Genomic DNA, 61,758 nt, shown 5'->3' on the forward strand with positions numbered 1-61,758 from the left:
GCCAATATTATAGTTATTATATTAGTCATTATTAGCTATTACAGCAGTGAACATGAACTCTGTGTCAAATACTGAGCTTCAGTACAGATTCAAGTTGCAGTTATTTACATGTCTTATCACCTTAAATCTTCACTCAAAGACAAGTATATACGAATGACTGCCAAATTTATTTGCCACTGAAGCAGAAGGATGGCATCTGAATAAAACCTCTCTTGACATGCCTAGATGACATTAAAGCTTGGTTGGCTCCAAACTTTTTAAATTTGAATGAAAAGAAAACAGATTTGTTGGTGTTTGGACCCAGTGGCCCCTGTGAGTCCTCTTCTTTTGATTTGGAACCCCTGGAAGTTTATTTTAAACCTGTTGTTACTGCCCTTGGTTTTAAGTTGGACCAGTCCAGTTTTTATCATTTAAGGCGACTGGCAAGAGTAAAATCTTTTCTTTCTAGGCAGCACTTTGAAACCGTGATCCATGCTTTTATTTCTTCCCCTGTGGACTACTGTTAAGCACTTTATGTGGGGGTCAGTCAGGTGTTACTCTGACGTCTGCAGCTGGTTCAAAATGTATATTGACAGTGCATATATAGGTGTATCATATATAAGAGACAAATGTTGTTCCTTCAGTATGTTGGCATTACTAAATTTGGCTCAATGCTTACATACATGTGTAAAAAGAAAATGTACAAGCTGTGATAACTGTTTCTGATAAAATGAAGAGTAGACTGATACATTAAATATTCCTTTATTGGGTGAGAAAATCAGACCATGTCATAACTGCTTTAAGTCATACAGAATAGATATCAGAGCCTTAAACAGGCGGACTTCTACTAAATGGGTCAAACTGGGCAGAAGGTATACAAACACATAACATCCTTATAGAATATGATGTAACACTACAGATCAACTTACCTCAGAATATATAAAGCAAATAAACAATTACAGCAATATGATGCAACAAACACAGCAGTGCTACTAATCCAAAATACTCAAAGCTTCATAGAAGTGAAACAAACATTTATTTTTAGCTCTATTCTGCTGCTGATACATACTTTATTTTTCTGAACATTAAACTTGTTGCTGCCTTTCATAGTGTGTAACTTAAAGGCCCTGAGTACTTTCTCCCACACTGAAAACACTGGAATGATAAAATTATTTGAACATTACCTAATAAGACTGTTTCAGGACAGACAATAAGTTATGTTAAACTTTTCTATCAGTCCTTCACAAACAGGGAACAGTCTGTCTATTCTCTCCATCTGTCAGCTGCTGCTGGTTCTTCCTCCTCCTCTTCCTCACACACTGCTGAGTTTGTCCTGGTGGATCATCAGGGGTGCAAAGCCTCACAGATGATGTGCAGCAGTGGGTCCCTCAGTCTGTCCTCACTCTGGACACTTGCAGGTGTCACACATAGAAATCAAATGTGTGATAAGCTGCAGGATTCAAACACAAGTGTAACTTATAAATACATGTTCTTCCTTTTTTACACAATCAACAGAGAGAGAGTGCAGGACAGACAGACAGGTGACAGTCTCAGGTGTACACACTGCTACAAAACAGCACAAAAGAAGGAGGATTTAGTTTGTGTTATTACGAAACAAAAAGAGTTCCCAGATGGTACAGTGGACACATGTGTGACTCCTGTGATTAAAGCATCTTTCTTTCAGCTTAACGAGTGAACTGTCAGCTCGTTCAAACACACGTTAAAGTCCGTTTGGCTCGACACCACTGAACAGAGGCAGCAATATAACATAGCTACCATTAACAGTGCAGTGAATCCTGCTTGTGCCGTGATATTCAGGACTGCAAACCGAGCAGCATTCACTGACTTTCAGCTTGTTGTGTTTGTGGATATATGACTGACTTTAATTATCCATAAAATCATCACAATCTCTGTAAGATTAAAGTCAACTATTGAACGGCTATATTTTGAAGTAAAGGCTTTAAAACCAAGTTAGTACAAACGTCGCTAATGTCACATAACTTTCCTGACATGTGGCCAACACTAATGTTTTAATGTTCTTCATTATAAAAACATTTGCGCATAAATAAGTGACATAATATTCACGACTTACTTCTGAAAGTTTACTCTTCGTCCGCTCCGCTTCCGCCGTTTTTTTTCGGCAAAATTATCCACACCACCGCTGCGCTATGAAGTCTGGGATATGTTGGGCCATGAAGGCTACACCGACCAATCCTTAAAATTCAGGGAAATTAAGGACGCATTTGAGGGCCGCATTTCGAGCAGCCTTTGAATTGGGACAGCCTTCGTCGTGTCACTGTGACGTAATCGGCCTTAAAATGCAGCCTTTAAGGCTGCAGACCCCAAATCCGGTCATTGGTACTTCCTGGCTTGTGTAGTTACTAGGTAACAAAAGCTCAACACTGCCCCTAGCGTCCTGGAGCACTTCCGTTGTGTTTTGGAATTTGCATGTGTTTTGGGGTTTGCATGTGTTTTGGATTTTGCAAGTGTTTTGGAGTTTGTACGTGTTTTGGAGTTTGTACGTGTTTTGGAATTTGCATGTGTTTTGGATTTTGCAAGTGTTTTGGATTTTGCACGTGTTTTGGAGTTTGCACGTGTTTTGGAGTTTGCACGTGTTTTGGAGTTTGCAAGTGTTTTGTCTCTAGGGGCCACCGTAGTAATGTGACAAAATGTGGAAATGTTCAAGGGGGCCGAATACTTTTGCAAGCCACTGTATATACATATATATATACACATATATATAGTTATGAGATTAGGGCTGCCACGATTAGTCGACTACTCACGATTACGTCGACTATCAAAATCGTAGACGACTAATTTAATAGTCAACGCGTCGTTTGAAGCTTCGTAAGATCCAGACCCAGGAATATGTAGCAGGATTTAAGAGTGTAATAACAGACTGAAACAGAAGATGGCAGCAATGCATCTACAAGGATGCCAGCTGCCGTTAAACGCCAAAGAAGAAGAAGAAGTAGTAGAAGAAGCAGTCTCCGATATAATAGCTGTGTCCAAATTCAGGGTTCGCATCCTTTGGAGGAGCGACGCGACAAAGGCTGTCCAAATTCAAAGACTCCTCCAAATGCATCCTTCATTTGCCCAGATTTGAAGGATGGGTCGGGTGTGTTCTTCATGGCCCAACCTATCCTAGAATTCAGAGTGCGACCCAGCCAATTCCAGTTTCCAACAATGGCGACTGCTACTTAGTTTTAACATTACTCTTTCTGGGTCACAAAATAAACTTTTCAGGTATTTTCAGGCAAAATGTAGCTGTGTAAACTTCAAATATCTGCTCGATTTATCAAGACATTACATATTTGCAAAAGTGCTTCAACGTTTACGGAGACGTCTGTTACCCACCAGCTCAACAGCTGACCAGGTGGTCAAGGCTCACTAGAGCCCGTGAGAACAGCAAATACCCGGCACATTGTTTTCAAAACCCCTGCGGTCTTTCACTACTCAGGTTAAACATGATATATAAGTCACTTAGATAACTTAAAAATGTTATAGTTTGGCTTTTTTTCAGAATTTTATTTGTTCCTGAGTAAATCGATTTGGCTGAGATTAAAGTTATTGTTTTCACACAGCTGAATAAACGTCAAACAGAAAACTGATTAAACAGAAGTATGAGATGGTCGAGAATTTACTCCAGTGTCCTGTTATATTTTAGATAGCAAAGAGCAGACGGCTGCGTTTATTAAATTCCACCGAGACAATCGGCAAATTTCATTAAAAGTTCAATAAACTATAATCTGCTCTTTATTTTTAGTTGGCACATACCTTAAGCACTTCGAGTTGTAAGCTAATGATAGTTATATGGAGATCGACAGACCATGTGACTTTCGTGCATTGCATTGTAGGTACGAGTGGCAGCAAAATCAAAACACTGCATCGAGTGCTAGCATTTCCAGCACCGGTAATCATTAATTCTGCGGTTTTAATCCCTACTTGCATTTTATTTGCCCCCAAAACAGTTCTGTACAAAACGAAGGAGAACACAGCAAGTCCGTAAAAAGGCAAAAAAAAAGGTACGAGGAAAAAAATCTAAGGAGTGAAAGGGTCAGACCCATACGAGCATACAGAGTGGACTAAAGACGTTAGCGTGCTGCCCAACTTTCATCACGCTCATATTTATAATGATATGGTCCTAAGTGTGAGTGTTGGGCTCACGAAATGTTTAGTAACTTCCCTGCAAAGAGCCCAGGTCCAGTTTACTTTGGTGTATCTATTTTCTGATTTAGACTATTTCATTTCACAGCTGTTGTTAAAATTTTTTCTTTGTCTCCTGTACAGGCCAACGCAATCTATTTGTCTTTTCAGGTTGTAGTATTACACAACATTAATAATTCATTAAATTTATTGTCTTTATATATAACTGGCATTATTGTTTCATTTTATTATAGAATCTTAAAAGAAAGAGGCAAAATTGTATTCCATTATGCTTTATTAGCTGCTTTGGTGAAAAACAAATCAGCACTGCAAAAGAAACAAAGAAAACCATTTCAAAACAACATACTGGAAAACAGTTATTCATCACTTGATTGCTTCTTAACCGATCAAATCTCGCTGTGGTAGTGCTTTAAACTCGGTATGACCCAGGTTGATAGAGGGTGCCCGGTCTGGATTGCATTCCAGCATTTTGTAGGCTGGTTTGCCTACAAAACACAACAAACATTAGCCCGCAAAGCCACAGTGAACAAAGCAGCATAGCGCAACGAATTCAGTTCAAATCAATATAAGACTTATTTGTAACCTACAGCAACAATTATGTTATGATAAATTACGTATTAATTACAACAAAAGACTTACCTTCGTGGAAATGCTTGGAGCAGACTAACATGTGAGTTGGAGTGTTCTGGAACATTATATTTGGTCTTCGAATAGTTGCAATCCAGGCCATCCATCACCTCTTTGTGACTTCGGAAACATGACCTGAACAATTTGTCTTCCACGACGGAATCTGATAAAAACCGATCTCTTTACCCGTCGGCTTCCCGCGTCTCTCATGCTACCGGCTATGGCAGTAAATAAAAAAACAACTTATTGCCATTCTTTGTGTTTCTGTTTATCTCTGTGTGACTGTTGTCTTGTAATAATCCATGCGCGCTAGTACCACTGCCACTTGTACCAACAATCCTTTGCGGTTTTACCCCGGAAATGACGTCACATTTTCTATCTCTATAAGGGCAGATGCATGCTGGTGCAATAAGCGATACGTTTCACGTCCAATGGATGCATGATCTGACTAGTCGACTAATCGTAAAAATAATTGGTGACTAGTCAACTATCAAAATAATCATTCGTGGCAGCCTTATTTGAGACACTCACAAACAAACAAAATCACAGTTTAGTGAAGCGGTAACGGAGCCTGCTTATGGGAAACCGTGATCTAATTAGTTTTTTTGCAATAGTAAGTAATCGGATTACAGTAATGCGTTACTTTTAACGCGTTACTGCCCATCTCTGTATAAATATACATGTGTGTGTGTTAAACTACAATTAAAATTAAAATTGACATTAAAACTACCTTAAATGTTAAAAATACACTGTGTGTTTAGAAAAAACTACACCGTTAAACCGTTAAGCACAGTGGTGGTAGCATCATGCTCTGGGGCTGTGTTGCCTCCAGAGGAAATTATGCCCATTTGATTCCTGTCGATTGGGCAATGGATATGGACTACGAGTCCATGACGAGAGTGCAGAAGCTTTTGACCAGAATCAGATGCAGAAGTTACCAAAAACATACTTATATTCTTACAATCTCACACTCTTGCTACTCAATTCAAAAGAACTTCAAGCTGTAACTAAGATATCTGCCAGCACAATTATAATAAGCCAAACAAGAATTTTCCACCCAAACTGCAGAGCTCTCCCCAACATGTCAGCAATAACTGCGTTCCAGATGGCAGCTGGTTCATGAACACTCCTCATGCATTTGGAAAAGAACATTTCAGTCTGACATCAGCTTGCTGCAGTACCATGAGTCAGTTCATCTTCTGGGTGTTTCACTTTAGATTTGTGCTTCTGCAGGGATAGTAGGTGCAACAGCTCATCTCACCAACAGGAGCCATCAATGACGTTTCAACTAAAGGTCGAGGTCAGGAGAGGGAAGCAGGTTTTAATTTTCCTCTCACTGTTCGTATCAGATGTCAGAACTGAATTTGATAAACAGAGTGAATTTGCAGCATATCAGCGAGGATGTTTTCCTCCGTTGCAGTCTCACTGTCTCAGGTTTTTTTTTACATCAGGTGTGTGTTTACATTAAAATGCTGTGTAGCACAACATCAGTCTGAGTTCATATCAGGATTCACATTAACCTCCTCCTCTGCAGATTGCCGCACTACCTGATGGGGTTTAGATTTCCAGGAAATTGTTATTTGAGACAGCTGAGGCCATGTGCTGTGAATGCTAACGTTACTGTGCATTTATATTTCCAGCACACAGAAGCAGGTAAAACAGTCAGACTATCAAAGCAGATCAGTTCAGAGACAATGTTCTTTAGCTCAACTATTTTTTCTTGTGTCTGGCAGGCATCGGATTCATCAAATCCAAATAGCTTTCTATTGGATTTCACCAGTTTTCCCTGTCTCAAGGTGAATCAGCTCGTTCTGGAAAGAGAGTTTGACTAATGAAGATAAAAATCTCCCGAACAGCTACTAAACTGACATTCCTGTTTTTAAGTGATTGAGTTTAAGGTCAAGAACAAACCTCAAGTTTTCAAGGCAACACAGAGAAGATGACAAAATCACAATTTCCATTTACTGGGGCCAAATATTTGAAGGCAGTGGTTCTTAAGTCCAGGTGTAATTTTAGGTCCCAGAGTGGGGTGTGGGGTTAGTTGAAAGGAATGCAGAGTATTTCAACTACAAACTACAAGAAGTTGGGGTGATGATCACATATGAGCTGCTGAAAGAGGTATTTTATTGGTTTCTTTTCTTCCTAAATACACTACTCATAATAAATTGAATCCAGTGATAGGTTTCAGAAAAGGTAGGAAAGGAAAGAACACTGGAAAAGTAGTTTAATGTTAGAAAAAGAAACTGACAAACAAGCAAACTTTGTTGTTTCCAGATAGACTGCATCTTTGACAGGTAAGGAATAGGAAGGGTTTGGGATCGGGAAGACTGTGTGAGTAAATAGTGCCACATTTTAGTTGTAATGTGTCTCAATGTACAACTGCAAACAATTTGAGGATTGTATAATTTATTTAATTATGTCCCATTCAACTATAGGGAATGCAGACAAGGTTGGGCCCTCGGATAGCACTGCACAAAAAATATACATAATTCTTCAAGGAAATCATCACATAGGCACAATAATGCCTCTGAAAACCATTCAGTGATCAGTGTTCTTCACTGTTCCATCCATGGTTATCCAAGTATAATTCGCGAGGGCTGCAGTCTTAGCAGAGATGTCCACACCTCTCCTCTCCCCAGTCACCGCCTGTAGTTCCTCTGGGGAACACCGAGGCCATAAAAGCCAGCCAGAGACATAATCTCTCAAGTGAACCCTCTGTCTCCCTTGTAGTCTGCTCTTAGCTGGGCATGCCCAAATCACCTCACCTAGGAGGCATCCCAGTCACTGCTTCTCAAAATGTATTTCAAAAGATAAATGTAAATGATATATAGAGCTGAATATCAAAGTATATATCAAATATATCAAATATCTGATATCAAAGTATAAAATGACATTTACACACAACTTACTCAACGAGCAAATAACAGGCTGACATTTACCCGAAAGAAATAAAATGGAAACAATTTGACAGTGCTAAAAGCAAAGAGGTAGATTACTTAAATTACGCCCACATAAATTACCCATCAAATTAAAACCAAACACTTTTCACAGTCAAGGAATCAGGTGACTATTGAAATACATAAAACAAACTAAACCTCTCAGAAATCAAAGCAGTTTGTTTTTGACATTTTCTTGTATATTGCAGAAAGAAAAAAAAAAGAATATCAAGTAAATTTTGTCATCTAAATTTTGACAGAAGAGTTAATAGTGGAACAGATTAGATGTCAGAGGCCTCATTACATCTGGAGTAAAACAAAAGCAGCAGCAACAACAACATGACAGTAATTGCCAAGCATGGAGATGGGACTATAATGTAGTCAGGATGCTTTGCTGCAGCTTTCCACGTCTGAAGGGCAGTATTACAAAGTAAAGTTTGGACTTCAGATGGTGTAGTATGCTGTTCTGGGTGAATACGGCCACATAAAGAAAGGAAAATGTCCCTGTAGCCAACGAGCTGCATTAATAATGCAGACAGACTATAATAAACTCACCACCTCATGCTGGTTTAGGGATTTGCATCACTGCTTTGATTTGGACCGTTTACTTATGGACTAGCAGAGCGTAAACCAACACAGGCTGCAAGGATAGCCAGCTCTCAGTTAATGGGAGCTAAACATCTGAGGGTTCATGATGCCAAAGTTTGAACTGCTGTTGTGTAAAATAAAAACAAAATAAAGTGATGTGCAGATCTCATAAACTCATATTTTTATTAAAAGAAACAGAACATAGAAAACATAAGTTTAAACCGAAAAATTCCCCATTTCAAGAAAAGAAAAGAAAAAACTCTAAAAAGTCAAGTTTACCACTGTGCAGCAAATCGAGCGCACCTCTCTGCGTTTCGAACACGCGTCACAACAATTAAGAGGACCCGAGGGAAGCTCGGAAAGCTAAGCAGAAGTTATTTGGAGAGGAGAGTGACTGCCGTTGGTTGAAAAGAGAGGTAAAAAAAACTTCAGTGGTGTGGAAACATTATGGGTTCGCGGAGTCAGACGTGGATCAAGTAGACACAGTGTGTAAACTTTGCTACGGTGTCATAGCTGCACCACAGAGCAACACTGCAAAGTTCACTAAACATAGATCTTTACATTTTTCATTTATTCCTTATACTGCAAACATTTGCACTGTTATCAGTATTTGCACACTATTTTATATTATTTTTTAAAGTCGTTATTCAATACATTGTTATTGTTAACCCTTTAAAGCCGGTCAGAGCAGCACGCTCCGTTTTGTGTAACTATTTTTAAATCCCTGTAGAACCTGAACCGCGTAAGCTAGCGCAATAATTTTTTTTGCATATGAAACCAGAGGAGTTGTACTTACATCTTATGCCATCAGCTTATCCTCGGTCACGGTTTCCTTCCACATAAAGCTTTGCAAAAATTGCATAAAAAGCGCTTGCAGGAACAAAAACATAATACTCCAGAAACACGCTTTGCCGTTCCTATCAGCTGTTCGTAACACTTCCGACATTGAAAAAGACGTCAACGCGAACTATCGCATGTCCGCCATTTCCTGCCCGAAACCGGAAGTGACGTCATTTTCGCGGAAAATGTAGTTTTTTACTTGTAGGCCTTAAAATCCTATACTGGTGTTTTTATAAGTCATGTTTGACTTTTCTGAATAGTTTCTGGGATGCTTAGGACTCATATTGCACTGCTGGAAATAGTTTATTTTGATGCACATGCTGTTTTCTTTGCAAATTTGTATCACAGGATTGTTTTTCGTTTTTCCTGCAGTATATAAAAATTGCTCTATCTCCAAAATAAAACTATGAAGACACTCAAAATAAATTTCCTGTTGTTGTAAACTATTTTTTGCAATTTTTTTGTATTTAAAGTTTTGAGGGATAAACCTCTTAAATTTCTCCAAGTAGAAATATATGTAAAAAAAAACCCAAAAACGATTTATTGCACTTTTTTGCTATTAATGTAGTTACTTTGGACTTAATGCATACATATTATTAAAATATGGGCTATAACAGTTGTATTTATGTATAACAACTTGAAATGCTCCCAAAAATGGCACTACAGCATGTAAAAAAAATAATATAAGCTCTGGCGGACTTGGTTCTATAGTAGGTCTTAAAGGGTTAAATAAATATCGTCAAATAATCGAGATCTCAATTTCAGTGAAAATAATCGTGATTATCATTTTTGCCATAATCGAGCAGCCCTACCTGACATCATCTAGATGGGAGCACATGTTGCTCTAAAATGTGTTTATATCTTTCAGGATTGATGATGGCTATCCAGATATGCAAGCTGACAATTCTATAGGCACTAATGCACTTTTGAAATGATTGTTGATAACAAGCCGGATGGCCTTTCTCCCTTTAGTCTGGAGAATGTGGTATCCATGTTTTCCAAAGAGAATTTCAAATTTTGTCTCACCGCAGAATGTCCATTTTAAACAACATGATCCAGACAAGACACTTCATGTTCCCATATGGCTTCTTCTTTGCATGGCAGAAACCTAACCTGCATTGTACACAGCTTGGTGAACCATGTTCATGGTCAGTGATTTCTGTAAGTGTTCATGAGCCGATGCAGTGATTTTCATGACAGAATCACGCCTGCTTTTGATGCAGTGTTGGCCTCAAGGATCATATCCAATACTGATTTTCAGCTTTGTCCTTTGCAGACATAGATTTTATCTATTTGTATTTATATAGCGTCATATCACAACAACAGTTAACAATCTTCTAGACTCACTAGTGTTGCCACAGGTCGTCTTTAGTTTCTAAAACAGCCCCACCTTGAGATTCGATTAGCTGGTCTATCCTGAAGCCAAAAAGCTGCACCGTCATATGAGTCAAGCAGTGAGAGGTGGCCAAAAGACTCCTTATTCCCTTATTCTGATTAAAAACATAGTTTTCCTCCTCAGTGAACTATTGTAAATATAACTGTGTATTGCTAAATAACAATATTGAAAAGTCATGTGCTTATTGTAGATTAGAGATGTAAAACAATGCATTATATGCCTATCAGTAGTTTGGTCCACTGCCTGCCAAATCCTGTACTTTGCAACATCAAACTTAAAACTAACGATGGGTCAGACATAGGGCTGGGCGATGTGACCCAAAATTCATATCTCGATATTTTTTAGCTGGATGGCGATATACGATATATATCTCGATATTTTTTTAAGCCGTAAGGTAAGAACAAAAAAAGAGTTCTTAGTCAAAGCTGTGTCCCAGATGTCACACAGGCACTTTTATTAACATACAGCGCAGATCAGGGGTGTCAAACTCAAATACACAGTGGGCCAAAATTCAAAACTGGAACAAAGTCGCGGGCTAACGTTAATATTTATTGAAATATATTTATTCCTCCAGATATAAGAATGAATCTTTTCTTATGGACTAAAACACGTTTTGCTGAAAAACTGAATATGGAACTAGCAAAGCTTAATACTAAACAATATATATATATTAGCTGCATAATACCAGTAGGCCAGCTCTAATAGTAATTTGGTATGGCTTCGCGGGCCAAATAATTAGGCTCCGGGCCAAATTTGGCCCGCGGGCCAGAGTTTGACACCTATGGCACAGATGTACATGAAGAAATTACTGAAAAATTAATTATCAGCATTTATTAAATAATAATGCTCCATAAATAAAAGAAAACAATGTTGTTTTTGTGCATAACAAAAAGCTCACAATTGTGCAGTCAAAATGTAAACTAACAGACCCTGACCATAATAACAAAGACAGATTTCGCAGCTGCTCTGTTCCCAAGTTCTACTGCGTGACTGACAGCCTGGAGTTTGAAATCTGCTTCGTAACCGTGTCTCTTATGGTCCTTATACACACACAATACGGTAATATTACGTTGAAGCACTGTACGTATTACTCTGCGACGCTCCGGACTACGGTAGCCGTAATGCTCTGACAATCCATCAAGCGGTGCAGCTCCGTAGCTCACCAAAGTCTAACTAAAACATTCACTGACAGATTGCTGAGCGCCGTGTACCACCTAAAATCGGTTCGCGGTCAGTAAGCACAACCAGAATTCATACATAAGGCGAACAGTCGATTTTTGAGAAAATGAAAGGATTTTAGGCCATGCATGTCGTTAGCGCGGTTAGCTCGCTAACACGTTGATGCAGTCCAGCCCCACGCACGGGGGCGATTCGCGGTAACTCGTTAACAGAGATTTGCCGTGTCCATCTTGTCGTTGCCTGCAGGTGAAGCGATGGGGGAGGAGGGGGAGTTGTGTTCAGTGAAGGAGAGGCGAGGCCGAGTAAAGTTGCATAGAGACAAAAGTGGACAAAAGAGAGGCAAACTTGCGGCTCCACAAGTATAATTATAACGTAACATAGACTATATCGATATAAACGATATTGTCACATCTTATATCTCGTATGAAAATATATCGATATTTTTTAAAAACTCGATATATCGCCCAGTCCTAGTCAGACACTCTACCTTCCCCCTTCTTTACTGTTGTAACCACGCTGCATTTTGTTAGCTCCATTACCAACAGGAGGAATCTTGTCTTAAAAAGTTTTCTCCCTTATTGTTTTACTGCAGTCACATCTTCTAATGCCTCGTCATCAAGATCTGTCCACAGTAACAATCATTAGAAGTCAATTTTCAACCAGTTCAAGGGGTTTGGCTTGCTATTTATTATTTATGACACATTCCGCTGATTGCCCGTTCCCCACACCTGTATGACAGCTTCTAAATCTAAAGCAGTTCACTCCAACAGCACTGCCATAACATCTGATAAAAAAAAAGCGATAATCCTACTTTATGTTTATTATTGAGGTCACAGTTCAGGATGATGGTGTAATGAGCTCATATTTAAAAGGTGTTCCTTGAAACAGTATAACCATTTTATGCAAATTAATGCTGTGTTTTTCAAAAAGGTTACATTAACTTTACTTTTTCTTTATGATCATTTCTCATGTAAACATCAGAACCATGACTGACCCATGATTAACTAATAAGCATGTTATATGACATTTGAACAAATGGCAGAAAGAAAAGTAAAGTGCCATCCTCAAACATGCACACAGACCCTCCCTGTTTGATCTCTGAACAGCTGTTACAACAGCTGCTACTGTATATTCACCTGGAGACTTTATCAAAAAAGGAACTCAGCATTTCACAGTTTTTCCTGAGATTTGATATCCAATATTCTTTTCTTTTGCCCACATTTCTCAGTCATATGTTAAAATGTAAAAGTATCTTCTCTCAGGGCTGCTGGCAAGAAATATCCTTGCTGTATTTTGCCTAATTGCAAAATAAACAGGTTACAGACATGACTTTAAGCACAAAATATGAATTTCTGGAGATATTGTGTCGCCATTGCCTAAGATAAGATTTTTGGAGTGAGAGGTGAAAAAAGTTTGAGCACAAATTTGCCTATTTCGGATTAAATTGAGTTTTGACTTAAGTGTCTCCGTGCAGCCTCCTCTTGAGCTGCAGTGAGGACATAAATACTTTACATGCAGCAGGTTGGTATGCAGGTACGGGCTAATTTCAGCACGGAGGGGACAAGAGGAAGGCTGCCTAAAATCCTCTGGGCTTCTAGCCACCCTTTGATGTCTCCAAAACAGTCTTTGCATAAGGAGATGCTAGGGGAAAGCGGTGCTCCATGAATAATTTATCATTTACCGGCATAATACGAGTCATCCTTGCTGGCACGAGTAGTGCGACAAAATCTAGATGGTGTAAAATATAAAAACACAAAGGCAGTTTAAGTAAGTGAAGCTCGGGGTTGCGCAAATGACCAAATAATCCAGCTGAGGGTCAGCAGTGTAGGGATTGATGCTGTTTGAGACGGGACAGGTTAGCACCGCGGCGTCCGTTACTGAGCAAGACGTTGTGAGCCAAACTCTGTATTAAATGCGAATAACTTAGGACAAAATGCTTTAGATTTGTGTTCCTGGTAGATAAAATACGACATAATGATACTATATGAAACAATATTAGACACTCTTCAGTTCCGCGTTATTATTGTGAACAAAGCATGGAGCACTTTAGTACACTTCTGGATATAAACACAAGCGCTGCTCACTGAGGCGGAGTAGTTTACTGGGAGAAATCATTGCGGTGCGGATGAAAAAAAGCGGTTATTTATTTATTTATTAATTTTTTTACAAAAATGGAAATTAAACTACGCCGAATTCAAAAGTGGGTTTTAATATTTAAAACTAACGACAGGTAAACCTGCAAAGGCCATGCTGCTTCTGGCAACTGGTCTATCCTGTTAAAATGCACTTTTTCCCCACTTGCTTTTAGTTATCAAGATAGCGGAAAGTTGGGAGTAACCGCGGCCGCCTCTCCTACCGTCATATCCTTGCTCCCGCTGTAACGATACGGTTCCGTCCCTGTGGAGGAGGATGGAGGACGGGTCCTTCACCCGGCTGACTCTCCCTGCCGGCGGGCGGGGCACCCTGAGCCCGCTGCAGCACTGGTAGCACACCGCCCATGCCTGCTCCTCGTTGATGGGCTGCTCGTAGGACTTCAGCACCTCCTCCAGAGACAGTTCCCGGGGCTCCGCCAGGTCCCGGGAAGCGTCGCGGTCCGTGGGGGCGGTCACCCGTGGGTCCCCATCCTCGCCGCTTCTGTTAGTGGATCTGGCCATGGCTGCGATGCCGTGGAGCCCATTCTTTACTCCGCAAGCACCGGAGCCATTGATGCTGACCGTCTCACGGCCCAGTCTGCTGTGCAGTCCGCGGCTCAGACGTCTTCAAGTACCGCAGCTGCGCCTCGTTATCGCAGTGATGCCGTCAACTTCGCCACCGGAAGCGCAGCGTTTCCGGATCACGTTTTCAAACAATAATAACTTTTCAAAGTAAAATATTTTGGAACCGGTGTTTCAAAGGGTTTTTGTTTTGTTTTGTAAAAAGCCAATCAGAAGACCTATGCGCATAAAGTAAAAAGAAAATAAGCAATACAATTAAGATCTGTTAGTTTTTAGTTATTTTCTTCTGTACAATATTGTATAAACGTCTATAGTCACATCTCATTTTGTTTTATTTTGCTTCCAAGAATGTCTATGCATTGCATCTGGCCCTTCAGCAGATCCATCTACTCTTCAATGAAATCTCATCTGAAATAGTCTAAGTGGGAGTCAAGAAGCTCTTCTTAAGGAAGGGAAATAGCTGAGGTATTCCAGATTACCCAGAACTGGACTAAAAATGAGTGGCAGGTCTGATGGAGTGATGAAATTGTGAGGCAGCATTTTAGTCAATGGTGTTGGAGATCTTGTTAAAACTGATGGAATTTTGAACACAGAAATGTACCATTAGATTTTAATATCCCATGCAATTCCATGTGGAAAGCAGATTGGTAATGATTGGTAATGCCATAAAAGACATCTACAGGAAGCGGTGTCTGAAAAGGGCTGGGAAAATCATCAAAGACCCCAGTCACCCATCACATGGACTCTTCACCCTCCTGCCCTCTGGGAGGCGCCACAGGAGCCTCCGGACTAAGACCACCAGGTACCCGAACAGCTTCTTCCCCACAGCTGTCAGACTCCTGAACTCTGCCTCCTGACATCTGACCCACGTTAACTCATGGACTGAACATACACACACCCACAATGGACAACTGTACCCTCAAACACAATAATAACATGGACTGAACCACCACTCACAACCACTAGCACTTTATATAGCCTCTGTAGAAACTATCTACACCCTCACTTATCTTAACTGCACTACTGTATAGCTCTGTGTAAATAATCATTCTGTACATTCGATAATCTTTAATCCTACAACTGTTTACAACTTGCATAGTTCCCATTTCTGTATAGCTGTATATCCCAGATTCTGTAAAGTTATTTATTTCATTTCATATTCTGTATAGTTTTTCATATTTATATCCTGTTCATATCCTGTACATAGCTTGTACTCACTACAGCCTGTACATACTTATAGTTATAGAATATTCACAACATACTTCATACCGTGTACATTATAACATACCATAATAGACCCATTTCTGTAATATACTCACATATCTATATTATTGCTAATATATATTGTAATATATCTATATCACTAAAGCACTTCTGGATGGATGCAAACTGCATTTCGTTGCCCTGTACCTGTGCATGTGCAATGACAATAAAGTTGAATTCTATTCTATTCTATTCTAATGGCTTCATTTTTCAGCATGACACAGCAAACACAATGGCAATGGAGTCAAAGGTATGCGAGATAGAAAAACACACAATGTAACATCTTTAGTCATGGATTGGCCTCCTCAGGACTTGGCATGTTAGTTGAGCGCCACAGTGTGATGAAGAATAATGTTCAACTGACTTTCAAGCTTGTTAGAATTGCAAACCTGACAGAGTCAGCTAAACTTTATGTATTACTTTATACAGTATTTCCATGTGTGTTTGCAAATGTTTGTTAGCAGGCAGGGCATACATGGAATGCCATAACCAAGTGCATAGTATACAGAAACATATGGCCTGGAAGTCCTGAGGTCAAAATGTGAGATGCCCCAAGATTGGTGGAGACTGACCAAGCTAAGATCCTGTGGGACTTCCAGATACAGGTGGAGAAAATGGTGGTGGCTAACCAACTGGGCACAGTGGTGGTAGACAAACAGAAGAAGATGAAATAATGATGTAGCGGTTCCAAATAACAGCAAGATCAGGAAGAAGAAACACGAGAAGCTCGAGAAATACCAAGGGCTCAGAGAAGAGCTCGAGAAGATGTGGAGGGTGAAGGTAACGGTGGTCCCAGTGGTAATCGGAGTACTAGGTGCAGTGACTCCCAAGCTCTTCGAGTGGCTCCAGCAGATTCCCGGAGCAACATCGGAGATCTCTGTCCAGAAGAGCCCAGTCCTAGCAACAGCTAAGATACCCTCAAGCTCCCAGGCCTCTTGTAGAGGACCCGAGCTTAAAGGATAGACCACACGCAGGGGCGAGAGGGGAATTTTTAATATATATATATTAAGAAGGCTAGCTCAATATTTTCCCACCATTCTAAATTATAGACTCTTTTTATTCCTTTTTTTCAAAATAGTATAACTTGATTTTCTCCCAACTTCTCATATGCCAGCTCATCGGCATTGCATGTATTTACCTAATATAAATGGTGTAGGGTTCTCCCAAGTGGCATCATGAAAGCAACTTGATATCATTTAATAGTTTTAATAAAACAAATTCAAATGCTAACCACTTTGGAATATAAAATAAATATTTTTCAAATATTTTTCTTTTGAAATGCATATTTTTTGTTGTTGTTTTTCATGTATCATGTTAGATTTAAACCAGAAAGAAAATCATGTTTTTTTGAGTGGTGAAAACAAACACTTGTAGAAAATAAGTAGCTGCCACAGTTCTACTTCTTCTATTATTGAAGCTTGCAAGCCACTAAAGTACAAAAAACAAACAAATCATTTTTTGCCCTTCACAACACAATATTTCAGGTAATTATCACTGAATTTCTAACTCAAAATTGAGAAAATGTTGATTTATTAAATAACTTCCATAAGACAACAACAGTTTACCACTCCAGCTCTGTTTAGCTGACTCTGTCAAGTCTTTTGAAAAGCAGTGAAAAGTTAGACACTATCTCTACGTTTAAGATCAGGCTTAAAACTTTCCTTTTTGCTAAAGCATATAGTTAGGGCTGGTTCTGGTGGAGATTTCTTCCTGTTAAAAGTGAATTTTCCTTCCCACTGTCGCCAATGAGCTTGCTCTTAGAGGGTCATATGATTCTTGGTTTTTCTCTGTATGTATTATTGTAGGGTCTATGTTACAATATAAAGCACCTCGAGGCGACTGTTGTTATGATTTGGCGTTGTATAAATAAAATTGGATTGAATTGAATTTTGGAATGAATAAGTCGAAATTTACCAATAATAAACCACTGAGTTCTGTTTAATTATTCAGCTAATACCATTGTAATATAACTTGGATTTCTTGGTAATACAAAGCAGGTAATGCTGGCATCACCTTTGTCAAACGGATCTGGCTGGTGTTCAGAGAAGAAGAATGATCAAAGAACCATTTATTTATTTTTAGTTTTTCTTTTTAAAATTTTCTTTATAAAACCTGCAAATGACATATTTAAATATCAGTAAATTGTACAGACAGCACGTGTTTCAGGCCTTTTTTTTCCTTTTAACTGCTGCTCTGTAGTAAAAATTATTTCTGTTGCATTTATGGTCCAGTGAGTGTGGGTATCAAGAAAGTTGTTTTATTTTATTGCACATCTGTGCACATATTTCAGGTTCTTTCTAAATGAATATAGCTTTGCTAACTGGATATTCAGAAAAAGAATACAAAATAAAAATTATATTTATTAGTGACTCAGCCAGCAGATGGCGCTGCAATGTACGTTAAAGGCTAATGAGACACCCTTATCATCCTCTCACAGTGTGAAGCCATCAAACTTCTTAGTAACAGACTCAAACACACAGGAGTGTATGGCAACATTTATTGCTGTCATTAGTCTCATTTAGTTTCTGACTGACTCGTCTTACAAAGTAAAATAAAAACAGAAAACACAGCAAGTTTTCACTAACATGTAATGAATAACACACATTGTTCCACACTTTATCTCAAATCGAGTCAGGACACTAAAAAATAAAACAGTGACGTAATCTGTCCTGGTGTTTTTAATACTTGATCATTCCTGCTTGTGCTCAGCAGAGGCGGAGCCAGACATTTGAAACACCCGGGGCTTAGCCCTAAAGGGTAGTATGCATGTGGGATTTTTTTTTTTTTTTTGGGGGGGGGGGGGGGTTAGAAATGACTGAAAGATTAATAGGCTCTGTTTTGAGTTTTGTTCAAAAAAGAATGACTTCATATAGGGAAAAATATATATCACATGTGCAGGACACCTTAAACTAGTTTTTTAATTAAGCAGCAAGGCAGAACAAAGTCGGGCCTGTATCAAGACACAGGGACTAAACCCCAATTCAACCAGACCCAGAACTGATCCGGAATTAAAACAGGACTACAACAGTTCAAAATCAGGACTACTTGGGACTTAACCAAGACAGAACCACAATCAGAACTAGATGATAGTAGCACTAAAAATCATCATAGACCTGCACTACACTTATTTTTTAATTCTACCAAAGTCCACTATTTAGATTGAGAAAAGTTTATATAATTATTCAGCCTTGTTGTGCAAACAAGCCTGCATAACTTAATAAATATAGAATTTGAAAAATAACAAACCTAAAAAGAAACACTAGGTACGAGATACATGAGGACCTATGATACGGTGATACTTTTGGTAAACAACCATTTGACTAACATGTGTGTCTCACCTGCTCTTGTTCATCTCTGTTCTGTCCTCATTCTCTCTCTCCCTCTCTGTTCCTCTCTCTCCCTCTTTGTGCTGACAATCATCAAATATACAGTTGAAACCAGATATTTACTCTTCAGATCAAAACACAAACACTTTTTTAATTGTAACATCAAATCAGACTAAATGTTTATTTTTTTAGATTGATAAATATAAAAAACATATTTGTTAACTTTAAGAGTAAAGAGAGAAACTATCTGTATTTCTTAATTGTAAATGGCACCAAATTGTATTCAAACTGAGCCACACTTATGGAGCTCCACAGTTCTTTTCCTGGTGTTTTGGTTGACATCTCTTGATGTTCCCATGTCACAGAAACAGGCTCTGTGTTTTGCCTTATATGCATCCACAGGTGTGCCACCAATTTACTCACATGGACTCTACTAACCTGTCAGAAGCTTCTTCAGCTCAGAATGGAATCGTCTGGAGTTTTCTTATTAATTAACAATAAACTTAGTGTATATGTACTCCTAAATTTGATGAAAGTGATAATAAATAGACAGCTCTGTCTCTCTTTATTCTGAAATTTAACTAATTCAAAAATATATTTCAATATTTATCTAAAACAAAAGTTTACTCTAAATTGATGTTGTACAGTAAAAATGTTTTGTTTTCTCCCTAAAGTGTAAATATCTGGTTACAAATGTAAATATCCTGCTGTGTCCTGAAATCCCTCGTTTTGCATAGAAATATACTGAACAACATACAAAGCATAATATATAAAATAACATTTTATAGTTTTTTCTTTGAAAGAAGCTCCTTATGTCCATTCTTATGTTTCAGTACATAACTGAAACCGATTTAGTCGGGGAGGGTAAGAACTGAAAATATGAAATAAACACACGTAAGCTAAGACTCTCTAAAAAAATAGCATTTGTTCGGCTTTTCATTTCGCCATTTGTTGATTCACTTGAAGAGCAAGTAACGTAATATTGGTCAAGTGATCAGTTTCATATCAATCTTTCGTGATTCACCATCATATTTACATTATTTGTACGGTACGAATGATTTGCTTTGGTACCTGGTCAAACTTAAGCTCTCCTTAGTATGCCTGGCTCCGTTTCTCCAACAGCGCACTCACTGCTGGCAGCAGCTGCCCCGCCCCCTCGCTCAGTCGCTTAGTGCCTGAGCTCGGATCATACCAATATGAGGGGGGATTCACGCACAGTCGTAAATTCCCACAGTGTGCACTATGTGCTTCGAATATTGTGTGTACTTTTTGTTTTATACAGTTGTCAGCCAGGCATCTAACTATGAAAAAATTACACTCCAAAAGACCCCGGGCTTCTGACAAAACAACCCGGGCTTAAGCCCAGTAAGCCACCCCCACGCTCCGCCCCTGGTGCTCAGATGTTTGACTCTTCACAATGACAACCACAAAATATGTGCACCCCCCCGCACCCGGTCCTCCTGTGCCTTGAATCATATTTGTACAATTACTTTTGTGGGTAGATGCTCAGCTGTGATTGGTTCCTATAATTAGTGGAGGTTGGTCCAAGTGAAAAAGCCATAAAGTTTGGTGAAGATCCGCATTGATAAGATATTCCAAAAAGATCTCTGTCAAACTGGTTTGGTCCGGTGTTCAGAGGACAACAATGGTCAAACAACCAGATACTTTAAAACACAAAATCTTTATTTGAAAGCAGGTTTATTATAAGTTGTCATTAAATGTACTTATAAACATTCCAACCTAGTCTTTAGTAAGCAATCTATAATTTACAGGTCTTTCCCCAATCCCAGGACTCACCCACCACACAGCAAGTGATTACCAAAGTGATCACAAACCACGGCACACAAGAAAAACCCACAGCCACAAGGGCTCAACCAAAAGGACAACAAACAAAGGCCACTGAAGTATACAGGGCCAACACCAATTATTATGGAACAGGAAAGCCCCTGACGTTAGCCAGGAATTGCTTATCAACCTCTAACCAGGTGAAGAATGAGGAAAGGGGCTGATGAGGGAAGTACTAAAGGGTAAAGAAGGAAGGCCTAAATTTGTCACACAGGAAAAGAAAGAAAAGAATCAGTGAATAAAAAGATTTTGTTTTTAATTCCTCACATGACCTGTAGAAATAGATTGATCCTGGTTTTCTTTGGTCACAACTCCAAGACTGTCTGAAGAAGGTGAATTGAATGGAAAATACTAATAGTACCACTATTACTACTGCTACTAACAATAAGGACAGTAAAAAATATTGAAATGAAAAAGCTAGATAAGAAATGAACTCCAGCTATGATGCATTCAACTCTTACGTCTGAAAAGAGAGTAAACAATTTATGAGCTTTAATTTAGTCAGAATTATATCTGTATAGGGAAACTGTACAGGGTGGGCCATTTATATGGATACACCGTAATAACACGGGAATGGTTGGTGATATTAAAGTCCTGTTTGTGGCACATTAGTATATGTGAGGGAGCAAACTCCTCAAGATGGGTGGTGACCATGGTGGCCATTTAGAAGTCGGCCATCTTGGATACAACTTCTGTTTTTTCAATAGGAAGAGGGCCATGTGACACATCAAACTTATTGGTAATGTCACAAGAAAAACAATGGTGTGCTCGGTTTCAACGTAACTTTATTCTTTCATGAGTTATTTACAAGTTTCTCTTTGTTGACAGCTATTGACATGTCGAAGAGGTTAACACGTGAGGAGCGGATCGAAATTGTGTTGATATCTGGTGAACGCAGTAACCGGGTCATTGCAGCAGATTTCAATGCAAGACAGCCTACGAGACCACCCATCTCCCATGCTACAGTTAGCAAACTGCTTGCTAAGTTTTGTTAAACTGGTTCAGTGTTGGATTTGCCAAAATGTGGACGCAAGAAAACTGTCACTAATGAAGAAACATCAGTGGCTGTCCTAGCTTCATTCAGCAAGAGCCCTCAGCGTAGCACTCGCCGCATGTCACTGGAGAGTGGCATTAGTCGAACATCCCTTCGGTGGATATTAGTTACTCACAAATGGCACCCTTACAAACTCCAGCTACTGCAGCATCTCAACGAGGATGACCCAGATCAGCGCACAGAATTTGCAGAATGGGCAAAACAAAAACTGGAACAGGACCCTCAGTTCATGCAGAAGATTTTGTTCAGTGATGAGGAAAACTTTTATGTGAATGGTGAAGTTAACAAACAAAACTCCCGCTATTGGTCTGACACTAACCCACACTGGATGGATCCCTCCAAGACTGTTGGAACAAAAAAGTGATGGTTTGGTGTGGTATATGGGGTACAACGATAGTGGGTCCATGCTTCATCTACATGATGATGTGTTTCCCTCTTTATGCACTGAAGCTGGCACGTTCCCTGAGTTTTTCCAGCAAGCTGGTGCACCACCACATTATGGGTGCCAGGTCCGAGCATTCCTAGATGAACAGTTTCTTGGAAAGTGGATTGGTCGTCGTGGGCCAGTTGAATGGGCCCCAAGGTCTCCCGATCTGACCCCCTTAGACTTTTATCTTTGGCAATTGTCTATACAAGATGAGCAGCACCTGAAACTACGGATACTGGATGCCTGTGGTAAATAGCCTGTATTTGTATAGCGCTTTTACTAAGTCCCCCCTAGGGACCCCAAAGCACTTTACATACCCAGTCATCCACCACATTCAAGCTACAAGCTGCCCTGCGCCATCAGCCCTTCTGCATTAGTTCTTCTTCACAAGCATTAGTTAAGTTCATTCCTAAAGGCCCATCAGCTTGAATGTTTTCCTTGTCTCCCTGCTTTATCACTCCTAATTTGACTAGTCAGATAGTTAAATCATGTGTTTGGGTGATCAGAAACATTTGACACCAAGTTAATACTGCAAATATACACAATCAAAGTTATTACAGTTATCAAGGATGGTTAAGTTGTTTTAATAGGGAGAGAAGGAAACACTAAGCATTCAGGAGGGTAAGCCTGTAGGGGTCAGTAACCATAACACTGAACTATGTTCCTGTTCAGCTCTTCCATGAAGATTTTACATTTTTAAATTTTTGTTCTTTCTTCTTAGATTAAGCTTCTGGATTCATCGCTGGTGATACTGACACATAGTCAGTGCTCCTGTGTGGCAGGCGCTGTTATGTGCAATCACACAGTGGCACTGCTCTTCCAAACAGCACACTACTCACAACTCAGCGTGCCGGTTGTCCCCCCTGTGCATAGCTGCACGGAATCTGAAAAGCAATGGCACAAGCCACGGACAGTGATAATTTAAATGAGGTTAAAGTTTTTGAATTAGTCCATGTTTGCATATGAACAGCAACACCATCCATAGTAAATGTGTCTTCTGTTAGGGTGTGAAGCCAGGACCCATCAACTCCATGATCTTCACTAAGCCGGTACCAAATAGGATGGCCCAGACTGGAGTACGGTAATTAGATTTGTAAAATTTGGTTTCATGTTGCTATTTGTTCATACATACATGTGTCACAATTAGAGCTGGGCGATATGAGATTTTTTCATATCACGATATGTTTTTTTCATTTCAGGCGATAACGATATCTATCACGATATAAGCCAAATAACTATATTTGTAAGATTTAAATGTGCTGTTGCTCACAAGTAAAATGTGAAATAATCAGCAGCTTGTTTTTATTTAAATATTTATTTCCCATAATAAGTTCAACAGGGTAGATGTACTTAAGGAACATGAGACTTTTTCAGATAAATAAAGGCAAATATTGCAAACTACACAAAAGGCAGCCGCTAAAGCGTTTAAGTTTCAAAATAGAACAAATGAAACAGACTAAATTGTCAATTCCACTTAGAAACAAAATATTAATTCTAAAAATAAATCTTAGTTTGTTTTACAGAAGAACAGACAAAACTGACTAACTTTTGTCAATATCAAATAAACTGAGAACTAAAAGGAAATTCTCAATCTCTCCTTGTTGTATAGCTGAGCTTTTCAAACAGTTTTAACAGTTACTTTAGTCTGACAAAAGCCGAATGACGAATTAGCGCTTCCAGTCAGAGACTGAGGCTACGTCCACACGTACACGGGTATTTTTGAAAACTGAGATTTTCCGTTTTCGTTTTAAAAAATAATCCCGTCCACACATAAAGGCAGAAATGAAGGAAAACGCTGCCATGAAGACGGCTAACTCAGTCATGTACATATATATCCCAGTCTCTAACTTATGCACCACTGTTTTACACCTTTTAGTTTTTAGTTTAGTTGTTGTTCAACTGCTCATCAGTGGGATGTAGTGGTGTGACTTTGTTGTGTGGGCACAAGAGGACTACCTAGTGCAAACAATATACATGGATACAGATGTGCACAATGCAACCAGAGGAAAGGCAGACTATTTCTTTTTTTACATATATATATATATATATATATATATATATATATATATATATATATATATATATATATATATATATATATATATATATATATATATATGCCAAGATACCTGTGTTTGGAAAAATGAACAGTGAAAACATAGCAAAAAGAAAAACAGATCCTTCAGGCTTGCTGGAACAAAATAACTGATGTTTTATTTGCAATGTATTTCATGAATTATTTTGTTGTTACATGTTACTTTTATGTGAAATCAATAAACTGTTATTTAAGCAATGGCATCAATTTCATTTTTTAAAAACACACAAAACATTGAATTTGTGTAGAACTTATTTACATGGTATTTAAAACTCCATGCCTAGCATACTGATATACATTTAGACAATAACAACTGAATGAAGAAAATGACAAATGGTATTTTTGATGTTACAAAAGCACAAAGTCACTTATGATTTTAAAACGATTTAGTGATTTACTTTATAATTTTGATAAACAATTTTGTTGAATCTGAATAGTAATATAGTAGTATAATTAAAAAGTATTAACATTCAACATTTGCAATGAATTTGAATTATCAGTAACTTAAACTCAACTATCAGCACTCAAGTACCAGTTCTGTAATTAAGTATTGTCAGCTAAGAAGTCCATGTTGCAATAATGCGGCTAACTGTGGACTGGTGTATGTTAAATCGGTGTGCCAGGTCCCGCTCCTTCAAACCAACTGACAGGAAAACCAGGAAAAGGAAAAAACTCGTCAATTGGCTGTAGCAGCTGCCTCTGGAAGGTGAAAACAAAAGGGAAAATGTTACTCCTTAAGCTATGAACTAGTAAAATTATGCTTTTCTTGGCTAAATGTTTTGTAATGGTTATGCATACCATACTGTACCATGGGGTAAACAATGAGGTGCTGTAGTACACAGGTGTATGTATGTAAAGGATACTGAGTCTAGCATACATACACCTGTGTATGTATGCTACTGTACATTATGTAATGTTATTGTACATAAATACAATAACATTACACCTCTAGTTCTAACTACCAACAAACCCATAACCTACCGTTGATGTGCGTGCAGGTGTCAACACTTCTTCGTTCCGATTGGCAGCTGACTTGGCTCTTGAAACCCGGATCATTTTATAGCTGCAAGGCTCAATCAAAAACCAAAATGCCATCAAATGAGCATAGCTTGGAAATCTATTCACGAGAGAGACATACATCGTGTCAATCATTAATTAACATCCAACATTGGCATAAAATAAACTGTGACAAATATGCTAATGGTATGCTGTATAAAATAGTCTGATTAAGAGTCTATTTGGTGTTGTATTTTATCTGTAGCATTAGGATATCGTTTAAATACTAAAGCATCTACATGAAACATACAGTCAGCAGAGAAAAAGTAAATTTCTATTGTGTTTCATTAAGACTTGTTACACCCCGGCCTAGGCAACCGGAGTGCAACACGAAAAAAGTAAAAATAAAGAAAAAAAAAAAAAAAAACACACAAAAACCCCCCCCCACTAAAGCTCACCACCAAAATCCCAAAACGAAAGTATCGACAAATCTATTTACAGCTATTTAAAACAAACTATTTATTTACAACAAAACACCAAACTATTTACAACACGGGGGAGATCGCGACCATGACACACTGAAACACAGGGTTTAAATACCTAGAGGGAGCAATCAGGAAAATGGACAACAAGAGGGAAACACAGCTGGGGCAACTCAGAACTGACGAGACAGGGAAACGTAAACTGAAAACACTAAGATAACACACACTTTCAAAGTAAAACAGGAAACGCATAACAGTCACGCCAAAAACAACACACTGACAACACCGAAACGTAACAGACTGGAAACACTTGAAATTTAACTGATGGTGACCTTGGTATATTTTAAACAGTTAGCTTGAATAGAACTTAGGTGTACCTGGTATAGAATCGGATGTCAGTGTTGGAGCCAGCAAAACGCTGTAACCCAAATTCTCGCTGGACACGTAACTCCTGTATTTCCTTCCTCAGAGTCTCCACGTCTTTGAACAGGTCTTCTGCAGCTGATGCAGATATGTCCAATGCAGACGGCTCGGGGACTGAGCAGTAGTCATGATCTCTTGTAAGACGAACTAGTTCAGGGCGTCGCTCCGTTCTCTCCCAAACACTACGCCGCGGTGGTTCAACTTTATAGCCATTCCACTCAAAAAGTGTTGGTACAGCACCTTTAATGAGCCGCCTTCGACCATCGAGGGTTGTTGGCTCTATGAGTTGATCACTGGCAAAGTGTCTGCAGCAGAGCCTGGTGTGAGAGGTAATCGTGAAATGATCCCGGCGTATGTTTACCAGCCATTGTCTTCTCAAGTCGGAATGGGTCGGAAAGCCATGAAAACTTAGTATGCCGTTAAATTTGGCTGAAGCCGAACAAAATAAGACACAGCAATGCTCGGAGTATTTCTTCTCCTGTTTTTGAAAATGTTCTGTTTTAAATACTTTCCTTTTTATACTCATTCTGAAGGGACATTAGCATAGCTACCGACAGATAAACAAACATACCGGAAACGCCCAAGCGGTAGTATTTGGAAACGGAAATACGTCACATGCCCTAGTGCAAGTAGTCCATTCTACACTGCAATCATCGAGTCCATCCTCACCTCCTCCATCACCGTGTGGTACGCTGGAGCCACTATCAGTGACAAACAGAGACTGCAGCGTGTTGTGCGCTCTGCTGAGAAGGTGATTGGCTGCAGACTCCCATCTCTGCAGGACCTGTACACCTCCAGGACACTGGGGCGTGCAGCTCGGATCTCAGCTGACCCTTCTCACCCTGGACACAGTCTGTTTGACCTGCTCCCCTCAGGCAGGAGGCTCCGGTCCATTCGCACCAGAACCTCTCGCCATAAGAACAGTTTCTTCCCCTCTGCTGTTGGACACATGAACAATAAACGTACGACTGTTCCCGCCACTAACACATGACCCTACGCTGTGTTCACTGCATCATTCCATGTTTGGCACTGATCACCACCTGCACTCATGTATATATCTTTCTACGTAGCACTTTTAATTCTTATTCTTATTTTTATTTTTTCATGTCTATTTAAGCATAATTTATGACAGTATGTTTCCACTGAAGCACCGCAGCAATTTCCTAATGTTGTAAACCTGCTCAACATTTGGCAATAAAACCCTTTCTGATTCTCTGATTGTATTTTCATTTATACTATTATGTTTTACTGCAGGCAGAGGTTTTTCTGTGTGGAGTTTGCATGTTCTCCCCGTGTTTGTGTGGGTTCTCTCCAGGAACTCTGGCTTCCTCCCACAGTCCAAAGACATCCACTTAGTGGAGATAGGTTAACTGGAAACTCTAAATTGCCCATAGGTGTGAATGCGGGAGTGAATGTGAGCGCGAATGGTTGTCTATGTCTATGTGTTAGCCCTGCCTCTGTCCAGGGTGAACCCCACCTCTTACAGCTGGGATAGGCTCCAGCGCCCCCCGCGACCCTGAAAAGGATAAGCGGAAGCGAATGGATAGATGGATGTTTTACTGCATATTTATTGACAGCATTATTAATTGGCTTTGTTCACACTGTTGCAGAATTAACGCTGTTTTTTACTTATAACAAAAGAAGTTCAACTTTAAAAATAACATCTTAACCGGTAATAAGAGTCACCTGTAAGAAGTGCCATATCTAATCCCTGTCACCTCAAAAAAGAAAAAAAGTACTAACAAAGGGAGGAAAATGAATGTCTGGACTATATTCATACAAATTATAGAATTCACGTGTCTGCAACACTGTGTGCTTCAGGTCCCAGAATAATACTGGGATTTTCATAAAACAGAGCACAAATGAACTGAACCGAGCTTCTTTTTCACAGAAGTGTGCACAGAGTGAGGGACTTTGCTCTATTGAATGTGTAACAAATAAAAGTGAAATGTCTGTAAATACAGCTATCAATTAATCTTATCTTCCTTCTTATTCCTATACAGTTTCTGACTGACTTGTCTTACAGAGTGAAATAGAAACAGAATGCAAACATGTAATAATGAGTTATTCTGTACTTGTTATTCTGTCATAATGAATCATTACACTGACTGACACATTTCATTAATGCTGGTGTCTTGACAGACAGAAATTACATGTTTGTGTTGCACAAAGGGCACTTTAAGAGCAATTTAAGAGCCTCAGACACTTAAATGGAGCCAGGATGCAATGCAATTAAGAGCTTAGTGCTGGTCTAAGAAAGGGCAGGTAAACTAACCCATGTTGGGAGACTTTAGTCGATCACATCTAGAAGTTTTGATGCGTCACTTCTGGTGGGAAATATCTGAATTAGTGAATTTTTGGAAATGATATCCAAATTCAAGAGTTTGATGAAAATAATTCATATTTTATTAAACTTTATAAAACAATCCACAATATTTTTTGAAGGAAAATGTCCTTCACTCAAATTTTTTCCCTCCACTCAAATGAAACATTCTTTGTCAATAAGCTTTTGATGAACTCGTGAAAATAAAATACAATTTTAAAAAGCCTTTGCAACACTTTCCAGCAAATTCATACATACAGACCAACAAGCTCAAGTAAAACAAATCAACATGTATTTCTCACTGTCCGTGCCGGAATACCGCCCGTAGAGATGCCAAAGCCAGAGGTGGGAAGTAACAAAGGGCAAATACTCCATTACTGTACTTAAGCAGAATTTCCAGGTATCTATACTTTACTTGAGCATTTCTTTTTCTGGCAACTTTTTACTTCCCACATTTCTGCACAAATATCTCTCGGCTACCTTCTACTCCATGTAACAGGAGAGGAACAAGACAGGTTGTATTTAAAGGTAAGGACTGCTCAAGAGCATTAAATAAACTGTAAAGTTAAATATTACACATCAGTTGCTCATTTTGTAAATCAGATATTTGATCTGTATGATATGCAGTTATGTTTTTTTTCCCTTTTGTTAAACACCCTGCAAAACAAACTGAGCTTTATAGTTGCTTGTGATATTCCGAGGTTGCAGGAAAACCGGTTCAGTGCTGAATAAACAGGTTAGTTTGCTGTGCTGTGGTGGGTGTACTATTTTTCTGTGTAGGTGGTTTATGATTACAGTAATTTGGTACATTATTTAGACACGAGTCTCTTGTGGAATTTTCCTTCAAAAAGTGCTACTTTTTAACTTTGTGTGTGTTATTATTATTACTATTATTTATGGTGTATCTATATTGAAGAAAATCATGAGATGACTGTTATTTAATGTTTGATTTGTAGTACAAAAAACATGGCATCCATCCATCTTCTTCCGCTTATCCAATTCAAGGTCACCGGTGGGAGGCTGAAGCCTGTCACAGGGTGAAAAGCGGAGTACAGGTCTGTCGGAGGGCTAACACAGAGACAGACAACCATTTGTTATCTAAAATCATGGGGAACATCGACTGTGTGGATCATTATTCATCCAACAATTAGCATATCTCTGTCATACTCTCTCTGTCGTACTTACAAAAAATACATATGAAGATCTAGTGCAAACCATCTATGCTGTCTTCAGTGTGCTGGTTCAGCGTATTCTTGAATCCTAGTCTGTACAATTGGCCTCCTCAACACAGCCTCTGATTGGCAGCTACAGGCTGACCTGGGTAAACGGCTAAAGTTCCCACAGTACATTGTAAAAACATCTCTCCAGACATGATCATTATGTCTGAGGCCTCAAAACATCTGATCATAAAGCAGTTAATGCAGTACTTTTGTTAAAAATGGGATTGTTTCTGTCGTGCATTTCAATGATTTTATAAAAGTCAAAAACGTCTTTCAGAAACACAATGAGCAAATTCAGACCTGTCTTCATTCTGGTATGATCTAGTGATTGGGGGGCCTTTCCTGCAGTCTGGGTGAAAGATGGGCTGATCCTATATACAGTATCCAGTATCGGTCCGATCCTGACCTAAATTACTGGATCAGATATCGGCGAGAAATAAAAAATCAATTAAATATCACAAAAGCGCCTCACAGAACGTCCGACATGGCGTAACCCAGCTAGTGACCTTAGCACGTCGGAGCAGCAGCTGTTGCGTGCGAGACCTGTCGGCGGACTGGAGTTGCTTCACAATGAAGGCATCTGGAGCCTTGCACAGGAAAAACGTTTCTCCCACAGAAAACGCTACATCCAGATGAACAGAATCAACTTTCAGAGATTTACTTACCTGGATGATAGAGCATGCATCAAGATGACCATACAATGGTTAGACTCACGTCTTGAAACTTGAAATGTCTGAAAATACAGCCGTTGATAAATCCATGTTAGTGTGTTAGATTAATGCCTGAATGTTGCAATGCGCCATTTAAAAAAAGAACAGATTTACACACATGGCACATTAACATAGTTACTGGGAAGGCTCATGATCTCATGCAGCAATTTCCTAATGTTGTAAACCTGCTCAACATTTGGCAATAAAACCCATTCTGATTCTGATTCTGATTCTAAATAATGTCTTGTGTTGTTCTTCTGCACAGGGGCGCTACCAAGTTTGCTGACCACCCCAGTGGCCCCCTCCTTGACAAGACAGTCCTAGGTTGGCAAAAATGTTAATAAACGCGAGCACAAAAGAGAGGAAGGCACCCTAGTTGAAACATAAGCTTGTTATTTCCTGCATTAAAGCATATTCTTAGCAGATCATCCAGCGACTGTGGTGTTGCAAGAATTTGCCCCACTTCATAAATCTTTTTTTTTTACCCTTGTGTTTCTTCTTCCTTTCTTTCTGTGTTTCTATTTTTCTCTTCTTACCCCCCTAATTCCAACGTGAACCGTAAAACCTTAGCCCTAGACCATGAGTAAAATTAAAGCTCTAAATCTTACAACATTTTTTACTCAAATTCAGTTCAGTTCAGTTCAGTTCATTTTTATTTCAAACATTTCAAACATGTGCCTTCACAATCATTACAAAATATCATTCCATTATTTGTTTGAAAAGGAGTAGGCTGAAGTATTTACTTATTTGTCCCTACCCCCTCAAGTTTTACCTCTCATTCATTTAATTTTTTTTTGTCTTAAATTAAACAAACAACATATGAAACATATAAACATATGAAGTAAAACAAAACATAACATACATAAATCAAAAACAAGAAATTAGCAAGCCCCACCACAGTATAGTTTCTTTCATATGAAAAATACAGAATGTGTATATTTGCAGATACACAAGTTATGGAAAAACAACAAACCAAAACAAAACAAAAAAACAAAAAAACAACCAAAAAAGAACCGCAACACCATTACCAGCAACATTACCATCCTGGGTTAACCCCGTTTTCTTCATTCTTATACTTATTTAAAATTAGGTTTTTATATTTTACTTTAAACTGTTTTATGTTTTGACTGTCTTTTATTTCTTCTGTTAGACTGTTCCATAATTTAACTCCTGCAATTGAGATTGACATAGTTCTTAAAGTTGTTCTATCACTTTGTATTTTTAAATTCCATTTCCCTCTTAAGTTATACCCACCTTCTCTTTCTATGAACAATTTACAGATTTCTTTGGGAAGCAATTTATTTCTGACTTTATACATTATTTGCGCTGTTTTAAGCTTCACCAAGTCTTGGAATTTAATAGCTTGCATTTTGACAAAGAGTGCATTTGTATGGTCCCTGTACCCCACATTATTTATTAATCTAATGGCCCTTTTCTGTATTATAGTTATTGTTTGTGTGTTACTTTTGTATGTGTTTCCCCAGACCTCTACACAGTAGCTCATATATGGCAGTAGTAAAGCACAGTATAAAATGTGCAGTGCTTTCTGATCCAACATATGCTTTGCTTTTCCCAGGACGGCAATGCCCCGTGCCAATTTCCCCCGAACATAAGTAATGTGTGGCTTCCAACAGAGCTTGTGGTCAATGATCACCCCAAGAAATTTTATTTCATTTACTCTTTCTAAATATACATTGTCAACACATATTTCTACTTCGATGTTTTTCTTTTGGTTTCCAAACAACATAAATTTGGTTTTATCGAGATTCAATGATAATTTATTTATATCAAACCACTTCTTTAATATCGTTAATTCCTGTGTGATCATTTCCAAAACCTGTGGCAATTCCCCACCTGCACACAGTATATTTGTGTCATCTGCAAATATTACAAACTTTAAAATCTCCGATACTCTGCAGATATCATTTAAGTACATAATAAACATTTTTGGACCCAGTACTGAACCTTGAGGTACTCCACAAGCTATATCCATCAAATTAGATTTATATTCATTTATTTGTACATATTGTTGCCTATTCCCTACATAGCTTTTTAACCATTCCAAAACCACTCCCCTAAACCCGTACTTTTCCAGTTTTTTTAATAGAATTTCATGATTAACAGTATCAAACGCCTTCTTTAGATCTAAGAAAACTCCGAGCGCATACCTCTTATTATCCATACATTCCGTTATCTTTTCCATTAAATCTATCAGTGCCAAAGCTGTTGATCTGTTGTTTCTGAACCCATACTGACTATCTGTCATTAATTCATATTTTTCCACAAAACTGTCAAATCTTTTTATGAAGAGTTTTTCCAGTATCTTAGAGAACTGGGAGAGTATTGACACTGGTCTATAGTTTGTAAAATGATGTCTTTCACCGGTTTTGTAAATGGGAATAACTTTAGCAACTTTCATTTTTTGTGGAAAAACTCCTTTTTGAAACGACAAGTTGAATATATATTTTAATGGTTTTACGATACCATCAATAACTGTCTTTACCGTTACCATATCAATATCATTCCAGTCTGTACTGGTTTTGTTCTTAAGTCCTCTAACCATGTCATAAATCTCTTTCTCTTCCACTGCTCTTAAAAACATTGAGCTACTATTCCTTTCAATATTTTCACCAGTGTCCCTTTCTATTCCATCAACCTTTATTTCTTCTGCCAGTTTTGGCCCTATGTTTACGAAGAATTCATTAAAGCCATTTACTATCTCCTCCATGTTATTAATACTTCTTGTCCCTTCTATAAAGTACCCAGGGTAATCATTATTCCTTGATTCATTTTTGATTATTCTGTTTAATACATTCCATATATCTCTTGTGTTATCTTTATTGTGTTCTAACCTTTTAATGTAATACTCTCTTTTACAGGATCTCATTATATTAGTTAATTTATTTTTGTAAGTTTTATACTTCATTTCAGTTTCTATTGTTCTCTTTTTTATGAATTCTCGATATAAGGTATTCTTTTTTTTGCTGGCATTTTGTAGTCCTTTTGTCATCCATGGTCTTCCTGCATAGTTGTGTTTCCTATTGATTTCAATTACTGGGCAGTTTTTATCAAGTAATGTGTTAAATGTTCTTAAAAATCCTTCGTAAGCTTTATTAACTTCTGTTTGTTCATATACAATATTCCAATCTTGCTTTAAAAGTTCGTTTCTAAGACAATTTAAGGTCTTCTCTGTTCTTATTCTTTTGTAAATAATCTTATGTCCATCGTTGTTCACTTTATAATGGCAATTATACGATGCAAAGACTGGTAAATGGTCACTTATATCATTGATTAACAGCCCACTTTTTATCTTTGCTTCTATTATATTTGTAAATATATTATCTAATAGAGTTGCACAATGAGATGTTATTCTGGTCGGTCTTGTTATCAGTGGAAATAAACCTATGCTGTACATGGAATCAATAAATTCTTCTGTACTCTTATTATGATTTGGATTCAATAAGTCAATATTAAAGTCTCCACAAATAAACATTCTTTTCTGATTTATATTTGTAAATAAGTCCTCCATATTATCCTTAAATATCTCAATCTTAGATCCTGGTGTTCTATATATACAACTGACAATTAGGTTTTTCCTTTTTTCTATAATTATTTCCACTGATAAACATTCCATCACTCCATCAATAACAGTTGTCATTCTTCCCATTCTTTTGTACTTTAGGTTTTTATCAATGTAAAGTGCCACCCCACCTCCTTTCTTGTTGATCCTGTCTACATGAAGGAATTCATATCCATTTATTTTAAAGTCTTCTTCTTTTCCAGGAGTTATCCAGGTCTCCGATATGGCTATCACATTGAATGGCTGTTCAAACTGTGTTATGTAGTCTTTGATGGATTGAAAGTTTGCATATAAGCTTCGACTATTAAAGTGAACCATTGTTATACCCTGTTCTACCTTGAATTCCTTTTTAAGTTGCTCATTTGTATAATAATTGCATTCATTTGTCTTATTGTTAAAGAAATTACAATCAGGATCTATGTTGCTGTCATACATCAATGTCTTATTTTCAATATCTATATGAGTTGTTAGTTGAAAATTGTCAGACATCTGCGTTGGTTGTGCACTTGGACGGTCACATCATATTTAGCACTGCTTTGCATTTATCGGTTATATTTTTCTAGTTCCGTCATCTCTTTGATGACTAGAACCTTAGCCTGCTCTGGTGTTCCATTTAACTTAATGAATATTTTACAGTCTGACGTCCAAGTTGACTGTATTTTCTTCTGTTTTCTTAATATTCTTGCTTGTCTTGCAATGTCTGCATTTTTCTTGATTAGGTGTTCATTTAAATAAACATTTGTACCTTTTAGCTTTCTTCCTTGCTTGAGCAGTTCTTTTTTCTGTTTTCTATTAACAAAACGAATGATAATGGCAGGTATTTGATTTTTTCTCGGAAGAGGATGGCATCCCTCAATATTTTTACTGTCCATTTCTATACCTTTGCTTTTAAAGAAGGCCATTACCTGCTCTTCCAAAGAGCGTAGCTCTTGCTCGGGTGGCTCCCCTCTCTCTGCTGCTGCTACCCGTGCGTATGTCTGATGCTTGGTTTCCAGTCCTGTCACTATCACATCATTTACTCTTGAATATTGTTCCAGATCTGACACCCGTCCTTCCAGCATAGCAATCTTCTTGTCCTTTTCCTCGCTCTGCCTTCTTAGTTCTTTAATATCATCCATTAAATTGAGTATCAGTTTTTGTTGTTTTGAAATTGTTGTTATTTCTTCAGACATAAAGTTTAGGGATTTCTTTATGTCCTCCAGTTCCTCCTCATTAACGTTGCTCCTCTTAGGCGGCATCTTAACGCTCCTGGGCCTGGTGGAGCAGGAGGATCCTGGGCCTAGTGGCTGCTGGAAGAGCCTGGGCCTGGTGGCTGCTGGAGGATCCTGGGCCTGGTGGAGCAGGAGGATCCTGGGCCTAGTGGCTGCTGGAAGAGCCTGGGCCTGGTGGCTGCTGGAAGAGCCTGGGCCTGGTGGCTGCTGCAGGATCCTGGGCCTGGTGGCTGCTGGAGGATCCTGGGCCTGGTGGCTGCTGGAAGAGCCTGGGCCTGGTGGCTGCTGGAGGATCCTGGGCCTGGTGGAGCAGGAGGATCCTGGGCCTAGTGGCTGCTGGAAGAGCCTGGGCCTGGTGGCTGCTGGAAGAGCCTGGGCCTGGTGGCTGCTGCAGGATCCTGGGCCTAGTGGCTGCTGGAAGAGCCTGGGCCTGGTGGCTGCTGGAAGAGCCTGGGCCTGGTGGCTGCTGGAGGATCCTGGGCCTGGTGGCTGCTGGAAGAGCCTGGGCCTGGTGGCTGCTGGAGGATCCTGGGCCTGGTGGCTGCTGGAAGAGCCTGGGGGTGATGCTGGCATTCAGAGGGCACTTGGTGCACTCATCCTGATCATCAAGCCCTCACATTGTTCTGAATTGACATCACAATCTTAAACTGGTGTGAATAAAATACCCAATAAATTATGCATATGCTATATTAAGGGAACATCAGTAAACTGCTCAAACAGAAAAAATGGGTAAAAGAAAAGACAGAAAGGAAATCCCTTGCATGGTATTTCCAAGTTTGTTTGTTTAGTTTTTTTTTGCTGTGTGTTAGGAAAGATTATTTCTGTTGCATTTACAGTCCAATGAGTATTAAAAAAGTAGTTTTATTGTATTCCAAAACTAAACAACTATTCCAGGTTCTTCCTTAGTTTCACTGAATATCGAGCTAACAAAGATGAGGAAGGATGACAAGATGATACTTATTAGTGACTCAGCCAGTGGATGGTACTACAATGCAAATTATCCTTTGATGAGAAAAGCTGCTTATCACCCCCTTAAAATGTGAAGTCAACAAGGTTCCTAACAATAGACTAAAATACACAGGAGTACTTGTCATTATTTATTGCTGCCAATAGTCAGGAACAGTTTCTGACTGATTCATCTTACAAAGTGAAATAGAAACAAAAAGCTCAGATATAGAATCACAGACAAGTCTTTCACACAGTATAGAAAGATATTTTACTGCAGTTGAAAAACCTTCCCAGATAACTAATAATAGCACACATTACTCTACAGTAAACCTCATTCTCTCACAGTGAGTCGCTGTACTGACTGACATTTATTCTATACTAATAACTGCCTTGTGTTCAGTTGTTTCACTCTTCAGTATGGGAAGCATCATGCCCAAGGGCAGCCAGCAAACAAACCGCCAACGTTCTAATCAGTAGATAACATGCGCTATGTCCTGAGCTACAGCGCTTCAGCCACCCCTGATAATAGAAACATATTTATTCAATCCAAACCTTCTTTGTTTTGTCTTGAGTGATACTTTGTATCATTACTTTTGAGACTCTGAGAATGTAGGTTAAAAGTTGCTGAAATTCAGAATCAGTTAATGCAATACTTTTGTTAAACACCTTTATCTGAAAGTCTGTGTTTCAATCACAAGTGGATTCTTTAGTTTAAAATCCATAGTGATGGCGTACAGAAGTAAAATTACAATAATTATGTCACTGTCTAAACACTTGTGCATGTAACTGTATCCTACATATGTTAGAAACACCCACTTTGGACAACTTACTACAGATATACATAGATTTTACAGTATATGACAAGTACTGGCTTTCTAAGACAAGCATGCATATTCCTGTAACTCCATTAAATTTGTTTTTCTTTTTTCACGGTAAGGATTAATAGATGAGCCATATTTTGCTGTAGTATGTGATACATATGAGGAAACATGACAAGTGACGCCAAAAGCAGCAAACCTGTCTACAGCAAAGTCTGTCATGATAAAGTGGCAAGTAGCGTTACTACTCCCTCTTGTGCTGACAAGTTGCAATAACACCAAAAACATGAAATGGCTCTAACACACCGGCCCCTAATTGTTCTTTGGCAGAGCACATAACAATTTCACATTTCACAAAAATAACAGAGCCATTACTTCAATAATTACAAAGGCATCAAATACTTAACGAAGAAAGAACGAAACCTTTTGCAAATTAATCATCGTAATTTGTATTGACTTCAAAAAGGTGGCGAATTTTGGTCAAGAGCCTTTCAACGATCCTTGTCTTAGTTTTTTAGACCCCAGATCAAACGAGTCCTCCTTTGTCAGGATACACCTCAAGCACTTTTCAAAGGAATGTGGGGACAACGTGGTGCTTTGGGATGAACTACGCAACATCGTCTCCAGATGAAAGGCTTTTTCTTTCTTTGTTCCATTCTTGCCTTTCTTGCAACAATGGCAAATATTCTCAAGTCCATCTTTTCCAGAAGAGATGGCCCAATTATTGAATTTGTTTCCATCTTCTTAGATATTGCTCAATCCTTTTGAAAACTCCTGGTGGGAGAACTGGTTTTCCTTTCAGTAAAAGAATGATTTGGCGTAAGTGGGATATTTGTTGCGATCATCAATTAATGTAATGGGACGGTCATTCAAAATGTTTTCGCGCAATATAGTGCGTAGCCCTTTGTCGTCGTTGCATTGTCTCACTCACAGCATGACTATTTTCTTCAACCCATTTAATTAGAGCAGGTAGGCATCCATGTCAGTCAAGTCGAGCAGCCACCTCTACTTTTTCTGGTATACCGAAAAAGTAAATTGGGTGGTTGTTACATTAAAAAAGTCTAACTTGTAATTTGAACGCAATAATTTCGTGTTTCTATGAACGTAATTAAATCATGAAGGATCTGTACGAAATTCAACAACTTAATTTGTTCTTGTTGAGATGACATGATACAGTCTAGTAAGAGTGGTTAGTTGCTGAACTCATAAAATTCACAAGATCGAACGAGATCTCAAACTGCAGGAAAATCACTGGAGTTAAAAGAGGCAGACAACTACACACACACCACGTGCATGCTATTGCTATTTATTGTAGATTAACCTGTCAAGGACAAAAACAAAAAAAAATCTGCATCAAATACAGGAAATCATAGCTTTCCTGTGTTTCCTAGATTGTTGGCATGGTGGTTAGTGCTGTTGCTTCACAGTAAGAAGGTCCTGGGTTCAAATCTACATTCTGGCTAGTTTGCAGTGGTTTCTCTCTGGGTATTCTGGTTTCCTCCCACAATTAAAAGTCATGCAGTTATTAGGGTTAACTGGTGATTCTAAATTACCTGTGAATGTAAGTGCAAATGGTTGTTTGTTTCTATGTGATAGACTGGTGAGCTATCCAGGGTGTACCCTGCCTTGTAACCTATCGCTTCAGGGTTATTTCCCAGCCCCCCTGCAACCAGGATAAAGATAGAAGGATAGTTGTTGAAGACCCATTCAATTTTTATGGTAACCAGGATCTACACTTTGTTGAACATTATGTAATATGAAGACAACATGTAGTATTTAAGTGACCAAGTAGTATTGGGGTAAAAGTTATTGAATACTGTTGAAATAAAATGACAAAATTGTGAAGGATTAAAATATTCCAAGAGCTCAACTTACTTCATCTAAACATGTTTCAATCGCGTTTTATGAACACAAAATGCACAGGTTTATTGAATATGAAAAAGTTGTGTTGATTTAACTCAGTTGTTTAAGTTTCTGCCAAAGCAAAACATTTGTGTGCAACCAATGTCCACTATTGAATCAAGGCAATCCAACATGGCCTTTTTTTCAGTGTACTGTGAGCTTCATGAACTACCTGTCCATTTAAGTCTCTCTGAAATGGAGAGTGCTGTGATCTTATGTGTGTGTATTTAAAACCTCAACTCTGCTGATACAAAAGAGACCCAAACCAGTGCAAAAGACATTCAAAACCAGTGTTTTAATGAGTAGAATAAGCCATTTAAAGTTTCCATTGATTGAATAAACCTCAAATTTGAGTGCTTATCATGTAAAATATTGCAAAATATAGCAAATTTCCAAAAATGTACAAGTGAAGATATTGTTTTATTCAGAACACTCAGTCATTTAGGAAAACCAAAACTCTCACAAAGTTGTGACTGAAGTCCATCTTTAGTGTAAGTGTTTGGCAATTTTTCATGTGCTCAAAAAAATCACTATCAACATTTTCCCAGATATCACCCTAAACACAATTAATAGTAGTTAATTTACCCACTTTCTCTTACTCTGAAGAGATAAATCAACATGATTTAACATTTGCTACTCATTCAAGTCATTTCAACGTCAAGCCTAAATGTACCATCACAGATTAAATGTTCTATGATGTTTATATGTGATGTTATTCTGTCTGTGCAGACAGCAAGAGATATTTGATTTTCATTAATTTCTCAGAGTTGGTTGCTGTATTAAAAGATGTATAACTGTGAACTTGACTCATTTGTTTTCAGACTGATATCAGATGAGCAACATTTATGGCAGGTTGGTTGGTGTACTTTACAATCTCTTTTTGCAGCAATGAATAAATAAATAACTATAAGTTTTGTCTACTTATAGAGACACTTCAGGAAAAGTCATGTGATCGTGGCACGCAAACACTAAATGTACATTAACAGAATACTGTGCTGCCTTTTCACATTTCAGTCTTCTTACAGTGTCCGTGCTTTAAAAATGGACATTATGACAGTGTTCTCTGTTTTTAATAGTCGTACCCTAATGTAGTTTTTTGTGCGGTCCATCTGTCAGAAAGTCTTTGTCATTCTTGTTGTAACTGTTGTCCATGTGCTGTGTTTTATCAGGTGACCAGCTGAGCTGTTCTTGTGGTACCAGCAGATCTACGTAGAGATTCTTCTGCTCTATTTCACTGTTTACCATCGTGTACCCGAGATAAGACATGGCCTCTTCACACACTTCCTGTACTCGTTTGACCGTGTTGTGTGGCAGCATGGTGCGCCAAGCCTGAGAGATGTCAGTGGCGCTTCGCGATGTGATGTCAAAAGCCTCTTTAATGGAGCCTTTGCCTTTTCCGTGGGTCACCTGGTAGATCCATGTGGCCAGCTGTGTGGTCATCTCCAGACCTACAAACTGATACAAGGATTTGATCTCCTTGACTGGGTTGCGCGTCACATCCTCGTAGCGAACCAGTTTGTAGCGGCCTTTTAGAAACGGAGGAGGCTTCAGGACCGCCCTCTTATTGATACGCAAGTGGCTTCGACAGATATCCTGCATGACCTGATACTGTACCTCTGCTTCATTGATGGGTTTCTGCTCCAAGACGATCGCGTTATCACTCGCTAAGTATTCAGCTACCTTTTCCTTAGACCGCATCACTCCCCGTGGGTCTCGGACCAGGTGGATGATGCGGAGATTTAAGTTTGGGTCCAGCAATAGTGGGTAGAGGGATTCTAGCTCAAAGATGCGCACTTCCTTGTACACCACATGAGAGTAAAAGCCACACACCTGCTCTACAATCTTCAGGTCCCGAGGTTTACAATTCTGTTGGCAGTGTGTCTTGTTGCTGAGCTGATTACGTGGCATGAGAGGACAGACCGGGGGTGAGCACAGAGCTCGACTGTGACTCCACATAAACAACTCTTTCTGGTTCTCTGGAAGGTAGGACTCCATCACTGAGAAGTCACACTGGAACAGGCTCCGTAAGAGATCCCTCAAGGCCATTCGAAGTGCCCGTGCACCATTTTGCCTCAGCTGGGTCCACACATGCCAGCCAGGCTCCATAAGATAGAAGACAGACGGGTGCTGACTGAATACCTGGCCCAGGAAGGATGAGCCTGATCTCCATGATGACAACAATAGAACGTGAACTTTGTCATTGGAGGGTTGTGGGTCATAGAGGCTGAGCTGCATGTACCAGCCGCTGACCAGCAACAATGCTGCCCCACATAGGATCACTTGGAACTTCATGGTGTTGTGGTTCACTCTGTAGTGCAACATTATGGCTGTGAGCTGCTGTCCAGTCAGTGGTGCTTTGTGCGAATTCTTCTCTCTTCAATCTTGTCTTAAGCTGTGTCTCTTTTGCTGCATAAAAAATACACAAATAATATTAATTATTTTTTATAAAATACCAATTTGTTTGCAAATCCTGTCTTTGCTGGAAAACCTGGCATGCCACTTGTTATGTATTTAGTAAAATCAGTTTATAGTTTGTGGCACTACTTTCTGTTATTGAGTGTAAAACACAAAGTGTGGTGTATGCGCGCATTGATATGCCTGCGCCTTGTTTTCCTTAGACTGGTTATTAAAGTAAATTCCTACGACTAAAGAAGGCGTCGTTACTTACCAGTTAAGTTATAAGAGAACATAACAGACTGGCGACGAGGATTAAAACGGATCCCCGATGTGCATTGGACGACAGAGAGGGGGAAATCCTTGTGAAAGTGGCCAAAAAGACACGAAAAACGGTTAGGGCCAAAACAACTAACCCTCCGTGTGGATGCTAGCTCACCTGCCTGGCTAAAGAGAGGACGTGAGTAACATCAATTATTTTAAGTGAAGGACGCTTATAAAAATACCGAAAAATGTCAGGAGGCGTTGGACAAATGGACGTTTTCGATAATGGCACAGAGGATTGGACAACATACGTAGAGAGAGTTGAACAGTATTGTCGAGCTAATAAAGTAGAGGACGAGAGGAAAGTTGCTGTGTTACTGAGTGTGATGGGAGCGAAAACATACAACTTGTTGCGCAGCCTCATCACACCGATCAAACCAGCTGACAAAAGTTTCAAGGAGATCACAGAAGTGCTCCAAAAACATTTCCAACCGAAGCCACTGGTTATAGCCGAACGTTTCCGATTTCATAAACGAAATCAACTAAAGAATGAGTCCACATCGGAGTACATCGCGGAACTCCGGCGGCTGTCGGAACACTGTCAGTTCGGGGAGGGGCTGTCAGATGCGCTGAGAGACCGTTTCGTCTGCGGCATGAACAATGAAGGCACACAGAAACGACTTCTCACAGAGGATAACCTCACTTTGCACCGTGCATTAGAGATAGCGATATCGATGGAGACAGCAGCAAAAGATGCCGGAGAGCTTCAGGGAAAAGGCACGGAGCCGTGTTCTGTAAACAAAATATATCCGCAGCGCAATAACAAATTACCGATGTGCTTCAGATGCGGCAAGAAGTCACATGACGCTGCTAATTGCTGGTTTAAAGAGAAAGAATGCCTGCAATGTAACAAAAAGGGGCATATACAGAAAATGTGTAAATCAAAGCAGTATGATAAAAAGAAAAACAAAATGTGGAAAAGAGACAGAAAGCTGCATGAAGTAAACGAGTCAGAGCCAACTGATTCTGAGGAGGATTTGGCATGCCTGGAACTGTACACAATGCAAGAGAAAGATAACGATGCAATATGGCTCACACCTAAAATACAAGGGATTGAGTTACAGATGGAACTGGACACCGGGTCTGCTCTCTCACTGATTTCATATGAAGATTATAGAAGCAAATTCCCCAATCTGAAACTGAAGCACACCTCGGTGAAACTGAAAACGTACACAGGTGAAAGAATAACTCCTCTGGGAAAACTAAAAGTGAAAGTGGAATATGAGAAAAAGAAATGCAACCTGGAACTTTATGTTCTGAAAAATGGAGGTGTGCCATTATTTGGGCGTGACTGGTTGAAACACATCCGCCTCAACTGGAAAGAAATAAAGTCAATGAGACTGAAACGAGGCCTGAGTGCAAATTCTGTAGATGAAAGACTGAAACAGATCCTTAATAACCATGCCCAGGTGTTCAAAGATGGAATCGGCACCCTGAAAAATATTAAAGCACAGATCATACTAGAGGACAATGCAAAACCAAGATTCCACAAGGCACGCCCTGTACCTTATGCTCTACGCCCTAAAGTTGAAGCAGAGCTTCAACGCTTGGAAGAGCAAGGAATACTCACCAAGGTGGAATGGTCAGATTGGGCTACACCAATAGTATCAGTAAGCAAGAAAGCAAGTGACAGTGTGCGGATCTGTGGTGATTTTAAGGTTTCAGTGAACCCAGTTCTCCGCATAGATCAATACCCACTTCCACGGATAGAAGACATATTCACAGCAGTAGCAGGTGGCAAACACTTTTCAAAAATTGACCTTGCCCAGGCTTATCTCCAGATGGAAGTAGAAGAGACATCCAGAAAATATCTGGTAATAAACACTCACAAAGGCCTATATCAGTACAACAGACTGGTATTTGGTATTGCCAGTGCCCCAGCAGTATGGCAACGTGCCATGGATCAGGTCCTACAAGACATTCCAGGAACACAGTGTTTTCTGGATGACATAATCGTCACTGGTGTTGATGAGGAGACTCATCTGGCTAACCTAACAGCAGTCCTGGCCAGGCTAGAAAAATATGGACTGAGAGCAAACAAAAACAAATGTGAGTTCTTTAAGGATGCCATTGAGTATTGTGGACACAAGATCGACAGACATGGGCTCCACAAAACCAAGGACAAAGTTGAAGCAGTCCTGAAGGCACCAGAACCTAAAAATGTGAGTCAGCTGCGCTCTTTCTTGGGCTTAATTAATTATTACCACAAGTTTCTACCAAACCTTTCAACAGTTCTGCACCCGCTGAACTCTCTGCTGCAACAAAATGTCAAATGGAAATGGACAAAAAACTGTGAAGAGGCATTTAATGGCGCTAAGCAGCTCATTACATCAGAGGAGGTTCTGACACACTTTGACTCCAATCTACCACTTCGCCTCGCCTGTGATGCCTCACCATATGGCATTGGTGCTGTGCTATCTCACAAAATGCCTGATGGATCGGAACGCCCAGTTGCCTTTGCTTCAAGGTCCCTAAATGCAGCCGAACGCAACTATGCGCAGATAGACAGAGAAGCACTCAGTCTAGTGTGGGGCGTGAAGAAGTTTAATCAGTATTTATATGGACGACACTTCACCCTGATCACAGACCACCGACCGCTGGTGTCCATCTTTAACCCTCAGAAAGGTATTCCAACCATGGCTGCGGCACGCTTGCAGCGATGGGCCTTGTTCCTAGGTGCACACACCTACACCATTGAGTTCAAAGGGACAAAGTTACATGGAAATGCAGATGGACTTTCACGTCTTCCACACATGCAACCCACTGAAGAACTGACTGATCCAGCTACTGTGTTTCACGTTACACAAATGGAACCCCTACCTGTCACAAGTGCTCAGGTAAAAAGGGAAACGAGCCGAGACACAATCTTGTCCAAAGTATACGATTTTACTGTGAATGGTTGGCCGTCCTGCACTGACACTCAGTTCTCTGCGTACTCCACCCGCAAAGACCAACTATCCGTTTGCCAAGGATGTGTTATGTGGGGAACTCGTGTCATCCTGCCACCCAAACTACGTACAACGGTACTGGACTCACTGCACATTGGACATTTAGGTGTGGTTAAGATGAAATCTCTTGCTAGAAGCTATGTTTGGTGGCCAGGCCTTGACTGTGAAATAGAGAACATGGCAAAATCCTGCACTGGTTGTCAGCAGACGCTGCGTCAACCTCAAACAGCACCTGTACACGCGTGGGAGTGGCCATCCGCTCCATGGCAACGCATCCATATAGACTATGCTGGCCCATTTATGGACCAAATGTTCCTAGTTGTGGTTGATGCTCACTCAAAATGGCCAGAAATCTTCCCCGTAAAGCAAGCAACAGCTGCCAGCACGATCAATAGCCTTCGGTCACTGTTTGCACGCACAGGTCTGCCACAACAGCTCGTAAGTGACAATGGTCGTCAGTTTACTGGAGAGGAGTTCCAGTGTTTCCTTCGGAGTAACGGCATACGACATATCACTTCAGCTCCCCATCATCCTGCAACAAATGGACAAGCCGAACGGTTCATTCAGTCCTTCAAGCGGTCAATGAAAGCCAGTCGCACAGAGGGGAAGCCGCTACAACAGAAAATAGACAATTTCTTACTGGCTTACAGGAACGCCACCCATGCAACAACTGGACACACACCTGCAATGCTCTTCATGGGACGAAATCTGAGATCACGTCTAGATTTGCTGAAACCAGACATTCGCAAGAATGTCCAAGACAAACAGTCTTCCATGGTGGACGCAACAAGAAACAAAACTAGATTCTTCAATGCCGGACAAAAAGTTCTCGCCAGGGACTACAGAGACCCAAGTCAGAAATGGCAGCCTGGCACGATCCTGTCACGGACCGGACCACTGACATATACTGTAGATGTTGGAGCCAACTTAGTCTGGCGTAGACATGTTGATCAGATTGTAGATGCGGAAAGCCACATGGTTCCACAGCCACCTGAGAGCACATCTACACACCAAGATTCAGAAGAGTTTGCCCTCGCTCCACCACCTGAGGTTCAGGATTTACGTGAAGCTACCGATGCTCACACACCTGAACTTACCACACAGAGCACTATGGAGTCTGACCAAATAGGCAGACGGTACCCTGAGAGAAATCGCAGAGCACCTCAGAGACTGAACTTATAGGTTTCACGTTAATTCTGTAGGAAAGCAGTTCAAATGTTTAAGAGGAAACAACCTACCTACATGTTGTAAATCACTGAGTAGGTGTCATATTTCAGTTCAAGTTAAATTATTGGTTTACAACATTATCTGAAATATTTTGATTGTTTGGTACCTATTGTGTTCATCAAGGTTGGATGGGAGGAACTGTTATGTATTTAGTAAAATCAGTTTATAGTTTGTGGCACTACTTTCTGTTATTGAGTGTAAAACACAAAGTGTGGTGTATGCGCGCATTGATATGCCTGCGCCTTGTTTTCCTTAGACTGGTTATTAAAGTAAATTCCTACGACTAAAGAAGGCGTCGTTACTTACCAGTTAAGTTATAAGAGAACATAACACCACTGGTTGTGAACCACCTTCTTAAACATTTTAAATCACATGATACAATTTTGTATATGGTGGAGAAACTAAACCGAAACGGCAAACATTAACCAGTGATACTTTTTGTAAGGGTCATTTCATCAGCACAGAATTTTAGCTTAAAAAATCTTGCATACTCCTTCTGTTTCCCTTGTTTGTCTCTCACTGTGTGTGTGTGTGTGTGTGTGTGTGTGTGTGTGTGTGTGTGTGTGTGTGTGCGGTTTTACCACAAAGGTCTGCTACCCAGTACCCAGTTGGAATTAAAGTTTATCTTTGATGGAGTGATGCATCCAAATGTGAAATTTCTGATTGAAATAGTTGTCAATATGCATGGAGGAAGTTGAGAAAGGTACAGCAGTGAGTACAACAGCCATACAGTTCTGTCATACAGTCTGATCACGAAAACGTAAATACCCACATCAAGGCTTACTGCAGTAAGAACCAAGGTCAGGTTAACTATTAATTTAACAATATCTAGTGCATCTGCAGCAGTCGTGATAGCATGACACAGTGGGACACTGATTCTTAGAGCGCGTAAGTCTGTCGAAATCAGAGTTTGGGAAATATCCATCATACGTGTGTGCAGCTACAAAGAAGTCATTCATCAGGTTTTGCAGTTACCGTTAAAGCATGAGCTCACATCGAAATTGCAAAACAACTGGAAAGACTGTCCAAGTTTGTGGTACGTCACCAAACAAGAGCATGTAGCAGAACAAGCTGCGTGTCACTGTAAGAGAGGATTTGACAGGTTTTTCATTGTTTTTGCAACCCGCACACACTTAAACACTCAACACCCCTGACTTTCTGAAGCTTCCCATTATACCGGTTATACTTTCTGTAACAACATTTAATGTGCTGTCTTTTATCAAGAGGGATGATTGGTGGAAGACAATGCATGTTTTGATAATCACTTAATTATTTCAGCTATTTTACAAGCAGATATGCTGACTTATCAACATCTGCTTTTCTTTGTCTGATATGACAAAGGTCTAGGTAGTCTAGGTATCATTCTGCAAAAGACCAAATAATTAAAATAATAAAAAATAATAATTATAGGCAGTTTGGCGATTATTAGAAATACTTATCTGCAACCACAGTGCTGTTATCCTCCAATGATTTCAAAGGGCAGCAAAGTTGATTCTCAGAATCAGAGAGTCATCTGAGTCAATTAATATTTTAAGTGACTTGGCATTGTTAAGCTCGTTTTCTGAAAGATAGGGTTAGGGGTTAGGGGTTAGGGTTAGGGTTTATCCAGTATTCTGGGCTGTAGAATCTACCGTAGCATCGCAGAACAGAGCGTGTCCACAGTCCTTTGAGTATCCCAGGGGAGCTCTCCTCTCCTCCGCTTCCTCTGTCAAATGCTGCTGCTCGGATAATTATTTTCTTTAGTCCCCGGGCGTGTAAAAAGCGGAGATTTTGGGCGGAGTCTTGCATGCACAGAGTTGACGGTGTGGCAGGGGACTGCCACAGCCGATGCTATCGTCACCTTCCGGCATAACAGGTCAGCTGGGGGATGTTCGAAAGCTGGAACAGAACTGTTAAAAAGCCGTAATTTACATTTACCCAACTGCCGACATCGTTTAAGACATTTGCTCTTTATGTGTTAATTATCTTGTGGTTCTGTCTGTGTTTTATATCTTCTGGTGTGCCAAAATATGATCATCTGCCAAACAGTAATTTCGGATGTTCCCAAAAAGCGATTGCCCGTACCTGTAAAATACTTATTTGTTGAATTATAATATATGAAAAGTGTCTAATGCCTCACTCACGAATGGTATCAATTCATCTTGAGCTACAAACAACATTCTGGCTGCATCAGTTTTTAACACAGCAACTTTTATATATGCTCAAGAGTTAAAAAGATATTTTAACTGGCCTAAAGGGCTGGATTGATTAAATTGTAGGTACAATATCATAAAGATAGCCTACAAGTCATAAAGATAAAGAACAGGTAATGTCTTTAATTTATATATAACCTTGTGAATCCTGTTCGTTATTTAACAATATGAGTAAGACATTACACACACACACACACACACACGCAAAACAAGACATTGGACATGCAAACGTAGCAGCCACGATAACACAAAAAAACAAATATAAATATATATTTAAATATCCCCCCCCCCCCCCCCCCCCCATTTCTTTGTACTTTCACGTCCATTCCGAGAATTCTGGCAATTTCCCTTAAGGAACTCGGTGACATTTGTGAGTTCTTATAAGCGATGATTATTATTTTCTCCGAGGTCTGCAGCAGATCTTACGAACTAGACCAGCAAAAATGCCACTTACTGCCGTTGGGGGTGAGTGGATGAAAACAGGACAAAGACACGGTGAAAGAGAGGCAGAGGTGAATAACCAATGATTAAATGCGTAAAGAGAGGCGTAAAAACACGCAGCGAGTGAAAAAGGTGAGTGAAGAAACAATGCGTCATGTGCAGCTACAAAGAAGTCATTCATCAGGTTTTACAGTTACCGTTAAAGCATGAGCTCACATCGAAATTGCAAAACAACTGGAAAGACTGTCCAAGTTTGTGGTACGTCACCAAACAAGAGCATGTAGCAGAACAAGCTGCGTGTCACTGTAAGAGAGGATTTGACAGGTTTTTCATTGTTTTTGCAACCCGCACACACTTAAACACTCAACACCCCTGACTTTCTGAAGCTTCCCATTATACCGGTTATACTTTCTGTAACAACATTTAATGTGCTGTCTTTTATCAAGAGGGATGATTGGTGGAAGACAATGCATGTTTTGATAATCACTTAATTATTTCAGCTATTTTACAAGCAGATATGCTGACTTATCAACATCTGCTTTTCTTTGTCTGATATGACAAAGGTCTAGGTAGTCTAGGTATCATTCTGCAAAAGACCAAATAATTAAAATAATAAAAAATAATAATTATAGGCAGTTTGGCGATTATTAGAAATACTTATCTGCAACCACAGTGCTGTTATCCTCCAATGATTTCAAAGGGCAGCAAAGTTGATTCTCAGAATCAGAGAGTCATCTGAGTCAATTAATATTTTAAGTGACTTGGCATTGTTAAGCTCGTTTTCTGAAAGATTATGTCATAATTGTCCTGAAATTTGCTGTCCAAAGTCCAAAATTTCTGCTGGTGTCTGTTTGTGGTGAGCATCAGATCAAAGTTAAGAATTATAAATTGTAATTATAATTAGCTTCTAGTGCACTTTCAGGCCCGTGAGACTCATTTAGACTCTCGGACACTAAGCCATGGCTCTTTGCGAAGTGCACACATTTCTGCATATCTGCCATTCAAAGACACTTTTTATAGAGTTTATTTTATGTAATATTCAATACTGAACTGTATGTGGGAGCCGAATCTTCAGCCCTGCTGAGAATCCATGTGGGACTTTACTTCCATGGGCATATCATGCAGGCCAGTTACATGCAAATACCAAAGGGTCATTTATAGCTGACATATGAAATTATCTTGCAGACCAGTTATATATAACAGAATAGTAACTGCTCAGCTGGGGTTCCAAGCAATTCAAGCAGGTACTAAAATATGACATCATACCCAGAGTGCGTGCCACCAATTGGCTGGTCAGTGGTTTCACTCAGTGGGTTATTCACAAAAATCAAAGCTGCTATTTCTGAAATCCAGCAACGAGGAAAATGGCTACAAAAACAATGCTCTGTTCATCCAGTCTCACAAAAAACCACAGACTGAGCAACAGTTACATCGTTGCCTCGACATCCACCTTTGTTGTAGCATTCATGTCACATACTAATTATGTCACAGGACCCTCGTCAGCATTGCTATGACGAAGACCACACACATTAGGTAGCACTCGATTGTAATGGAAAACAAATGGATCCGAGTCAAGTCGTGGTGGGTCAATCCAAGTAGGTACTAATGGAAAAGGAGCTTAATGGTATTGCGGGCCAGAAGTTTGACGCCCCTGGTACGGATGCTTGATGTAAGATTTCAGGCTATAGGACAATGAAAACTGTTTTGTAAGGACATTGTGTTATCAAGTTGTGAAATGAAAGTGTGAAGTGTTGCCCTGATGGTAGGGTATGGAAACAAATTTCAAAATCCATTCAATACTTCGTGGACAGCATCAGCAGGATCAACGAAGCTGGAACCATTCTTTTGCCAGAATCTGGAGGTTTGAGTCGATGAGCGCCACTGAATGATGGACAATCGATTGCACTCGCTCCACTCCACAGTACCGAGGTAGCAGAGCTCCTTCTTCCTCAGACTTAAACCCTGCTGCCATAGAATGTTTCAGAACACTTCAGGAAACCATTCTCTGTGAGACTGTATGCAACTCCACTTTCTTTAGCAGGTACGTACATCCGTCACCATGCCAGAATATACTTGTTACACCTGTTTCCAGGCAAAGTGTTAAAAACCCAAAAAGACACCCACCAGTGACAGGGGACCTTTTGCTGACTCCTGTCAGTTGTTCTCGTGTTAAACCAGATTCCTATGTGAACAACAATATGGTGAAATGTACATTTATTCAACTAGCATTCTCACATTCTCTTGCACAATCTTGCAAAATCAAATACTCTCAGATCCATATGTTTTTCAAGGGTCTTCTGAGCCGCTTTCAGGCCTTTTTTGCATAGTGAAATCTTCTACAATGATTGAACATGAATATCTCAAAGACTGTCAAAGATAACCTGCCATGGTTACTAGAATCAACAAGTGAATGAAAATGGCATTTTATTTACAATAAATGCCATTTTCTTGTTGAAAAGTATTCTATATCCTTAATTTTGTATTGTAATGAAATATTAAATAAATAAGAAAGTTATTTTAATTATTTGTGCTCAAATATGCAACTTTCCAGGACAGCTTGAAATTGTTTTTAATATTTTAAACAGCCATTTCACATTTTCTACCATGAACGTAAAACAGAGACAGTCGAACAGCAAATGTTCTGAACGTTGGCTGTTTTGAAACAGAGTAACCCATGTGTAAATTTTTGCATCTCACAGTAAATGTTAGGCCCTGACAGTGTCCGGCTGTGACCTTTTATTTTAACTATGTTGTTTATGTATTGTGAACGGTACTATTTTTATTCTTTACTCTTCTGAGAACATGCTTCCTAGTACAGGGCTCTATGGTCACATGATTAGTGGTGGTATTCTCCAACGCATGTTCAGTTTCACGTCAAAATATGCCTCTAATTTTTCCACTACTCTTTGCTCTGCTTTGAGCTTGCTGGACCGCCCATCCCTTCAAACTGGAGAGCACTAGTTTCCTTTTGAGATCTTGAGTCTGTGTATTTAAGATTTTATCTTTGCTTATGGAAAAGAGACCCAAACCAGTGCAAAAGAGATTCTAACCAGTGTTTTAATGAGTAGAATAACCCATTTAAAGTTCCCATTGATGAAATAAACCTTAAATCAGAGTACATATCATCTCAAATAAACAATATTTTGTTATGTATTTTACTCCATGATGTAAAACACTTCTGTACTTCATAGCAAGTTTCCAAAAATGTACAAGTGAAGATATTGTTTCAATCAGAACACTAAGTCATATATGAAACACAAAACTCACACCAAGTTATAGCTGAAGTCCATCTTTAAAAAAAAAAAACCCATGACAATTTTTTATGCATTAAAAAAAATTAATGTACATTTTTTACTACAAAGCACCCTAAACACGATTAACAGTAGTTCATTTATCCTTTTTCTCTTACTGTAAAGATATAAATCAACGTGATTTAACATTTGCTACTCATTAAAAGACATTTCAGTGTAATCAAGTATTAATCAATAAAACAGACAGATCCCGTAAACAAATGTAAATAATGACACTGAGCACTTTTATCCAGTTTAAGTAAACATGTTAATTCCACTCCTTCATGAATGTATACCTTCATAGCTACAATACACTGTGGAAGTGAGGAGTTTCAAGTGGGAGCAAAAAAAATAATGTTTAAATTCTCAGGCACTTAAATGGAGCCAGGATGCAAAATAACGCTGTTAGTTCTGAGCTGAGAGCAGGTCTGAGAAGGAACAGATAATCTATCCCATGCTGTGAGACTTTTGTCAGTTACATCAATATATTTTGATGTGTCAGACATTCATTTGCAGAGTAACAGGAGACTGACTCCATCTTAAAGCAACATTTATGGCAGGTTTTAGTAACAGCGTTGGCGTGCTTGACTCATTTTGGAGCAAAAAAACCATGATTTTTTGTCAATACCTGTTTTTTTATACTGCAGGGTGTCTGGTGATTTCCGCCCATTACTTTTTACTGCGGGATGAATTAAGCTTGAGTCCAGTTAGTGAGTTTCCTGGCTGTACCGTATTAATAACATGCACATTGCTAAGAGAGGGTAGGTGCGTTTCATTGTGCTAATGCATTTTCTCACGGCTCTCTGCAGCTTCTTAACTTTTCTCACACTATCAGCATGAGAAAAGTATGTGAGGTGCCAAATGAGTAGCCCTTCAGTTCTAAGTGCTGTTAGTGCGTTAACACATCAGGTGCTGGTGATACTTGGAGGCTGGTCAGTATTTATGCATCGTGTTGCACCATTAAAGACTTTGCATAGGAAACATTTGTATTTATTTGTTCTATGTGTCTTGGTTGTCCTTGAGGTGCACATAAGGGATTTGAAGAGCAAGAGTAGCCACTAGAAAGCATCAAATAGCATCATCATCATCATGAATCAAGCCTTCAGGAGACAATGGTTTGATGCATATGCTTAAAACAATGTGGCATGCAACGGCCAATGGCCGGCTCTGTGTGTTTAATGTGGCACATCATAAATCAGGATTTTGGTTATGTTACATCGTTTTGTCATAAATTGTTTTGTCAGTGAGTCTGTGGACTGTTTTTGTGTGTGGTCTGTGCCTTTAAGAGACTATACATGTCCCTTGTCTGATTGGGTGAGCTGTTTTGGGCTGGCTTCAAAATGGCATCTGCTGATTGGCCCCCACTGTCAACTGGCCACTTCAAAAACTGTGTCTCCATACATCCCCTGACAGCAGCTGACACCAGACCTAGTTTTGATTAGTTTGATTTCTTGCTTTTGACCTTGGTTTACCCCAGAGTTAATGGTTTCAGTTTTGGTATTATTGGTGTCCCCACTTCGGCCTCCAAACCAGGAGAACCAGGGCAGGGTGGTACCGTTATCCGGTCCTTTGAGTAGTCCATTCTTTAAAAAGTCTGTTTTTATTCCTGTTTTAACAAGTCTTTGTCATTCCAGTTCTAATTGTTGTTAGGGTGCTGTGTTTTATCAGGCAACCAGCTGAACTGATAGGGTTCCCGTGGCACCAGGAGATCTATGTCAAGCCTCTTCTGTTCCTTTTCACTGTTCACCGTCCTGTACCCGAGCAACGACATGGCCCCTTTACACACTTCCTGGATTCGTCTGACCTTGTTGTATGGCAGCATGGTGCGCCAAGCCTGGGAGACGTTGGTAGCGCTCCTCGACGTGATCTTGAAGGCCTCTTTAATAGAGCCTTTGCCTTTTCCGTGGGTCACCTTGTAGATCCATGTGGCCAGCTCTGTGGTCATCTCCAGACCTACAAACTGATACATGGCATTGATCTCCTCGAGTGGATTGCGTGCCATGTCCTCGTAGCGAACCAATTTGTAGCGGCCTTTTAGAAACGGAGGGGGCTTCAGGACCGCCCTCTCGTTGATACGCACATGGCTGCGACAAATCTCCTGCATGACCTGATACTGTACCTCTGCTTCCTTAATGCGTTTCTGTTCCAAGACGATTGCGTTATCACTCATAAAGGCCTTGGCTGACTCTTCCCTAGACCGCACAACTGCCCGTGGGTCTCGGACCAGGTGGATGATGCGGAGATCTAAGTTCGAGTCCTGCAAAAGTGGATAAAGTGATTCCAGTTCAAAGAGCCGCACATCTTTGTACACCACGTGAGAGTAAGAGTCACACGCCTGCTCTACCCCCTGCAATCCCTCAGCACCACATTTCTCTAGGCACAGAGTCTGGTTGCTGAACTGATTACGTGGCGTAAGAGAACAGATTGGTGGCGAGCACAGAGCTCGACTGTGACTCCACATAAACAAAGACGACACATTGGGGTACTCTGGAAGGTAGGACTCCATCACTGAGAAGTCACACTGGAACACGCTCCGTAAGAGATCCCTCACTGCCATTCGAAGCACCCTTGCACCGTTTTTCTGCAGTTTGGTCCACACATGCCAACTGGGCTCCATAAGATAGAAGACAGACGGGTGCTGACTGAACACCTGGCCCAGGAAGGATGAGCCTGATCTCCATGATGACAACAATAGAACGTGGACTTTGTCATTGGAGGGTTGTGGGTCATAGAGGCTGAGCTGCATGTACCAGCCGCTGACCAGCAACAATGCTGCCCCACATAGGATCACTTGGAACTTCATGGTGTTGTGGTTCACTCTGTAGTGCAACATTATGGCTGTGAGCTGCTGTCCAGTCAGTGGTGCTTTGTGCGAATTCTTCTCTCTTCAATCTTGTCTTAAGCTGTGTCTCTTTTGCTGCATAAAAAATACACAAATAATATTAATTATTTTTTATAAAATACCAATTTGTTTGCAAATCCTGTCTTTGCTGGAAAACCTGGCATGCCACTGGTTGTGAACCACCTTCTTAAACATTTTAAATCACATGATACAATTTTGTATATGGTGGAGAAACTAAACCGAAACGGCAAACATTAACCAGTGATACTTTTTGTAAGGGTCATTTCATCAGCACAGAATTTTAGCTTAAAAAAATCTTGCATACTCCTTCTGTTTCCCTTGTTTGTCTCTCACTGTGTGTGTGTGTGTGTGTGTGTGTGTGTGTGTGTGTGTGTGTGTGTGTGTGTGTGTGTGTGTGTGTGTGTGTGTGTGTGTGTGTGTGTGCGGTTTTACCACAAAGGTCTGCTACCCAGTACCCAGTTGGAATTAAAGTTTATCTTTGATGGAGTGATGCATCCAAATGTGAAATTTCTGATTGAAATAGTTGTCAATATGCATGGAGGAAGTTGAGAAAGGTACAGCAGTGAGTACAACAGCCATACAGTTCTGTCATACAGTCTGATCACGAAAACGTAAATACCCACATCAAGGCTTACTGCAGTAAGAACCAAGGTCAGGTTAACTATTAATTTAACAATATCTAGTGCATCTGCAGCAGTCGTGATAGCATGACACAGTGGGACACTGATTCTTAGAGCGCGTAAGTCTGTCGAAATCAGAGTTTGGGAAATATCCATCATACGTGTGTGCAGCTACAAAGAAGTCATTCATCAGGTTTTGCAGTTACCGTTAAAGCATGAGCTCACATCGAAATTGCAAAACAACTGGAAAGACTGTCCAAGTTTGTGGTACGTCACCAAACAAGAGCATGTAGCAGAACAAGCTGCGTGTCACTGTAAGAGAGGATTTGACAGGTTTTTCATTGTTTTTGCAACCCGCACACACTTAAACACTCAACACCCCTGACTTTCTGAAGCTTCCCATTATACCGGTTATACTTTCTGTAACAACATTTAATGTGCTGTCTTTTATCAAGAGGGATGATTGGTGGAAGACAATGCATGTTTTGATAATCACTTAATTATTTCAGCTATTTTACAAGCAGATATGCTGACTTATCAACATCTGCTTTTCTTTGTCTGATATGACAAAGGTCTAGGTAGTCTAGGTATCATTCTGCAAAAGACCAAATAATTAAAATAATAAAAAATAATAATTATAGGCAGTTTGGCGATTATTAGAAATACTTATCTGCAACCACAGTGCTGTTATCCTCCAATGATTTCAAAGGGCAGCAAAGTTGATTCTCAGAATCAGAGAGTCATCTGAGTCAATTAATATTTTAAGTGACTTGGCATTGTTAAGCTCGTTTTCTGAAAGATAGGGTTAGGGTTAGGGGTTAGGGTTAGGGTTTATCCAGTATTCTGGGCTGTAGAATCTACCGTAGCATCGCAGAACAGAGCGTGTCCACAGTCCTTTGAGTATCCCAGGGGAGCTCTCCTCTCCTTCTCCGCTTCCTCTGTCAAATGCTGCTGCTCGGATAATTATTTTCTTTAGTCCCCGGGCGTGTAAAAAGCGGAGATTTTGGGCGGAGTCTTGCATGCACAGAGTTGACGGTGTGGCAGGGGACTGCCACAGCCGATGCTATCGTCACCTTCCGGCATAACAGGTCAGCTGGGGGATGTTCGAAAGCTGGAACAGAACTGTTAAAAAGCCGTAATTTACATTTACCCAACTGCCGACATCGTTTAAGACATTTGCTCTTTATGTGTTAATTATCTTGTGGTTCTGTCTGTGTTTTATATCTTCTGGTGTGCCAAAATATGATCATCTGCCAAACAGTAATTTCGGATGTTCCCAAAAAGCGATTGCCCGTACCTGTAAAATACTTATTTGTTGAATTATAATATATGAAAAGTGTCTAATGCCTCACTCACGAATGGTATCAATTCATCTTGAGCTACAAACAACATTCTGGCTGCATCAGTTTTTAACACAGCAACTTTTATATATGCTCAAGAGTTAAAAAGATATTTTAACTGGCCTAAAGGGCTGGATTGATTAAATTGTAGGTACAATATCATAAAGATAGCCTACAAGTCATAAAGATAAAGAACAGGTAATGTCTTTAATTTATATATAACCTTGTGAATCCTGTTCGTTATTTAACAATATGAGTAAGACATTACACACACACACACACACACACACACACACACACACACACACACACACGCAAAACAAGACATTGGACATGCAAACGTAGCAGCCACGATAACACAAAAAAACAAATATAAATATATATTTAAATATCCCCCCCCCCCCCCCCCATTTCTTTGTACTTTCACGTCCATTCCGAGAATTCTGGCAATTTCCCTTAAGGAACTCGGTGACATTTGTGAGTTCTTATAAGCGATGATTATTATTTTCTCCGAGGTCTGCAGCAGATCTTATGAACTAGACCAGCAAAAATGCCACTTACTGCCGTTGGGGGTGAGTGGATGAAAACAGGACAAAGACACGGTGAAAGAGAGGCAGAGGTGAATAACCAATGATTAAATGCGTAAAGAGAGGCGTAAAAACACGCAGCGAGTGAAAAAGGTGAGTGAAGAAACAATGCGTCATGTGCAGCTACAAAGAAGTCATTCATCAGGTTTTGCAGTTACCGTTAAAGCATGAGCTCACATCGAAATTGCAAAACAACTGGAAAGACTGTCCAAGTTTGTGGTACGTCACCAAACAAGAGCATGTAGCAGAACAAGCTGCGTGTCACTGTAAGAGAGGATTTGACAGGTTTTTCATTGTTTTTGCAACCCGCACACACTTAAACACTCAACACCCCTGACTTTCTGAAGCTTCCCATTATACCGGTTATACTTTCTGTAACAACATTTAATGTGCTGTCTTTTATCAAGAGGGATGATTGGTGGAAGACAATGCATGTTTTGATAATCACTTAATTATTTCAGCTATTTTACAAGCAGATATGCTGACTTATCAACATCTGCTTTTCTTTGTCTGATATGACAAAGGTCTAGGTAGTCTAGGTATCATTCTGCAAAAGACCAAATAATTAAAATAATAAAAAATAATAATTATAGGCAGTTTGGCGATTATTAGAAATACTTATCTGCAACCACAGTGCTGTTATCCTCCAATGATTTCAAAGGGCAGCAAAGTTGATTCTCAGAATCAGAGAGTCATCTGAGTCAATTAATATTTTAAGTGACTTGGCATTGTTAAGCTCGTTTTCTGAAAGATAGGGTTAGGGGTTAGGGGTTAGGGTTAGGGTTTATCCAGTATTCTGGGCTGTAGAATCTACCGTAGCATCGCAGAACAGAGCGTGTCCACAGTCCTTTGAGTATCCCAGGGGAGCTCTCCTCTCCTTCTCCGCTTCCTCTGTCAAATGCTGCTGCTCGGATAATTATTTTCTTTAGTCCCCGGGCGTGTAAAAAGCGGAGATTTTGGGCGGAGTCTTGCATGCACAGAGTTGACGGTGTGGCAGGGGACTGCCACAGCCGATGCTATCGTCACCTTCCGGCATAACAGGTCAGCTGGGGGATGTTCGAAAGCTGGAACAGAACTGTTAAAAAGCCGTAATTTACATTTACCCAACTGCCGACATCGTTTAAGACATTTGCTCTTTATGTGTTAATTATCTTGTGGTTCTGTCTGTGTTTTATATCTTCTGGTGTGCCAAAATATGATCATCTGCCAAACAGTAATTTCGGATGTTCCCAAAAAGCGATTGTCCGTACCTGTAAAATACTTATTTGTTGAATTATAATATATGAAAAGTGTCTAATGCCTCACTCACGAATGGTATCAATTCATCTTGAGCTACAAACAACATTCTGGCTGCATCAGTTTTTAACACAGCAACTTTTATATATGCTCAAGAGTTAAAAAGATATTTTAACTGGCCTAAAGGGCTGGATTGATTAAATTGTAGGTACAATATCATAAAGATAGCCTACAAGTCATAAAGATAAAGAACAGGTAATGTCTTTAATTTATATATAACCTTGTGAATCCTGTTCGTTATTTAACAATATGAGTAAGACATTACACACACACACACACACACACACACACACACACACACACGCAAAACAAGACATTGGACATGCAAACGTAGCAGCCACGATAACACAAAAAAACAAATATAAATATATATTTAAATATCCCCCCCCCCCCCCCCATTTCTTTGTACTTTCACGTCCATTCCGAGAATTCTGGCAATTTCCCTTAAGGAACTCGGTGACATTTGTGAGTTCTTATAAGCGATGATTATTATTTTCTCCGAGGTCTGCAGCAGATCTTATGAACTAGACCAGCAAAAATGCCACTTACTGCCGTTGGGGGTGAGTGGATGAAAACAGGACAAAGACACGGTGAAAGAGAGGCAGAGGTGAATAACCAATGATTAAATGCGTAAAGAGAGGCGTAAAAACACGCAGCGAGTGAAAAAGGTGAGTGAAGAAACAATGCGTCATGTGCAGCTACAAAGAAGTCATTCATCAGGTTTTGCAGTTACCGTTAAAGCATGAGCTCACATCGAAATTGCAAAACAACTGGAAAGACTGTCCAAGTTTGTGGTACGTCACCAAACAAGAGCATGTAGCAGAACAAGCTGCGTGTCACTGTAAGAGAGGATTTGACAGGTTTTTCATTGTTTTTGCAACCCGCACACACTTAAACACTCAACACCCCTGACTTTCTGAAGCTTCCCATTATACCGGTTATACTTTCTGTAACAACATTTAATGTGCTGTCTTTTATCAAGAGGGATGATTGGTGGAAGACAATGCATGTTTTGATAATCACTTAATTATTTCAGCTATTTTACAAGCAGATATGCTGACTTATCAACATCTGCTTTTCTTTGTCTGATATGACAAAGGTCTAGGTAGTCTAGGTATCATTCTGCAAAAGACCAAATAATTAAAATAATAAAAAATAATAATTATAGGCAGTTTGGCGATTATTAGAAATACTTATCTGCAACCACAGTGCTGTTATCCTCCAATGATTTCAAAGGGCAGCAAAGTTGATTCTCAGAATCAGAGAGTCATCTGAGTCAATTAATATTTTAAGTGACTTGGCATTGTTAAGCTCGTTTTCTGAAAGATTATGTCATAATTGTCCTGAAATTTGCTGTCCAAAGTCCAAAATTTCTGCTGGTGTCTGTTTGTGGTGAGCATCAGATCAAAGTTAAGAATTATAAATTGTAATTATAATTAGCTTCTAGTGCACTTTCAGGCCCGTGAGACTCATTTAGACTCTCGGACACTAAGCCATGGCTCTTTGCGAAGTGCACACATTTCTGCATATCTGCCATTCAAAGACACTTTTTATAGAGTTTATTTTATGTAATATTCAATACTGAACTGTATGTGGGAGCCGAATCTTCAGCCCTGCTGAGAATCCATGTGGGACTTTACTTCCATGGGCATATCATGCAGGCCAGTTACATGCAAATACCAAAGGGTCATTTATAGCTGACATATGAAATTATCTTGCAGACCAGTTATATATAACAGAATAGTAACTGCTCAGCTGGGGTTCCAAGCAATTCAAGCAGGTACTAAAATATGACATCATACCCAGAGTGCGTGCCACCAATTGGCTGGTCAGTGGTTTCACTCAGTGGGTTATTCACAAAAATCAAAGCTGCTATTTCTGAAATCCAGCAACGAGGAAAATGGCTACAAAAACAATGCTCTGTTCATCCAGTCTCACAAAAAACCACAGACTGAGCAACAGTTACATCGTTGCCTCGACATCCACCTTTGTTGTAGCATTCATGTCACATACTAATTATGTCACAGGACCCTCGTCAGCATTGCTATGACGAAGACCACACACATTAGGTAGCACTCGATTGTAATGGAAAACAAATGGATCCGAGTCAAGTCGTGGTGGGTCAATCCAAGTAGGTACTAATGGAAAAGGAGCTTAATGGTATTGCGGGCCAGAAGTTTGACGCCCCTGGTACGGATGCTTGATGTAAGATTTCAGGCTATAGGACAATGAAAACTGTTTTGTAAGGACATTGTGTTATCAAGTTGTGAAATGAAAGTGTGAAGTGTTGCCCTGATGGTAGGGTATGGAAACAAATTTCAAAATCCATTCAATACTTCGTGGACAGCATCAGCAGGATCAACGAAGCTGGAACCATTCTTTTGCCAGAATCTGGAGGTTTGAGTCGATGAGCGCCACTGAATGATGGACAATCGATTGCACTCGCTCCACTCCACAGTACCGAGGTAGCAGAGCTCCTTCTTCCTCAGACTTAAACCCTGCTGCCATAGAATGTTTCAGAACACTTCAGGAAACCATTCTCTGTGAGACTGTATGCAACTCCACTTTCTTTAGCAGGTACGTGCATCCGTCACCATGCCAGAATATACTTGTTACACCTGTTTCCAGGCAAAGTGTTAAAAACCCAAAAAGACACCCACCAGTGACAGGGGACCTTTTGCTGACTCCTGTCAGTTGTTCTCGTGTTAAACCAGATTCCTATGTGAACAACAATATGGTGAAATGTACATTTATTCAACTAGCATTCTCACATTCTCTTGCACAATCTTGCAAAATCAAATACTCTCAGATCCATATGTTTTTCAAGGGTCTTCTGAGCCGCTTTCAGGCCTTTTTTGCATAGTGAAATCTTCTACAATGATTGAACATGAATATCTCAAAGACTGTCAAAGATAACCTGCCATGGTTACTAGAATCAACAAGTGAATGAAAATGGCATTTTATTTACAATAAATGCCATTTTCTTGTTGAAAAGTATTCTATATCCTTAATTTTGTATTGTAATGAAATATTAAATAAATAAGAAAGTTATTTTAATTATTTGTGCTCAAATATGCAACTTTCCAGGACAGCTTGAAATTGTTTTTAATATTTTAAACAGCCATTTCACATTTTCTACCATGAACGTAAAACAGAGACAGTCGAACAGCAAATGTTCTGAACGTTG

General features: G+C 39.6%; 3 protein-coding genes across 3 annotated transcripts in view; all 3 read right to left on the reverse strand.

Annotated features, from left to right (window-relative positions):
* Window positions 1–14,366, reverse strand: part of spire2 (spire-type actin nucleation factor 2) — a 54,376-nt gene extending 40,010 nt beyond the window's left edge. Inside the window, exon 1 of the mRNA XM_085358731.1 lies at window positions 14,069–14,366. Within this exon, the coding sequence (XP_085214857.1) occupies window positions 14,069–14,366 (298 nt within the window). The remainder of the gene's footprint in view (window positions 1–14,068) is intronic.
* A 25,766-nt stretch (window positions 14,367–40,132) lies between these two features.
* Window positions 40,133–41,371, reverse strand: LOC146629587 (carbohydrate sulfotransferase 6-like). Its single transcript, XM_085358732.1, has one exon. It carries the CDS (start codon window positions 41,369–41,371, stop codon window positions 40,133–40,135), a length of 1,239 nt encoding a protein of 412 aa, XP_085214858.1.
* An 11,648-nt stretch (window positions 41,372–53,019) lies between these two features.
* LOC146629588 (carbohydrate sulfotransferase 6-like) lies at window positions 53,020–54,698 on the reverse strand. Its single transcript, XM_085358733.1, has one exon. The coding sequence runs from the start codon at window positions 54,696–54,698 to the stop codon at window positions 53,502–53,504; it is 1,197 nt and encodes a 398-aa protein (XP_085214859.1). The 3' UTR covers window positions 53,020–53,501.
* Between the last annotated feature and the right edge of the window lie 7,060 nt (window positions 54,699–61,758).

This window comes from Diplotaxodon limnothrissa, linkage group LG7 (genome assembly GCF_057381915.1).
Source record: "Diplotaxodon limnothrissa isolate DT_005_m linkage group LG7, D_limnothrissa_male_GT1.1, whole genome shotgun sequence".
In the NCBI taxonomy this organism is placed as follows: Eukaryota; Metazoa; Chordata; class Actinopteri; order Cichliformes; family Cichlidae; genus Diplotaxodon; species Diplotaxodon limnothrissa.

Coding starts and splice junctions, on each gene's coding strand:
- LOC146629588 (XM_085358733.1), bottom strand. CDS start 54,698: ATGTTGCACTACAGAGTGAACCACAACACCATGAAGTTCCAAGTGATC.
- LOC146629587 (XM_085358732.1), bottom strand. CDS start 41,371: ATGTTGCACTACAGAGTGAACCACAACACCATGAAGTTCCAAGTGATC.